Here is a 72,089-nt window from a genome sequence, read left to right on the forward strand (position 1 = left end):
CATAGAGAAATATCACAGAAAATAAAAACCAGATGCTTCCCCTAATTAGCAATAACTAGGAGCAAAGGGGTAAGAGTTGGAGGATGAGTTATAGAAAGGAGCCTATAGCGAAGAAATAGTGACCAATCAGAGGGCATGGGATGGGGGAGGATGAAACCTCTTTAAAACTCAGGTGGTACGTAAACAAATGTATCAAAGATGATCACCAATCAAGCATGGGATTGAGGGAGGGGGAGGGAATGGGATGGGGATTGGATGAGGGCTAATTGGATGATGTGTGCTTGTATATCCTCTCAAGTCTTATATTCCAATGTGATGTATGATTACAATGCACCAATAAAAATAAAAATAAAAAAATAAATAAATAAAATAAAATAAAATTTATTTATTGGTGCACTGTAGTCACATATCATTTGGGGATTTTTTGTTGTTGATTTAAAAAAAATTTATTGGTGCATTGTAGTCATACATCTTAATGGAGTACAAGATGATAGAGGCATACATGCACACATCACTAATTTTAGCCTTTCCCCAATTCCCACCTTATTCCCCCCCCTCCCTCCTGATGTTTGCCTTTGATATGTTTGTGAATGTACATCACGGACATTAGGGAATTTCCCTTTTTCCTCCTCCCATCCCCCTCAGTTAGGTCACCTTACTTGCTCATCTAAGGTTTCTCTTTCTTTATTCTTCCTATGACCCTTTTTCTCCCTAGCTTCCAAGTATTAGAGAGCGCAACTGATTTTTCACTTTTTGTGACTGATTAATCTCACTTAGCGTAATGTTCTCCAGTTTCATCCATTTCTCTGCAAATGACATAATACTGTTCGTTATGGCTGAGTAAAATACCATTGTGTACATATCCCATAGTTTTGTAATCCATTCTTTTGTTGATGGACACCTTGAGAGGGTCCAATCTTACAAAGCCCAAGGACAGAAAAGACAGAATGGCCACCGAGAAAGGAGAGTCATGGTGAGATCTAGATTTAAAAAGTAAGCAGAATTGCCATTCTGTCTTCTCTGTCCTTGGGCATCGTAAGATTAGACCCTCGAGCATAGAGTCACACTCATAAAACCTCAGGACAAGCCATGCAACCAGGACTCAAGGGAAAGTGGGGACAGCTATGACCCAGCGTGTGAGCTGCCTCCACCCTGAGTCCCCTTGCCCTCGCAGGGACACATGCTAGAACAGGACAGAGAATAACATGGGGCACGGGAACCAGACCTCCAAGATGCTCAGCGCCTCTCCATCCAGTTTCCTCAGCTGCACAAATGGCAATGATGAAGTACCTGCCTTACATCCAGGACTGAAGGAGTTGGTCGGGTAAGCACTTGGACGCTCACTGACCAGCAGAGAGCCCATTTCTGCTTCTCCCCACTCTGGCCAACAACTTCATCCGCTGTTCTGTCTCCAGCCGTGGCTTCCCATAATTGAACCTCTGGTTCCCAGGTAACTTCTGAGTGCGTCTGCGAGCTGCCCTATGTGCATTCTGCTTCTCCTCCAATTTCAACTTCTCAGCTATCTCCTGAAACTCCCCCAGCTCAGAATCTTACTCCTTCCCTCAGGAACAACCCAATGCCACCTAAGGCAGAATATGGAGTTGACAGAATGACTGAAAGTCACCCTCCACCCTTGGGGCTGCGGGCTCTTGGGGTCAGGGAAGGAGCCTCTCAGAGGCTCTGAGGGGAGAGCCGAGAGCTTGCCCTGTGCCCACATCTCCCCAGGGGCTGGGCGCTCGTGCTTCCTTTGATACACATGTGTGTGTATATGTATGTATGTATGTATGTATGTATCGATGTATCGATGTATGTAATTAGTGCCTGTCCTCCACAATTCCAATTCATCCTCTTTTAAAAAGTTCCATCTAAAGCTAGGCATGGTGCTTGTAATTCCAGCACTTGGGAGGCTGAGACAGGAGGATCTCGCAGATTCAAAGCCAGCCTCAGCTACTTAGTGAGGCTCTCAGCAACTTGGTGAGACCCTGTTTCCAAATAAAATATAAAAAAGGTCTGGGAGTGTATCCCAGAGGTAGAAATCCTCTGAGTTTCACCCACACACACAAAAAAAATTTATCTTCGTGTCTTTTCTATTATAAAGCTAGAGAGCATTAAAAAAAATTTTTTTTGGTATTTCTAATCACTGTGCATTTACTTCTGTAAAAATACTGCCTGCATTTTTAGGTTAAAAATTTTCCCCCTAGGGGTTGAAGGTGTAACTCAGTGGCAAAAATTTGCATACCATGTAGAAGGCACTAAGTTTGATCCCCAAAACTAACATATATACATATATATATGTATATATATATATGTATACATATATATATGTATATATATGTATATATATATGTATATATATATGTATATATGTATATATATGTATACATATGTATATATATGTATATGTATACATATGTATATGTATACATATGTATATATATGTATATATATATATGTATACATATGTATGTATATATATGTATATATATATATGATATATTGAAATTTCAATATAATTTTAATGCAAGAAATTTTCAACTCAAATGGAAAATTGCTGCTACATTACAGTTATTTATGCATTTTCCATATTTTTAAATAGTTAACTGGGCATGGTGGCACGTGCCTGCAATTCCAGTCCTTGGGAGGCTGAGACAAGAGGATCACAGATTTGAGGTCAGCCTTAGCAACTTAGCAAGACCCTGTTTCAAAAAAAAAAAAAAAAGGACTGGAGGACTAGGGTTGTAGCTCAGAGGTAGAAGACCCCTGGGTTCAATCTCCAGGACAAAAAAAAAAAAGGCAAAACGCTATCTTATTTGATAAAAACATTCAAAGTATAATTATTACAAATTTAGACAACTTTGTATCCCTCCAAAACCCCATTTAAAATGTAGTGGCATGGACTGATCATCATGCCCCTACAATAACTGGATGTGTGTATACTTTTTCATTTATACAATATGACAAAATAAAACTTATGTTTAAAATGTACACAGATACATTACATTTTAAAATATCCATACATGCTATATAAAACATAAAAGAGAAATGAGTTTATATAATGTGATGTGTGTCTTTGCCAGTTTACACATTCCTTCCATGTCTGAATATCCAAAGATAATTAAAAAGCATGTTTAAGACCCTGTTAGTTTTTTAAAATATCCTATTACATTTATTTCTTTCCTGTATTATTATCCCCATAGTCTTATTATGAAAGATCTCAAAAATGAAAAAGTTACAGCCGGGCGTGGTGGCACCCCACGCTTGGGAGGCTGAGACAGGAGGATCGCACTGGTTCAAAGCCAGCCTTAGCTACTTAGTGAGGCTCTCAGCAACTTAGTGAGACCATATTTCCAAATAAAACATTTAAAAAAGGTCTGGGAGTATAGCCCAGAGGTAGAAAGCCTCTGGGTTCCACCCCCAGTACCACCAAAAAAAAAAAAAAAAAAAAAAGAAAAAGTTAAAAGAATTCTCCAGTTATCATCCATGTATGTACAATGCAGTTATCCATTCTTCTGTCTAATACTTGGGCCAATTCCAGTTTAGGGCAATAATAAATAAAACTGCTATTGACATTTCAGTATAGGTCTTTTTGTAGATGTATGATTTTATTTTGTGCTTTTTTTTTTTTTTTTTTTTTTTGGTGGCACTGGGGTTCCTGGAAGCCCTTCTACCTCCAGGCTACACTCCCAGACACCTATTTTATACTTTTTTATTTGGAAGCAGGGTCTCTTAAGCCAGCGCACGCGGCTGGCTTCAAACCTGCGCGATCCTCCTGTCTCCGCCTCCCAAGTGTGTATTTTGTGCTTTTAATGGTGCTTTTGATGAACAAGTTTTAATTTTGATGGAGTCCAATTTATCAGATTTTCTTTTATATGGTCAATTCATTTGTGTCCTAGTCCGAATTTTTTTCCTACTCTAATTTTATGAATATATTCACTTGTGTGTTTTTATAGAAGCATTATAGTTTCATCTTTCCCATTGTGTCTAAAATCACAAATTAACTTCTGAGCATGTTTCAAGGTAGAGCAAGCTACAAAGGTCTTTCATGTAAACATTAAATTGTTCTATTTATTGAAAAATAGTCATCCTTTCCCACTAAATTGCCTTGGTAACTTTGTTATAAACAAGTACTCATTTTGCATGGGTCTGTTTCTTCTCCATTCCATTGATCTATTTTTTGCCCTGTGCCAGCACTACATGGTCTTAATTACTCTTTTAGACTGTTTTATATTAATTCTTGATGTCTGATAGCTCAGTTTCCGAAGTAAATTCTTCCAGATTGTTTGACTATTATAGATCTTTTGCTTTTATCATATAAATTTTTAAATCAGCTTGTCAATTTCTATTTTAAAAATGCCTGTTGAGATTTATATGGAATTACATCAAATCTATGAATAAATTTGAGGAAATTTGACATCTTAACAATATTGAGTCTTCCCGTCTCTGAAATGTTGCCGTTCCATGTCTCTGTTCAGTTAGGTCTTTAATTCTTCTTGGCAATAGTTTCTATTTTTTATTTTAGAAGTTTTGTATGTCTTTGATGAACTTCACCACTGGGTATTTGAATTATCCTGTGCTTTGTATATAATAATTTTAACTATTTTTCCCCTATGGTACTGAGGATTAAACCTAAGGGCATTCTACCTCTGAGCTACACACCCAGTCCTATTTTTTTTTTTAGTAAGGTATCACTAAGTTGCAGAGGGCCTCACTAAGTAGCTAAGGCTGGCCACGAACTTGCAATCTTCCTGTCTCAGCCTCCCAAATACTGGGATTACAAGCACGTGCCACCATGTCTGGCTTAATTTACACATCAATTTTTTATCTAGCCATCTTTGTTAAATTCTGCTTGTTCGTTCTAGAAATTTATCTGTAGACTCAATTGGATTTTATAATTATGCAATGATATCATTTGTGAATAAAAAGGATTCATTTATTCCTTTACAATTGTATGTCTATTATTTGTTTTGTGGCATGGGCTGGGAACTCAGTGCAGTGTAGAGGAGAAGTGATAAACATAGATATTCTTGTTCTCCTTCCATTTAGGGAGGAAGCATGGAATAGTTCATCATTAAGTTGCACCAACTATTGTTGTATGTTCACTAATGGGGTTCAGGACATACTGCCCCAAAATAGGGTACCTTGGCACTGAGAAAGCAGCAAAGGCAGGAAGTAACTGCCACCTTCTTATCTCTTCTTCCCTTCAGCAGGCCATAAAATGTCGCCGGCCTTCCTCTAACCCAAGTTGTAAGACCTTCATGCCAGAAATGCCCACTCCATACCCAGAGGAAAGGAACATCTTTATCCCTAAAGACACAAAGTCACAGGCAGGAATCTCAGCACACAGCCCTGGCTCATTTCCACCCTATTTATTCCCAGTAGGCTGTAGTCTCTTTGTCCAATCATACTTGCACACAACTGTCTGCTCTTCATTAATCCTAAGCATAAAAATATACAAATTTGGGGACTTCTGGGAAGATGGCGACCAAGAAAAGCGGGGCTTAAGAACCCCGCTAACAACTAATCTCCATTACCACAAAATCAGCGCCTTTCATAGCCAGAAAACACCATCACCAAAGAAACAAAAAAATCACCAGACTCCAGAGAGAAAGCGGACTGAGAACAGAGCTCGGAGCCACAGAGGAGATACACCGGCCTCACACCCGAGGCCACAGCAGCAGCGCCATACTGCCGGCGGCAGCGGCGACTTCACCAAACAGCTACAGCAAGCTGAGGTGAGCCGCTGTGGAACAGCCAGGCGGGATTTCTCGCCGCAGGTAAAATCTAAAGCTCCCAGTGGCCGAGCTCAGCACACACTGCAGGGATTCAGAGTGGAAATCAAAACCAAGAAAAAATACGCCAGCCTCACGGCCGAGGGCGTAGCAGTGGCGCCATATTGCCACCGGCGGCAGCAGCAGAGAATTCACCGAGTCCAGTACAGCTACATCTGCGTACTCAAGAACAGTGAGTCAAATTGCGGGCCACAGAGGAGAAATCCCAGTACTGTACTCCCTGGGACTTGACCCAGTGGGGGAGGGGCGGTGGCAGAGATATCACACCATAGGAGAACGTGCAACCTGGCACCCCCCACAATCTAAAGCAGCCTCTATCGACTCTCTGGGTCGGAGACTCTGTGAAACAACCCAGTAAAGGAGTAGTGGGGTCTGAGATAATACAGACTCAAGATCCAGAACACCTTAAGTGAAGTCATAGTGACCCAAGGGAAGAACCCAGAGAAGGCACAAACTTCCTAAATCATGGGAAAGAGGAATAATACTGGAGCAATGAATGCCCACAACCCCACAACATCAGAACCCGATAAAACAGAAAATCAGAGATTTCTAGAAGATTAAATCAGGAAAATAACTGTAGAAATAATAGAGGTGCTTCAAAAAGAACTCAGAGAGAGCCAAAAAGAGATAAAGGATGCAATTAATGAAGTAAAGGCCTCAATTCAAAGCACAAACAACCGATTAGACCACATGGAGAACAGAATCTCGCTCTTAGAAGATGATCATTCAAAAAATGAACGCATAGTTTCTAATCTAGGAAAAAATATCCGACAGCAGGAATCTGATATTGAAGAAATATGGGCCCATCTTAAGAGAGCTAACCTAAGAATAATTGGAATAGAGGAGGGAAAAGAAAGTGAAACCAAAGGGATCAACAATCTCTTCAAGGAAGTAATAGCAGAAAATTTTCCAAACATAGAGCAAGAGGTTGATACACAGGTCCAGGAAACTTATAGAACTCCCTTTAGACAGGATCGGAGAAGAGGATCCCCACGCCACATAATTGTCAAAATGACCAATGTGGAAGCCAAGCAGAGAATCTTAAAGGCAACAAAAGCAAAGGGCCAAGTGACATTCAGAGGCAAACCAATTAGAATCACTCCAGACTTCCCAAACCAAGTCATGAGAGCCAGAAGGGCTTGGAGTAACATATTCCAAACTCTGAAAGAAAACAACTTCCAGCCAAAAATTTCCTACCCAGCAAAACTTTCTATCAAATTAGATGGAGAAATAAGAAGCTTCCATGACAAACAGAAACTGAAGGAATTGATGTCTTCAAAACCAGCACTAGAGAAAATACTCAAAGAGATTAACTACAAAGAAGAAATAGGTAACACACACAGAACCAGAGAAACAAGAGTTTCCATCCAACAGACAACTAAGATTGGTTATCTGTGGAGATTCATTATTTATGTTAGTCTTTTACCTATCTCTAAATGGTATTGTTTGCCTTTATTGTTGTTAATTTTTAGGATTTCTAGTTGGAATATTAATATACCTTCAGATATAGCATTTGGAAATATTTTATCCCATTCTATTAGTAACTGTTAACTCTGTTTACATTGTCTTTGGATATACAATATTTTTTTTATTTTTTAGGGAGTTTGTATACTCTTCTGTTGCCTGTGCCATAGAAATCATATCCAAGAAATCACTGCCAATTTCAATGTTGTGAGGTTTTATGACCCAGATTTTCTCCTAAAAGTTTATAGTCTTAAGATTTATATTTAGGTCTTTTATCTATTTTGAGTTAATATTTGTATATGGGATTAGGTAAGGGTCCAACTTTATTCTTTTCCATGTAATTATTATGTTTCAACAATATTTAGTTAAAAGATTATTATTCCCACCACCAAATGTTCATGGAAACCTTGTCAAAAATAACTTGACAATATAGGGAAGAATTTAGCTCTAGGCTTTTATTTAACTCCAATGGTTTATATATCTGCCTTTAGAATAGTACTACACTGTTTCAATTATTGTAGCTTTATATGGTTTGAAATCAGAAAATATATATCTTCTAGCTTTGTTCTTTTTCAAGATCGTTTTGGGTATCTAGAGTCCATTTTCCATATTAGGATAGATTTCTTTTTTTCTGAAAAATAAATATATAAATATATGATAGTTTCACCTAAAAAAATAGAAAAAAAATATTCTCTGGTTAGAAAGAAAGTAAAAAGAAATATTGAAATGTTATCTTTAAGTCATCAAAAGCTTGGTATCAGACAAATGAAACTGTTATGTGAGATTATCATTTTTAATTTTGGATAAATTGCTATAATACTAGATGTCAACCACTAAGCCAAGCATGGGAGGGAGGGATGGGGAGAGAATGGGGTGGGGATCGGGTTGGGGCTGACTGGGCGATGTGTGCATGTATGTCTACAAAAGTTTGTATCCCACTATGATGTATGAATACAGTGCACCAATAAAAAAAAATAAATTAATAAATAAAAATAAATTTTAAAAAATCTACATCAAATGGCAAAAAAAGAATAAAACAGGAACTAGAATACCACACAAAAAAAAAATATATATATATATACAAATTTGATCCAGGCGTGGTGGCGATCGCTTGTAATCCCCACGCTTGTGAGGCTGCGACAGGAGGATCGCACAGGTTTGAAGCCAGCCTCAGCTACTTAGTGAGGCTCTCAGCAACTTAGTGAGACCCTGTTTCCAAATAAAATATAAAAAAATGGGTCTGGGAGTATAGCCCGGAGGTAGAAAGCCTCTGGGTTTAACCCCAGTACCACCAAAAAAAAAAAAAAAAAAAAAAAGCAATTTTTCCTATTTCTTGGGTGGGGGTCTTCATTTCTGAAGAGTCTCTTTCAGGTCACATAAAATTTACATTAAATAAATCTGTACGCCTTTCTCCTGCCAATGTACCTTTGGTTACCGATGCCTCAGCCATGATTCCGACAGTGGATGAGAAAAGATATTACTTTTCCTTCCCTACAGCGCCTGACCAAATTGGCAAAGTTCTCTTTCTAGTTTGTTGAGAATGACATAAGATTTTTTTAACTTTTTTGATTTTATATTTGTATGTCTTCTTTGATTTTATATTTATATCTCTTCTCTCACACTGAAAATACTGGCTCCTAATAATGTTTCCACAATTATTTTTGCTTTGTACCAATACTTTTAAAGTAGTTTAAAATTATATTATGAATACTAATACCAAAAAGTTACTGCTAAGTAAAGTGCAAGATTTATTTCTAATTTTTGATCCCTTATTAAATATAAACAATCAGAATTCTCTAATCTAAAGAGAGTTGAAATAACTCTTTTTTATGGTTGTATTGCCAATATAGTGTATGGTTAGATTTATTTGTTTCTTTTCTTTTCTTTTTTTTGTTGTTGCAGTACTGAGGATGGAACGAGGGGCATTCTACCTCCAAGCTACACCTTTATTTTTTATTTTTTATTTTGAAACAAGGTCTCACTAAGTTGTGGAGGGCCTCACTAAGTAGCTGAGATTGTCCCCATAATGTGATCCTCCTGTCTCGGCCTCCCAAGGGCTGGGGTTACAAACATGCGTCACCACACCCGGCTTCATATTGTTTTTAGCTTCAGAGTTTTTTCGTTCAGGTAAACTATCATACTATCTGGAAATAAAGATACTTTTGCCTCTTCCTTTCTAATTTTTAACCTTCTAACTGTCCTGTGCTGAGTGACGTGAGGCTAATTCTGCTAGGCTGGATTTGTTACAGAGGTAGACATCACTTGAGTGTACATTTTTCCAGTAAAGTCCTGCTTTTAAAGTGACTATGTTTATTTTTCAAACTGTCACCTTTTAGATGCACCTAACAGTATAACCCTAAATATGGCCTTCATTACATTTCTCTATATGTTGTGTCTAGCAGAAATAAGGAGACGAGAAAATACGACTTAATAAATCACATAGCTTACTGCCACCCACACAAAAAGACCTTTTTCTTAGGTTCAGTTTTTTTTAATGTGTGTGTGGTTCTATGGATTGAGCCCAATACTACCTCTGAGCTGCACCCCCAGTACTGTTTTATTTTTTTATTTTGAAATAAAATAAAAAGGGTCTCATTAAGTTAATGATGTCTTGCTAAGTTGCTGAGGGTAGCTTTGAGCCTGTAATTCGCCTGTCTCAGCCTTCCAAGTACTGGTATATTACAAGTGTGTGCTACCACTCCTGGAAGATTCACAATTCCTAAAGACAGGGCAATACTATGAACAAAACTGCACAGGGAATATATGTGCTAGATAAATATATTAATCACATAGTAAGTTTCAAAATTATAACAGCCCAACTGCATCTGGGGAAAGCAATGCTGATTGAGATTTGAAGTGTCCCGCCCTTCATATGAGGGCATCTCAGGAGAAGCTGATTTGACCACTACACTGAAGGTCTACAACAACACAGGAGGTCCCCAGGAAGGTGCTGGTGTTGGTGGGTGAGGCTTCAAAGTCCCAGGGACTGTCACCTCCTGAGTTCTCAGTATGCAAAGAAACAGCCATCTGAGTGGGGCCTGGCCACAGCCTAAATATTCAAAGTAAAGCATCAAACTCTTGAGTTAGTGTGTGGAAGGAGGCACTGGGAATTGAACCCAGGGGTATTCTACCACTGAGCTACTCTTTATTCCTTTTATTTTAATTTCAAAACAGAATCTTACTAAGCTAACCCTGCTATCCTTGAACCTATGATCCTTCTGCCTCAGCCTCTCAAGTTGCTGGGATTACAGGCCTGCATTGCCACACCCAGCCCACATTCCCAATCTTATTTCATGCTATTGTTTTTGACAAACTAGGTTAAATTTAGCTACCTTCCTATTTTTTGCACATGAGATATTCAGTTATATTCATTTTGCTTTTTGTGTGTGTGTATGTGTGTATGTGTGGTACGAGGGATCGAACTCAGGGGGAATTCTAATCTGTGAGCTATACTCCCAGCTCTATTTGATTTTATTTCTTATTTATTTCTTATTTATTTATTTGTTTATTTATTTTGGTGGTACTGGGGTTCCTGGAAACCCTTCTACCTCCGGGCTACACTTCCAGACACCTACTTTTTATATTTTTATTTGGAAACAGGGTCTCTTAAGCCAGCGCGGCTGGCTTCAAACCTATGTGATCCTCCTGTCTCCGCCTCCCAAGCGCAGGATTACAAGCGTGCGCCACCCGGCCCGGCTATTATTTATTTATTTATTTATGTATTTATTGCTGTCTGGAGATGGAACCCAGGGACATTCGACCTCCAAGCTACACCCCCTGCCCTATTTTTTATTTATTTCGAAACAGATCTCACTAAGTTGAAGAGGGCCTCACTAAGTGGCTGAGGGTGTACAGGAACCACGATCCTCTGGTCTCAGCCTCCCAAATGCTGGGATTATAAGCGAGTGTCACCATGCCTGGCTTCTATTTTATTTTTTATTTGCAAACAAGTTCTTGCTAATTTGCAGGTGGCCTAAGTTGCTGAGGCTGGCCTCAAACCTGCGACCCTCCTGTCTGAGCTTCCCAAGTACTGGGATTATAAGCGTGCACCACTATGTCCAGCCTCCATTTTGCCTTTGACTTAAAGTTTATCCTTTAAAGCCAGGTACCAAATATCTGCTGGCCACAAACACCAAATCACCTACAAGACTCATACGTAACACAAGGCCATCTATGCTCTCTACGAGTATCTTTCTTTCTGCTCAGTGAGCATTTCCTGACCAGGTCCCCCTCGAAATAATTGCTGGCGTCTCTGAAGTTACTGATGACTTTATATGTACCCCTTCTCACATTGATTCCAACCTTTTGAGGTGGCTATTAAAGTATAATCTTATTTATAATTCTGAATAAATTGGAAATTTCATGCAAGAACTGAGCCTGATCTACTTTTGGGTTCCCAGAACTTCTAGAATGCTGGTTTGCACCATGGTAATAAGTAATTATAAGGACTGTGCTATAATCATTACAGAAGAAGACGGGCTCCATCTCTGATTGGCTATGCTTTTACTAAAAAAAGGCATTTGATTTTTTTTCCTTAGTGGCCAACTATTAGATAACATAAGGTGAAATTTTTAAAAACCACTGCTTTATAAAGAAGTTTTTTTTTCTATTCTCGGTCTCCCTCAACTTCTAAGATGACTCTTTACAATGTAAGAGTAGAACTATAGCCACTTTTTATCTTCTGAGAGTCTACCCTGCAGTGTGTGGAGTTCTTGGTCCAACCATGGCTGTGATGTGGATACATGGCCCCACGAGTCCATGTGAAAAGGGTTGGTCCCCAGCACGGCATTCTGTGGAAGTGGTGGAACTTTTCTGCGGTGGGGTCTAGCAGGAGGCCCATAGGTCATTGGGAGCACAGTCCTGGAGGAGACTATGGAACCCGAGTCCTCTCCCTTCTTACTCTTTGCTCCCTGGATTGTGATGTGAACAGATCTCTTCCACCACACACTCCCACCATGCTGAGCTGCCTTACCACAGGCCCCAAACAATGGCAAATCAATCATGGGCTGGAACTTCCCAAGCTGCTAACCAAAATAAATCTTTTCTCTTTATAAGTTATCACAGGTATTTTACTATAGTGACAGAAAGCTGCTTAATACAACTGCCCAACCTGTAATCTGTCCCTCCAACTTTTAGTCAGCCTGTGTGATAAACATCCCTTCTATGTTATCAAGACAGTTAACATATATATGAACAATTCATGAATCCTGCATAAGACTACAAAATCCCTCCACATCAACATTAGTTGGTTAGTCAGAGATGTTTGGTCATTGTTACTAAGTAATAATCTAATCCAGATAATCATATTGCTGTCCATATCACATTTCCCAGACTTACCATAAGGATATCATGACTGTTTTTATCAAGTGTCTCCCTAAGACAATAAATAACTGCCAATAATATTTCTCTCTCTTGCCAGAAAATGCAGTTAGCTGAGCATGCCTTGCTCTTGATGAGCCCAGGTTGGCACCTACTGCCAAATAAAAGGGTTTTAATTTGTTTAGCAATGTCTGACACTCCCGTGACTTGTGATGCTTTCTGGATCTTCCCGTGCTAAAGAGAAGGTGTTCCTCCTAGAAATACAACAGCTTGGCGACTCAGTCTTTATTGCTAATCATGACCTGATAGCATTTGTGCAGAGTAAATCAAACCAACCTTACTCATCCTCCTAGACTGCCCTTTGATGAGAAAGGGGAGAAAAGAGGGATGGCCTCACTCGAATTGTTTCCCAGCACACACACACACACACACACACACACACACACACACACACACACAAAGAGTCACTGAGACTGAGTGAGTTCAGGAGCATGAGACTTTGAGAAAACACTGATACTCTCCCAGCGAGCTTTTCCTTCCATTCTCCAATCACCAGATCTTACTCAGAAACTTGTATAACATTTCTTCCTAAGGATGTTCCCAAAATACAAGGTTTTCTGGCATGACCTTTGATGATATTATTCTCTGCCAGAAATTATTTCGGAGGACGGTATTCAATGCATACTTGAATTTGGGTTTTGCTTCCTGTTTGACCTAAATTCATTAGTTCTTTTAAAAAGAAGGGAGGGGTTAAATTTCAATTTAGACATAGGCTTCATTTATTCAAGTTAAAAGCCAATTTTGGAAACCATTTTTGAGTAGATTCAAATCTTCATTTCCTGGCTCTCAGCTCTCCTGTAGGCAGAGTTCATAAATTTGTTAATTCATCTGTGCAAATTGGAAGAAGAATCTTTTTATTCAGGACACTATTGTCGATTCCAATAAATTCCTAGAAACTCTAGGTTAAATTGGATCTTGTCCTTGCTGTCTGTGATTTTTGCAAGTAAATATAATGTAAAACAATTCTATTTAATAATAACTTTATTTGCATGAAAGGAGCTAGAACAAAAATAAAGTTCATGAGAGCAATTGAGTTTATCAGAGGATGATTTCCAATATAAAATGACTTCAGCTACTGGACCCTGGCATAACCTTTTCAACTTCCAATAGGTATATTTAATAAGGACAAAAAAAAGTTCAATACCAAAATCAGAATCAAAACAGACAACTTATTGGCAAAAGCAAGGGGAGTGCTCCACTGAGGACAGGTCAGATAAACACTATTTAGAAAGTTTTAATCACTTGTTTCCCTTTCTATGGCCCTAGGAGAAAAGGGCAAACCTGTAAATAGGAGAGAAAGCAGAAAAGGCCTCACCTTGTGCTGACTGAGAAACCACCTGAGCCTGGTGTGGTGGCACACATGTGTAATCCCATCCATGAGAGGCTGAGATAGGAGAATCACAGGCTTGAAGCCAGCCTCAGCAACTTAGCAAGACCCTCAGCAATTCAGCAAGACTCTTGATTCAAAATAAAATAAAATAAGCCAGGCGTGGTGCCACACGCTTGTAATCCCAGTATTCAGGAGGCTGAGACTGGAGGATTGCGGTTCCTGGACAGCCTCAGTTGTTGCAGTGTTGAACCTATGCCCTCTTTAAGAAGCCTCAAGGTCTCTGGTCTAATTTCTAAGTCTTTGATCCATCTTGAATTGACTCTAGTGCAGGATGAGAAAGTGGGATTTTTTTTCCATTTTTCTGCATATGGTTAACCAGTTTTGCCAGCACCATTTGTTGAACATGCTATCATTTTTCCAGTGTATGTTTTTTGCCCCTTTGTCAAAAATCAATTGGCTATAAGTGTGCAGATTTGTTTCTGAGTCTTCTATTCTGCTTCTAGGAGTGAGATTCTATCCTCCATGTAGTCTAATTGATTGTTTATAGTCTGCATTGATGCCTTCACTTCAATGATTGTATCCTTTATTTATTTTCAGACTCTCTCTCTATTCTTTTCAGATGTTCTGTATTATTTCTATAGTTACATTCCTGATTTGACCTTCTGGGGATCTTTGCAATTCTGTGTTGTCAGGTTCTGTTATTGTGTTATTGTGGGAGCTCATTGCTTCTTGTTATTCCTCCTCATGATTTCAGAAGTTTGTATCTGTTGCTTTTGATAGATTTCTCTAAGTTTCTAGGTGTCAGCTGGTATATCCAAGGGCAAGTTGTATTGTATTCAACAGTGAAGTTTGAATGAGGAGGGAGGTGAAATCGTAAATAGAAGAATAGGGTTTAAAGCCTCTGATAAGATCAAATAGAATGAGAGCATGAGTTTGGTTTGGTAGTATATATTAGAGATTAGAGATAGTGAAAATGTAGTAATATTCTAGTAACCAATGAAGAGTTTCTGGTATAGTGATATGAAGTGAATTTAATACAAGACAAGAAAGAGAGAAGAGAGAAAAAAGAAAAGGGATAGAGAGAAGAGAGTACGTATGTACAAGGGAAGAAGCTTGGGAGAGGGTTTGGAAAGAGGAAAAAACAAACAGGCATACTCACTCACACACAAAGTAAGGATCAAAAACCCAAAACAACACCTACAACAAATTAAAGCAACTCTACAAATGAATGAATATTCAGCAGACTGGGGCTCTGCAGTCTCTCTCTGTGTGCAGATACCAAGTGCCACTGGCACCTTTCCTGCTATAAGCCTGGTTCTCTGAGTCTTTCTCAGTCTATAAAGATGGCCGGTATCAATGGGGCTGGATCTAGTATTAAGCACAGGTCACCCTTCACTCTTTCCACAGATTTGGAGTCTCACTCTCTCCCTGCCTCCATAGATGGCGTACGCCTCTCAGCTCAAACTCAATGTAAGAGTCTCTGTTCTCCACAGCTAGGGCTAGTCTGGTCTGACTTCTCCCCATTTACCATAATTGGGTGGTCTGTGGTGACCCCAGAGATCCTACTCATTTGGTCTAGTGTTAAGCATAGGTCTCCCCCCCCACATTTTCCTCTGATGCAGAGCCTGAGTCTGTCTGAGTCTCTGCTAACCTTCTCCAGGTTGAACTGCAAAGTCTCAGACCCAGGGTATTTATCGCAGCTGCACGAGTCCCTGGGGGTGATGTGCTGGGTATTCTTCTGCGGAGGCTGCAGCTTCACTTATGGGGTTGGGTGTTGTTTCACTCCAGTCTAAATCTCTGGGGGATGATGTGGTGAGCTCAGCTACCACTGCTACAATTTGTAGCTGATGTTTGTGCAGGAGGAACTGATGACTTAACAATTACGATCATCTGCAGCTGCTCACTTCAGGTGGATGTTTTCCTGATCATCCCTGGAGTCAGGTGTAGTGAGGAAAGATGGCATTATTGTGGTGCCCGTGGCCTTGAGGTGGGCGGGTTTCTTTTCTCGTGTTGAGCTCCACTCTGGATCCCTGGAGGGAATGGGTAGCTTGGCTGCCACTGCTGGAAGTTGTAGCTGGTGTTTGTGCAGGAAGAGCTAATGGCTTACAACTCCAATGGTCTGCAGCTCTTCACTTCACTTCAGGTCCTTGGTTGTTCTCCTGTTCATCTCTGGATTTGGGTGCTGTGAGGTAAGCGGGTGCCGCCAGGGCGCCTGCCGCTGCAAGGCAAGTGGGTTTCTTTTCTGCTCTCTGATCAGTCTTCAAAACTTTTTTCCCTGCCCCTTGCGCCTCTTTTCTGTCTTTGTAGAATGCTGTTTTTGAGCAATGGAGATCGGGTCAGCAGGACTTGTATGTGTTGCTTCTGTTGGTCACCATCTTCCTAGAAGTCACTCTGATTTATTGACTCATAACAAACCAGTAATAAATTGTCAGTTTTTTTTCTCTCTTCAATTAATGAGATTTATGCTTAATCCATGTTTTCATTGGTGTTTTCTAATTTAGCTTTGTAGATGCCTCTGAAGTAGGTGTGGGTGAGTGTTGTGTGTGTGTGTGTGTGTGTGTGCATATGAGAAGGGGGAGAGAGAGAGAGTTGTATTTGAGAATATTCAGAGAATGGGAGACAAGGGCCATTGAATTTCTCTCCAGATCCCAATGGATAGAGAGCAGAGGCTCAGACTGATTCTCCCAAATAAAAATAGCCAGTCACCTATCGATCTTCTGGTGTTCTCCTGGTGTGTATTAAGCACACACAGCAAGTCATCCCTTGCTTCGTGGTGGCTTGAGATATGGTAACCTTTATTCCATATCAACTCTATCCCCTGGGCACACCTGGGAACCTTTGTACAGCAAGGGCTCCACCTCTGATATATTGAATTCCAGAAAATTGCTCTCTGACCACAACCTGCCAACTCTCCCATACCTTATTCCTGCACTTGGCCTTTGATCTACCCAAGGCTCCTCCACCCCACCCAGGGACTGCCCCGAGCTTCCCTCCAACTCCTAGCCCTTTCTGTCTTTACTCAGCTAAGGTGCTGGCATATGAATTCAAGGTCTCTCCAGGTGCACCCGCCTCCGCCCCTCTGCCTCCACTCACACCCCAGCCTTCCTCCATCGGCTTTCTCAGCCCCTGCACTCAGGCTACTGGGAAATCATGGAATAGGTTTCTCCAGCCTTAGCTTATTCTTCCTTACATCCCAAAAGTCCTTGGCTGAATGCTGTGTTAGATGCTTCTCCTATGCATGGCAGCGGTTCTAAATTTCCACATTCACTTGTGACTCCAGAGACCCCTCCCAGCCCTGGAAGAGGACACTGACTGCATTCCACAAGTGTGGTTAGAAGGAAGAACTTGGGTTGGGGCAAGCACTTTTCCAGCAAGTGTGAGACCCTGGTTTCCATCCTCAATATTGCAGAGAGATAGAGAGAGAGAGAGAGACAGACAGATAGACAGACATAGACAGACAGACAGACAGACAGACACACACACACACACACACACACACACACACACACACACACGTACACTTGGGATATCAGGCACTGCAAAGCCCTAGATCCACAAACCTTTGGAGCAGGAATGTCAGTATCTCCTTCTTGAAGTCTCCACATCTCCTAGGAATCACCCCAAATCCTTAGGGGGTTTAGTAACCCAAAGACAGTCAGTCTGCTTTCCAAACTCAAGTGGAGATGCCCCTGGAGTCTGCTGGGGCACAATGCTGTGATGTCTGGCTGGCACGCATATTATTCACACTCACACAGTCCAGCATCATGTTGAATCACCACCCACTGCTGCCAGACCTTTGATGATCTTGCAAGGACCATCTCGGTCTTCAAGGGAGAAAAGTCTCCTTCGCAGAGCATCAGTCTCACTCCAGCTTATCCCACACTGGGGCTCTCTAACTTACAGACCTAGAAAAGAGTTAAGGTCCAATTATCTTTGATTCTGCCTTGATTAAAGATATAATTGTACCCAGGTGTGGTGTAATATGCCTATAATCCCAGTACTTGGGAGGCTAAAACAAGAGGATCTCAGGCTCAAGGCCAGCCTCAGAAACTTTGCAAGACCTTTAGCAACTTACTGACATCTGTTTCAAAATAAAAAATAATAAGGGGTGGGGTATGGGTTGGAGGTAAAAGGCCCTTGGATTCAATCCCCAGTAACCAGAAAACAAAATAACAACAAAAAACTCTGTAATTATACCAGAAGTGCCATAAGTTTCAACAACAGGAAACTTGAGGGAATGAGATGTCAACACAGACATTTTAAGTTTACCAAACACCAAGCTGGCCAATTCAGCTTGTTGTAGAGATAAGGATCAAAGATGGGTACCGTTAACCAAGCAGATACCTTGAGCACACTTAAAATTCAAACACTTAGCCTGGTTGGGGTGAAGGTCCGTTCCTGACAGTTTATCATTTCTTATGAAAGAGATTCTGGCTAGTATGCACAGAAGTTCCCTGGCTACATCTTGATTTTTTTTAACTACAGTGGTTTATTGTTCTATAGTCCTTAATTTTTATATACTTGTATTGTCACATTGTAATTAAGCATCCTAGTGAGGTTCAAGTTCACACAGACAGGTCTTGGTGTGTTTCCCTTCAGGTCCCACCCTACTGCCTGCCCTTCCCCACACACAACAGATACATCGATCAGCAGTAAGGCCTTCATACATGGGCAAGCATAATTGGAACTGTTTTTCTCATCAGTTCTTCCTTTTCCCCTCCCCTCCTCCTTCCACTATTCTCCTTGACTATCTAAAAATCCCTTTTGTGTCCTACTTTCATTATAGCTTCTACACATGAGAGAAAATGTATGACCCTTGACTTTCTGAGAATGGCTGATCTCACTTAGCATAAGATTTTCTAGTTCCATCCATTTTCTTGCAAATTACATAATTTTGTTCTTATATATGGCTGAGTAAAATCCCATTGGGTATAAATACCATAGTTTTGTAATCCATTCATCTGTTGATGGCCACTAGTTGGTTCCATAATTTGGCTATTGTGAATTGTGCTGCTATAAACATGGATATGCATGTATTACTATAGTATTCTAACTTTAAGATATAGTCCTTAATTTTGAGATAAGAGTGCCTATTTTACTTGTTCAATTTTGAAAATTTTCATGTACTCGTGAAATTTCTCAAAACTGGGAAATTTCATGAGGTCAATGTAAATTTCCTCCTCAACATTGTAACCGATCTTATCATTAACTCAATAAATATAAGGAATTGACAAATTTAATTGGAACTGGGGAAATATATTTATTCTCTTCCTTTCATGAGCTATAATTATATTAGAATATAATCAGTATAATTATACTGATATATTAGAATTATACTAATGTATTAGAATATAGTAGTATATTTTGTGAAAAAATATCAATATGCATAAAGGTAGATGAAAGCCACAATGAACCTCCATGAATCCAACATCCAGGTTTAACACTTGCTAAGGAGTTGCCACATACTTTATAGAAACATTTTGGAAATACAGGCAAGAAATTTATCCGCCCATTTTATAGTGCAAAACTGGTCCCCCAAGCAGATCCCTCTGAAACCCGAGGGCTCTGATGGCTCAACCATCTACCACCTCACACAGACAGAGCCGTTTTCTCCCCAAGACACACACCTCAGTGTATTTCTATTATTATTTTCATTTTTAATTTCTTTGCTTTATTCGTTATTTGTGTGTTTTAAAAGTTATTATTATTACATAAATAATATCTGCCCACACTCCTCCTCAGAGTCTGGGTCACAGGCCCCGAGCAGAATCTTCTCAGAAAACTCTCTATTCTGTCCATTCAAAATCACTGATAGGATTTCTCTCTTCTCACTAGAACGTGACCGACTCAATTTGTCTTCTCCTTACTTATATATGTATGTATTTATTTATAATAAATGGGATAACACCATGCCCAGTGCTCTGAAACACCTCTTTGATATCTCCTTTTTCAAACCTAAAGTGGTATGTGTAACTATGTTTATGTGTCTATGTTTACCTGTATGGATGTATTATCTAAAGCATTCTCATTTTATTGATTTTTGCAAACAACCAACTTTAGGTTTGCTGTTTCTTTTGGTGACTACAAAGGTGATTTTCCCAAGTATGCATGTCTGTTTCACATTTGGAGATGGTCTGAGGAATGAATTGGGAATTATTTAAATCATTTATAATTCCAAATTGCCCTTCTGGTACATTTCTTCACTTAACACAAATTTAATCTCTGGAATCTGATTTTGCTCAGAGACAAATTATAAGTCATCAGGAAAAACCCCTCTGCTTTTTACTTCACTTGTCAAACCTTCAAATTTGTTTGCATTCTTACCTTTAAAAAAAAACTCCACTCCCTCTCACCATCATGAAGGAGGGTAATTATTCAACGCGGCACTGCATCTATCTCTCCCACATCCCCAGAGAACTTAACCCATCAATTATTGACTCTCTAAGTATCTTTAAATTTCCCCAAGCTGTTTTCTTCCCTCGATCTGTAGACAAGTCCATGGCTCTGCAGAAAGACTCCGAATTTATCCAAACACCTCCCTTACGGCTGTGTTCCCTTCCAGTTGCCTCCATCCATCTTTTCTGCCCATCCCAACCAAATCACTGAAAACATAATTTATAGTTTGTACCCACAGTCATTCCTCTGTCCCCATTACTTCTTCCAATCTCCTCTTGCCAATGTCAGCAGCAGCCAAGTTTTCTAAAAGCCAGTGGCCTCTCCCCAGCATCTGATGCTTCTAGTGTCCTTGGAATGCTCTCCTTACTCGGCTTTTCAGAATGAACCCCTCCTTCTTCATGTTCTTCTATTTTTCTACGTATCCCTCGTCCTTTTCTGTAGGTTCCTCTTTTATTTTGAAATAATGGAGACCCTCAAATGCCAGTGCTTCCCACCATCCCTTGCTCTTTCCCTACTTACTGTGGGAGGAAAATGGTACTGACTTTGCTCAGTGGTGGCTTTCAGAGCTGAACGCAGATCCAAAACATTCTTTCAAGGCCCTCTGTGTCCATACTGGACTTGCCTAGAGAGCCTAGAGACATCACAAAGGCAGAATGTCCAAATCTGAACTTAAGACTTTTTTCCCCCCAAATTTTTTTTTTCTTCTGTATTTCTCTCCATCCAGTTACCCAGCCAGAAACCTAGTGTGATAACGTGAAATAGCGTAACTATGAAACAGAAAAGCTACTTGATGTGCAAGTTAAAAGATTTATCATATGCCTAAAGATGATCTCATGGGAAGCTATTAGGAGAATGATGATAAACAGGCCTCAAAGGAATCTTTCTCCTCAAACTCTTTCCCCAATTCACCTGAATTATCTTTCTTGGCTTTTATCTACTTCTCTCTTTGAACTGGATTTTTCTGCTCATCTATGGCTCTATAAGGCTATTAGAACTCTGACCCTGTGTGATCCTTCAGACCAAGGCCATGCAGCATTCTTTGAAGTTTATGAATATCTTAGTTCATACCCAGAGAGAATCAATTATTATACCAAAGGATGACTGTAGATTACAATTATGTTCTGTATAGCTCAAAAGCTAGAAGAAAAGTTTTTAATATTTTTTGTGTGCATGTGTGGGGTACAGGGGATTGAACTCAGGATCATTGTACCTCTAAGCTATACCTTCTAGCCCTTTTTATTTTGAAACAAGTTCTCACTAGGTTGTTGAAGCTGTCCTCAAATCTGCAACCCCCCTGTCTTGTCCCCCAAGCACTGGGATTATAGGCATGTGCCACTGCACCTGGAAGTTCTGAATATTTTAATCATGAAAAAATGATAAATGTTTGAGGAAATAGATGTGCTTAACCTTATTTAAGCATCACAAATGTGTACATTATAATAAACACATCTATCTATACATATATATAAGCATATATATTTAAACACCCTATGATACCTCATTTTTATGTACATTTTTATTTTTATGTTTCAGTTAAAAACTAAGTTTACTTATTTATTTTGTCACTAGGGGTTGAACACAGGGATGTTCTACCTCCAAGCTACATCCTCAGCCCTTTTATTAACTTTTTATTTTGAAACAATTTCTCGGGAAGCTCTTTTTATTAACTTTTTATTTTGAAACAATTTCTCGCTAAGTTGCTGAAGCTGGCCCTGAACCTGTGATTCTCCTGTCTCAGCCTCCCAAGTACCAGGATTACTGAACTTTACTCTTCTTAAATCTTCACATCTAAAAATAGAGCTAAAGTTGAACCATCATACCTAATAGCTGGCAAACCTCTCCACTTCTCCTCATTCCCCTCGACTTCAGTAGCAGGCGGCGCTCTGCAGGCTTCAATGTGTCCCTACACGTGGGTGTTGTGGGTGCTGAGAGCCATTGCTTTCTTACCCTAAGTCCTCCACACTGCAGCCAGGCAACTTTTTAAAGTATCAATTTGCTATCATCATTCTTTGTTTAGAATCCTTTCATAGGACATATCAGAGGACATGCAGATACATCAGCTCAGACTCCTTAATATAATTGTTTCCCAGAGCTGTTGTCACAAATTACCACAAGCTTAGCCACTTTGAAAACAACTGAAATGTACCCTTCTGCTGTCTGGAGACCAGAAATAAACGTTTCAGCAGGTATTGCTTCTTTCCTTCCCCCTTCTCAGCTTCCTGTGGTTCCTGGAAATCCTTGTCCTCCGGGGCCATCCCAGTCCTTGCCAAGCTCTTCACACGGTCTTCCCTTCACTAATCTGCAAAGACCCTATTTCTAATTAAGGCCACGACCTGAGGTTCTAGAGAGACCTGAATTTGGGGGAGACACTATTCAATCCACAACAGTAGCTGGTGGTCCTTTTCTGATGTGGAACCGGCTCCCCTCTCCAGCCTCGTCTCGTGGCCCTCTCCGCCTTTCATCCCAGCTGGTCACACTAAGCCCCTTGCAATTCCAGGACCATACTTACTCTTTCCCACTTCCGGACCTTTGGGTGAGCTGCTCCTCGGCTGGAGAGGCCTTTGCTGTCTCCTTTTGCCTGGCTCTTACTTCAGCGTCTCTAGGAGGTTTTGCAAATCTTGCCTATCGTTGCTTCATGCTCTTCCCTCTACGTTTCTTCATTACACTTGAAGTTTACATTGACCATTGAGCATGTGCCATTATTTAGTAATTGTAACGGATGCCTCATTTCTTCTCCAAGTTTCTCTTTGCCACTTGAGTTATCAGTAATGGGCCAATCATTTCTTGTTTTGTTTTGATTTGATTTTGTATTTCAGTGCCTAACATGGTGCCTAATAGCTACTCTACAATTGATTGTGGAATGAAAAAAAATGAATGAATGTCTTTGAAAAGTTCACCTATGGTCTGTATTTCCAGGTGTTAAAATTTGATATGCAATAGCATCTGTGGTGGTTTCTTTATTCAGGTTTGCCCTTTATAGAGAATAATAACTGCGTCTGAAGAAACTGAGGAAAGTATTCTGTGAATATTGAATATTATATTAGGCAGTATTAAATTACCCCATTTGTTTTTGGTGTTGCATGTGCTGAAAAACCACTTTGATCTGACCACAGCTCTATTCGTTTTGATTATCCTTGGATCAAATACTGTAAGATTCTCTATTACAGCCATAAATTTGAATGATAGAATTACCATATGAATGGGTCTGAATTTCATATTAATATTAACTTTAAAGAAAATGATGTGGATTTTTTCTCTAAAGAAAGAAAAGCTTCTATCAAAATCAGAAAGTGTGTGTACCTAACAAGTGAAAGAATGAGCAATAGGACCTTGAAGAAAAAGGAAGAGTTGCTGGGCGTGGTGGCGCACACTTGTAATCCCCGCGCTTGGGAGGCTGAGACAGGAGGATCACACGGGTTCGAAGCCAGCCTCAGCTACTTAGTGAGGCTCAAAGCAACTTAGTGAGACCCTGTTTCCAAATACAATATAAAATGGGTCTGGGAGTATAGCCCGTAGGTAGAAAGCCTCTGGGTTCCACCCCCAGTACCACCAAAAAAAAAAAAAAGGGAAAAGTTAAAGGAGATAGGATGATTATCACCAATTACAACACCATGGAACTAGAATTATACAAACACCTAGAATAAAATGAGGGTAGAAATATGTTATTAGAAATATCACGTTTCTTTTAGTTTATTGTTTTATCAACAAAAGACTTCAAGAATCCCACCAGGCATGGTGGCACATGCCTGTAATCCTAGTACTTGGGAGGCTGAGACAGGAGGATGACAGGTTCCAGGCCAGCTTCTGCAACAAAGGGAAACTCTCAGTAACCTAGTGAGACTCTTTCAAAACAAAAAATAAAAAGGGCTGAGGGTGTATCTCAGAAGAAGAATACTCCTGGGTTTAATCCCCAGTACCAAAAAAGAAAAAAAGAAAAAAGACTTTATAGCAGGGCTGGTGGTGCCTGCTTGTAATCTCAGCATTGGGGAGGTGGGGACCGGAGGACTGCAGTTCGCGAACAGCCTCAGCTTCTTAGTGAGGCCCTTCGCAACTCAGTGAGACCCTGCTTCAAAAATAAAAAGACTGAAAAATAGCGCTGGGGGTGTAGCTCGGAGGTACAATGCCCTTGGATTTTATCCCTGGTACTGCAAGAAAACAAAAGGCTTTATCATCCCGGAATGTTTTCTTTTAGCTGACATAACATGAAGGGTAAGAGCTGTATGAAGCAGACTAGTGAAGTCAACTAGAGGAAAAGAACCCGTGAGCTCACCGTGGTGTAAGACATCAGCAGGGAGGACAGCTCCTTGAGGTTCCCGCCGCTGCAGGAACGCTGAGGCCCAGCCAGTGGAATGGATAAAGAAATTATGGCGCAGAGCAATCAAAACAGATAACTTCAGCTGCAGAAAGCAACATGATGGACCTTAGAATATGGAATAGCAGAAACAAAACAGAAGATAACACAGAGAGTAAGATAACATTACATAAAGTTCAAAAGCAAACAAGCACGTGCCTGTAATCTCAATACTTGGGAGGCTGAGACAGGAGGATCACAGGCTCACAGCCAGCCTCAACTCAGAGAGACGCTGTTTCAAAATAAAAAAAAAAGTAAATAGGGCTAGGGGTGTGGCTTGGAGTTAGAATATCTCTGGGTTCAATCCCCAGCACCACACGTGCGTGCGCGCGCACGCACACACACACACACACACACACACACACACACACAAACACCTTACACTATATTGTGTAGGGGATACGCACAGAGAAGATTAAACTAGAAAGAAAAACAATGAAGTGATATCTGTGAAATCAAAAGAGAAGCTGCCTCTAGGGACAGGAGAAAGAATGTTATGAAGAGCGTCGTAGTGGGTGCTGGGGTCTGAGGTACCACCAGTATCTCGTTTTCTGCTTTGTAAGGTTATCACCCTACTGCTTGTATTGTCTCTTTTCCTAGTGGAGTGGTTATACCTGTATTTATTTTATAACTCTTGAACACACATTTGTGTTTTACAGCCTTTCTGTGATATTTTAGTTGTTTAAATAGCTAAGTAAGCAAAATATCATTGCCGTATGAGGGAGGAGGAAGGGAAAGGACCAATTTTATAATCTTGGAGTCTCTAGCTCTTGGCACAATATCTAGCCCCAAACAAGGGCTCCATAAATGTTGGCTGAACTAACCTGAGTCAGGAAATGTGAATGAGGAAGCAAACTTCAAGTGGAGCCCAGAGGTTGCATCTAAAATTCTCATTCTCAATTTATGCCAAAGACGAGATGCCACTGTGGTTCTGTGATTTTGTTTATCTTACTATGCCTATCATAAATTAAGAAAAATAATTATTATTTCCTTTGGGGTATGAAGTGCTTTGGGGGCATACTTAGGATTGAACCCAGGAACATTCCTCCTACAAACTACACCTCCAGCCCGTTTTATTATTTACTTTAAAACAAGGTCTTCCTAAGTTGCTGAGGCTGATTTCCAACCTGTGATCCTCTTGTCTCAGCCTCCCGGTACTGGGATTACAGATGTGTACCTCTGTGCCTGCATAAAGTATTTTTAATTGTTTCTTATTTGTTTGTTTAACTCAGTATTGACCTTTCATTTTTTTTAATTCTTTCATAAAAATCATGTGCCTGTGTTTTTTGTTTGCTTTTTAGATAGCGCTCACTCTGTTGCTCAGGCTGGCAAAAACACCTGGTCAAAGCCAGTACTGGGACCATAGGCCTGTACCACTGCACCGGGCCAAAACTGGTGTACATTTAAGATGTACAACATGATGTTTTTTTGTTTGTTTGTTTGTTTTTTTGTTTTGTTTTGGTGGTACTGGGGTTCCTGGAAGCCCTTCTACCTCCGGGCTACACTCCCAGACCTATTTTATGTTTTTTTATTTGGAAACAGGGTCTCTTAAGCCAGCGCGGCCGGCTCCAAACCGGCGTGATCCTCCTGTCTCCGCCTCCCAAGCGCGGGGATTACAAGCGTGCGCCACCACGCCCAGCTAACATGATGTTTTGATGTACACATACATAGTGAAGTGCTACTGAAATCAAGCAAACTAGCTTATCCATCTCCTCACACAGTTACATGTGTGCGTGCACATGTGTGGTAGGAGCACCTAAAATTTACTCTCTTAACAATTTCCAGTATTGTGTTACTGACTATTTAGTATTATTACAACAATATAATATTACTAATTTAATTGTGTAATTAGTAATCACATAGTATTAGTCGTCGTACTGTACATTAGACCCTTAGACTTATTCATCCCCTTAATAACTGCAACTTTGTCCTCTTGGATCAACATCTCCCCATTTCCCAAGCCCCCAGCCCCTATTAACTACTGTTCTACTCTGTCTCTGCGTATTCAACTTTTTAAATTCCATGTGTGAGACCATGCAGTTGTGTCTGTTATATTTTGTTATATTTCACTTAGCATAATGTCCTTTTGTTTCATCCATGTTGTCAAAAATAGTATGACCCTAGCAGCGCATGGCGGTGTACTTCTATAATTGCAGTCGTTGGGAGGCTGAGACAGGAGGTTCACCAGTTTGCAGCCAGCCTCAGCAACTTAATGAGGGCGTCTGCAACTTAGTGTGACCTTCTTTCAAAATAAAATAACAAAATAGGGATGGCGGTGTACGGGAGGTAGAATGCCTCTGGCTTCCATCCCCAGTACAAAAATAATGGCAAAACCTAATATGAGATTTATTTAAAGTTTTTTTTTTTTTTTTTTTGCAGGTCTGGAGATGGAACCCAGGGGCATTCGACCTCATAGCTACATCCCCTGCCCTATTTTTTATTCTTTATTTTAAAACTGGGTGTCACTGAGTTGCAGAGGGCCTCACTAAGTAGCTGAGGCTGTCCACGAACCGCGATCCTCTGGGTCTCAGCCTCCCAAATGCTGGGATTACAAACGTGTGCCACCATGCCCGGCTGAGATTTATTTAAAGTTATAGAAGATACTGGATACTTACCTATAAATATTTATTGGCCTTTATTTTTGTCTGAAAACAAGTAAATTTGGTTAAGATTCTTATCTCTGTGTGTTTTGTTCCTGTTCGTGTATAAAACCAGCCACAGGAAGAGATTCATGGGCTACCTCACCTTATTGAGAAAAAATGTATTTGTCTTAGTCCATTTCCTGTTGCTATAACAAAATACCTGAGGTTGGTATTTTATAAAGAAAGGAGAATTATTTAGCTCATGGTTCGGGAGGCTGAAAGTCCAAGACAGTATGCCATGAGATGACAGCATGCAGCCCCATCTGTTCACCTTCTGGTGGGGGTTCCCTTGGCTGCGTTTACAGCATGGCAGATGGCATCCTGATGGGAACACATGTGGGAGAGATCACATGGTGAGGCGGGAGCCAGAGGAATTCAGGGGCCAGGCTTGCTCTTTTAGAACAACTCACTCTTGAGAGAACTCACTCCACTGGAACACCATTAATCCCCCTGTGAGGGTGATGTCCCCGTGATCTAATTACGTTTCCCCAGGCCCCACCTCTTAAAGGCTCCACCATCTCTCAGCATCGCCACACTGGGGGCCCCGCTCCTCGCACATGAATCTTTGGAGACAAACCACATCCGAGCCACAGCACCCCTGAAACAGCGTGTGATCGGTGAAGCAAGTCTTGGGCCATGGGGAGACCACCGTGCAGGTAGAACATTTCCAATTCACCGACTGAAGATAAATGTGATAGGCTAGATACACGAGATAAAACGAAAACAAAGGGAGCAAAGGAGGCCTGTGGCAGAGGAACCAAGACTGCGACACCAGTCTTGAATGTGAATTCAGAATTTCCTAGAAAGAGCCAGCAAAGAAAAAAAATACAAACTTTGGTCCATTTCTTAAAACAAACAGAAACCTTGCAAGCTAAGAAAACAGGGCCGAGCACAAACGACCTTCCATTTATGAGCAGAACAATATAAGGCTCGCAGGGCCATTTTCTTGTCCTCTGTAGGAGATGGAGCAAGTGTAAAGTTTACTGCCAACAGCATTGTCCTTTACTGAAAGAAAGTTGTCCTGGTGTGAGGAAAAACAAAAATAAAAAGCTCTCATTTTGGAAATGAAAATAAGCCAGGTGTGGTGGTTCAGGCTTGTAATCTCAGCATTTGGGAGGCTGTGACAGGAGGATCATGGTTCGCAGCCAGCCTCAGCTACTTAGTGAGGCCCTTTGCAACTCAGTGAGACTCTGTTTCAAAATTAAGAATAAAAAACAGGGCTGGGTATGTAGTTCAGAGGTATAGTGCCCCTGGGTTTCATCCCCAGTACTGAAAAAAAAAATTGAAAATAAATTGAACTATCACTTTTATTTTATTTTATTTTATTTTATTTTATTTTATTTTATTTTATTTTATTTTGAGACAAGGTTCTCACTATGTTGTCCAGGCTGGCCTTGAACTCCCGGGCTCAATGGATCTTCCAGTCTCAGCCTCCCAAATCCTGGGATTACAGTGACACCACACCCAGCCTCTTAGCTTCTTCACAGCTAATCTTCTTAATTGTCATCTTCCCTCTCTCCCTAATTTGTTTTCTTTTCCACCTCCAATGTGACTCAGACTCTTCACCATGCACTAAAACAACCTTCTGCTGGCAAAAGCCAGTTGATTTGAAGGAGGCAAGAAAGCAGCGGTTAATCTGTGAGGCTACTGCCTCAGACTCAGGTGAGAGAGAGAGAGGAGCATTGGAAACCAGGGATGCTGATGAGGGAGAAGAGAAAAGGCAGGGTGTCAAATGTGCAAGAAGCCGCTGGGGGACTGATGCGTGATGCTGCTGCTTCCTAATGTATTAGGAACAGTGGAAGAAGAGCAAATTTGGGTTGGGGGCAGCGGGTGGGGTATGGGCCTGCATAAGAAAAATTCTACTGAAGAGGAACTGGCGGGACTCTACCAACATTTGGTGTCTAATTGATGGAGTCTCCTAAAACAGCCCGTAAGGATGTTTGTTTGCTGTTTGTTTCTAAGATGAGATCTCCCTGAGTGCTGCAGGCCAGTCTTGAACTCCCAGGCTCAAATCATCCTCCCACGTCCCTCCTATGTGTTCCTGAAAAGTTTAACCAGCAACCATGTCTAGAAACACAGACATATAACATATGCACGTATGTTTACATAGCATATAAGCGTAACATGTTTCTGTGCCACGAAACAAAGGCATAACACATGAAAGTATAACCAGCAACCATGTCTACAAACAGTTATTATTTCAAACAAAAGGATGCAAAAAAGTATTAAAATAGCAAATTTAATTTGTGAGCAAAAACAATTGAGGCTGGACTTTTCTCATCCAGAGTTGGACTGTTGCTGCTTCCGAAGGCTTCTTTGCCTTAAGAAAGATAATAAAAACAGAATGAATTTACTGATTGCCTTACTATACACCAGCACTTCAAACAGTGTGCTCAGGAGTTCATCTTGCATCATCTGGCTCCATTCTCAGAGCAATTTTATGAGGTAGAAAATTAATACGATTTCCATGTCAGAGGTAAGGACACTAAAACACTCACGGAAGGAGTTAAATACTTACCTAAGGTCGCATCACTGGCAAGTACTGAAGCTGGAATCTGAATCCACACAGGCTGACTCCAGAGTGCACCCTCCTAATGCCCCAGGGGCCCGGGAGCCTGGCACCCAGTCTGGGAGCCGGGTTCTTGGAAGGGTGTGAGAGACTTGCAGTCTTCTTTACCAGTCAGCTCTGCAGACAAAAGCACACAGGATCACAACTCTGGGAGTCTGAGTACGGGTCAAGCCTCAGAAGCTAAGGTGACCAAGATGACAAGAAGAAGCTTTGTTATTGCATCCTGGAGTAGGATTCTTTTCTGTACAAAGTGGCCTAAACTGGTTTTCCTTTCTTTTTTTTTTTTTTTTTTTTTTTTTTGTATGTGGTACTGGGGATGGAACCCAGGGGCATTCGATCTCCAAGCTACACCCCCAGCCCTATTTTTTATTCCTTATTTGGAAATAGGGTCTCACTGAGTTGCGAAGGGCCTCACTAAGTAGCTGAGGCTGTCCGCTTGCTCCACCACACCCAGCCTAAATTGGTTTTTCTTAATGAGGACAAAAGTCAAGGGGAAGCTGCCTGATCAGGATGTCATGGGCAATGTATGAAGGGGCAGTGAATCAATGTGTCAGAGACAACCTGATGGGTCAGTGGAAATAAAATCATCCCCGCCACAATAAAAAAGAGTAAATGTGGTAGTGAGAGAAGATTTGAGGTCCCCATAGGTCATGAACTCTTAGTATTTTATAAGCCTGACACTGTGGCCCCATTCAAATGCATGGTTCAGCCCCCCTTTTTAAAGTAGCATTTTTGAAAGGCAGGGTGGTATACACCTGTAATCCCAGTACTCGGGGAGGCTGAGACAGGAGTTCACAAGTTCAAGGCCAGCCTCAGCAACTTAGCAAGACCCTGTTTCAAAATAAAAAAAGGTTGGAGGTTTGGTTCTCTCAGAGGTAAAATGCCCCTGGGTTCAATTCCCAATATAAAAAAATAAAAATAAAGTAGCATTTTTTTTATCCTTACTAACTTGTGACGATCTCTCTCTCTCTCTCTCTCTCTCTCTCTATATATATATATATATATATATATATATACATATAATTTTTTTTTTTTTGGTGGTGGTGGTACTGGGATTCCTGAAAGCCCTTCTACCTCTGGGCTAAACTCCCAGACCTATTTTATATTTTTGAAACAGGGTCTCTTACACCAGTGCGGCTGGCTTCGAACCTGTGCGATCCTCCTGTCTCCGCCTCCCAAGCGCAGGGATTACAAGCATGCGCCACCACGCCCGGCATGACTAAATATTTTTTAAAGCTTATGTCCATATCTTTTTAAAATTTTTTTGTGGGTCTGGGGATGAAACCCAGGGGCATCCAACCTCCAAGCTACACCCCCTGCCCTATTTTTTATTCTTTATTTTGAAACCGGGTCTCACGGAGTTGCAAAGGGCCTCACTAAGTAGCTGAGGCTGTCCGCGAACCGCGATCCTCCAGGTCTCAGCCTCCCGAATGCTGGGATTACAAGTGTGCGCCACCACGCCTGGCTCTGTCCATATCTTTTTCATACCACTTGGACAGCATCTTGAAAATCTGGAGCAATAAGGACCTGAGACGTAGGGATCCTTGACTTAGGATGCCCTCTTCATGTCATCTCCACTCCAGAAATGCTGCACCTAACTTTTCTTCCTGAGCTGTTTCTGATCAGAATGGATTTTGTTGTTGGTGGTGGTGGTTTTATTTTATTTTGCTTAGTTTGGTTGTTTTGTTTTATTTCCTAGCAAGGATCATAAACTGGACATGTCCGTCTGGCTCTCACTTCTCCACACTTTTCATTTCTTTCCAATATATCCCCCTTAAAATTGGCCACTGTTTTTTATTTGTAGACTAAAGTGACTTTCTAGATCTGCATCAAAGAAAGAGGTACCACCTTCCTCCGTTCACTTAAAAACTATATGGAGCAGTGAGAACCCTAGTGGCCAGATTGTGTTTTCTACATGTCCTCCCTCACTAGAAGGAACTAGGGCTTTTGGAGAAAAGGTTGATTGCAGACTGTCAAGTTCCTGGGACAGCTCAGGAGTCTACCTGAACCAGCTCCCACTGAACAAGAATAATTATTGGGGTGTGGTGGCACACGCCTGTAATTCCAGAACTTGGGAGGCTGAGAGAGTAGGATCACAGGTTCTTGCAGTCAGCCTCAGCAATTTAGCCAGGCCCTTAGCAACCTAGCATGACCCTGTTTCAAAATAAAAAATTTTAAAAAGGGTTCTGGGGGGTATAGTTAGTTCAGAGGTAGAATACTCCTGGGTTCAATCCCTAGTAATGAAGAAGAGGAGGAGGAGGAGGAGGAGGAGGAGGAGGAGGAGGAGGAGGAGAAGGAGGAGGAGGTAGAATTACTGAAACACATCAAATATACTTAAAGCCACATGCCACATATTTAAAATGATACTCCAGGAAAAAAAAACCAAACAAACGATTGGTTTCTGCTTCTGAAAGATGCAAGTGGACCAACTGAATACATTTGAAAATGAGCTGGGCATGGTGATGCACTCCTGTGATCCCAGTACTTGGGAGGCTGACTCAGGAGGATACAGGTTCTAGGATAGCCTTAGCAATATAGGGAGACTCTCAGAAACCTAGCAAGACCCTGTTTCAAAACAAAAATTTACAAAGGGCTGGGGGTATAGCTCGAAAGTAGAATGCCTTGGTTGAATCCCCAATGCCCCCCCCACACAATTGAAAACTGGTAAATAGAGGTAAGTATTAGTCATTGTGCTTGCATTTCCTACATACTGTAATACATGATGAACAACTTTTGTCTTCATAGAAGAATTACTAAATATAGAATTAGTACAGCAAGAATAGTAAAGAAACCTGGGTAGCTCAGTGGTAGAGCATAAACTTAGCATGTATGAGTACCTAGGTTCAACCCCAGCACGGAGAGGGGGGTAATATGATTCTGCAACCCCTACTCAATTAACAGATATGGTCAATGGTCATCAATAGCTGCTAACATCAGAAAGAATGACAACCAGATTTTATGTGCCACTTGATACAAATATACATATCACTACCCATGAAATTGTCTTGGGAAAAAATTCAGTGTAGGCTTGACTAAATCATAAACCCAATTTACAGGAAGTTTAAGGATAAAAAAAAACATGTTGCACAACAAACCTAGGAAGCAAAATCCAGATATTAGAAAATAAAATAAAAGTCGCCTGTTTTCTTAAGAAAAAAAATTACAAATAAAACAGAGAGAGAGACAGAGACAGAGACAGATTGATTCATGGAATAGCTATAGATTAAAGAAGACTTAAGAGGCATATTATCCAATAATAATGAATGGACCTTAATTAGATTTTATTTTTATCTTCTTCCTTCCTCTTTCTTCCTTCCTTCCTTCCTTCCTTCCTTCCTTCCTTCCTTCCTTTCTTCCTTCCTTCCTTTCTTGTGATACTGGGGTTCCTAGAAACCCTTCTACCTCTGGGCTACACTCCCAGACCTATTTTAGAATTTTTTTATTTGGAAACAGGGTCTCTCAAGCCAGCGAGGCTGGCTTCGAACCTGCACAATCCTCCTGTCTCTGCCTCCCAAGCGCGGGGATCACAAGCATGCGCCACCACGCCTGGCGATCGGATTTTATTTTAAGAGATGGAGTCTTACTATACTATCCAGGCTGGCCTGGAACTCCTGGGCTCAAGTGACTCTCCATTCCCATCTCAGCCTCCCAAGTAGCCATGGAGGGAACAACAACAGCAACAAAAAAAAATTTATATATATTCAAGCTTGGTATGTTTGAGACTCCTGGGACTCTGCATTTCTAACAAAGAAATGCAGATGTACAAACACATAATGAAAAGGCGTGATGCGCAAATGCAAGGTGGGAACATTGTTTGGAACAAACCAACCCAAAAAAGATAATTTGTGGACAGAGACTTTGCATATGGAAGAGGTATTAAATTATATTAAGAAATTAACTTTTTATTTGGTTAAATGGTGATTTAGAAAAAGTATTTTAAATGTCTATATTGAAGTTTTTAGGGATGCAATGATATGCCTAAGATTTGCTTTAGAATACTCAAGCCAGAGTTGGTGATGTGGCCTGGTGGTAGAGTACTTGCCTAGTATGCATGAAGCCCTAAGTTTGATCCCCAGCGCCTTCTTATCAGCCTCCCTGATGCCCACAAAAAACTGAGATCTAAGAAGACATTGTTGAAACTGAGTGAAGGATAACATTTACACTAGCCTTTCTACTTCTGTACAATTTTGGAAATTTTCAGAATAAAAAGTATACCAAAACTTTTGTGCTCATTGCCATTGTCTATAATTTGGAATTGTTTTGCCAAGTTTGAAGTTAAATTTCAATTTTTTCTCAGTGGATCTAAGGATGTGATGGACTTCTGCTCCGCCCGGCTTTGGGTTGTATGAGTGAGCTTACCAGCACTGAGAGCAAGACAGAACAATTAAAGGTAGTTAAATGGACTATGTTTCTCTTTGAACTTCCAGACAGGACTGTCTCTTTTCTTTTTCAATTTCTCCCTCTTTGCTGGATCCATCTTTTTTCTCTTTATATCTTTTTTATTTTATTATTCAGGCACCACAACGATACATAATGGTGGGATTCATCATTTCATATTTGTATATGCACATGCATAATTTGGGCAATTTCATTCCAAAATCTCTCCCCTTTGGCCCCCTTTCTCTACTCTGCTGGCTTCTCTCTTATTTTCATGAGATTCCTTCCCCATTTCTTTCCTTTTTTCTCCTACTAGCTTCCACACATAAAACATATAACCCTTGACTTTCTGAGTCTGGTTTATTTTGCTTAATAATAATTATTTTGCTTATTTGCTCTTCGGTTCTGTTCGATCCTTCTTATCAGCATTTAATTGTGTTGATAACTTAAAAACAATCCTTCTTAGCTGGGTGCAATGGTACACTCACATAATCCTAGTACTTAGGAGGCTGAGACAGGAGGAACGCAGGTTCAAGCCCAACCTCAGCAACTTAGAATGACGCTATTTCAAAAGAGCTAGAGGTGTAGCTCTGAGGTAGAATGCCCAGTCACCCCCAAACAAACAGACAACCGGTGGGGGGGCAAAACACAAAAAACCTTATGACTCACTCTCTTCTAAGCAGCAGAAAGTGGGGAACAGGCTGGATGCATGACTTCTGAGGTTAAGTTAAAAGAAGAGATAGAAAGCTGGGCGTGGTGGCGAACGCTTGTAATCCCAGCGCTTGGGAGGCTGAGACAGGAGGATCGCACAATTTCCAAGCCACCCTCAGCTACTTCATGAGGCTCTCAGCAACTTAGTGAGACCCTGTTTCCAAATAAAATATAAAAAATAGGTCTGGGAGTATAGCCCGGAGGTAGAAAAGCCCCTGGGTTCCACCCCCAGTACAAGAAGAGGGAGAGGGAGAGGGAGAGGGAGAAGAAGGAGGAGGAGGAAGAGGAGGAGGAGGAGGAGGAGGAGGAGGAGGAGGAGGAGGAGGAGGAGGAGGAGGAGGAGGAGGAGAAAAAGAAGCGCTTCCTCCTGGCTCTCCCTCAGGGTCATAGAGCCCTGTACCTCCAGATAAAGAGTCTGTCTATCCTGAAGCTGCCTTGAGAGACTTTGAGTAGAGAAGATATAGAGACAGAGATGCCCAACGAGCTTCAGCTACTCTAGATCCTGACTCTTCCCAACCCAGTGCAGGCATAGGAGTGAAGAGCTTCCAGAAGACACCAGCCCCAGCCTCCACTGACCCAGGTCAGAATCCCACAGGCAAGACATGTCCAAACTCCTGGCCCATAGAAGCCACAAGAGATAATTAGTGACTAGTATTGCATGAAGCCACCAAGTTTGGGTATGATTTGATAACAATAGATTGGCAGAATCCACAAAGATTTACTGTGTGTGTGTGTGTGTGTGTGTGTGTGTGTGTGTGTGTGTTGCTAGGGATACCCAGGGGCATCTTGCCTCCAAGATACACCCCAACTCTATTACATTTTTTATTTGGAAACAGGGTCTCCTTAAGTTGCCGAGAGCCTCACTAAGTTGCTGAGGCTGGCTGTGAACCTGCAGTCCTCCTGTTTCAGCCTCCCAAATATTGGGGTTATGGGCATCTGCCACCACTCCTGGCTTCAATGCATTTACTTCTAAACTTAAGTCTTTCTCCAGTGTTTTCTATATTGGGTCAACAACATTGTCATCTATCTAATTAGAGAAGCCAGAAACCTGGTAGCCACCCTTGACGCTCCCATATCGGATCCATCATCAGTCTGTTTATTTTCTCTGCTAAATGTCTTTCATATCCATCTACTTTTATTTCCATCCCAGGCACTAGAACAGTATTATTTATTTGTTTTTTGTTTATTTATTTTTATTTTATTTGTATTATTTATTTATTTTGTTTTTAGGGGTGGCTATGGGAATTGGACTCGGGGTTTTGTACCTGATGGGCAAATATCCTCATCCCCTTTTTTCAATTTTTATTTTGAGATAGGGTCTAGCTATATTGTTCAGGATGGCCTCAAACTTGTGATCCTCCTGCCTCAGCCTCCCAGGTAGCTGGAATTACAGTTGTGTGCCACTCACCCAGCCAGAACAGTATTTTTTTAAAGGCTCACAGGTGTAGACGGGGTGGGCAGCTTATGGAAGAAAGTGGCTCTTACTCACATCTGTATAAATGGGAATGCAGGAGGGATGGGGAGGAAGCCCAGCGCAAGCCCACCAGGAGCTGTGTACATGTTTGTCACCATCACCATGAACTGCATGATGTGAAACTACAATACACCAATAAACGTATTAAAAAACGAGAGTGCAGATTCAAGTGTTACCATGAAAATAACTATTCCTGATGAAACTAGAGCTATTAAGAGCCATTGAACTCTGACAGGGGCTGTTGATGAAAGCAATAGTTTCCTTTCCTAGAAAACATTTGAAAAAAGAACTAGATTTACAACAGTCTATGACGAATCTAACTTTAGAGACTGACCTAGGCCTGGATTAGAAATATCTCCATCCAAGGCCATATTTATTCATATACTCCTATTCCTTGGTAGAAATAAAGGGGTACATAGCCTCTGGACTTTATTTCTCTTGACCGTGACCTTGACTGGGATTGAAAGAATGGGAAGACTAAGAAGATCTTTGTCGTAGTAAAGGGAAGAAAGAGCTGAGTGCAGTGGCACAGACCTGTAATCCCAGTACTTGGAGGGTTGAGACAGGAAGATCAAAGGTTTGAGGACAGTCTCGGCAACATAGTGAGATAGACTCTCATCAATCTAGTGAGACCCTGTTTCAAAATGAAAAATAAAATAGGTCTGGGGGTGCAGCTCAGAGGTAGAGTGCCTGGGGTTCAATCTCCATTACCACAAAAAAAGGGAAAAAAGAGCAATCAGTAGGGCCAGGAAAGCCCAGGTCTACCCCAAGAACAGAAGATGTGGAGCCAAAAAGATAAGCTGGGGATGCTCCCTGGATGGAGTCATAGAAATTTCTCCTTGGAGCTTTCATCAGCACAGCCACCTGTCAAAGGAAGACTTGCCTGTTGTTTTTGGTCATGAGTATAAAGGAACAGACAAATACCATCAATGTATAATATCATGCTACACGGCTTCTAATAATATATAAACCAGGGAATAAATCTTTGGGAAGGAAATAAGATGAGCAAGGGAGAGGGAAGAAATCCTCTAGGAACCCAACCAGAAAAAAAAAAAAAAGTAATGACACCAGGTCATATTGCAACTTATCAGAACATAAAATGGACCTGTAACTCAGATATTATAACACAATGAATAATTCACCCCAGACAATGTATTTAGTAGAAAACTCTCAAACTAAAGCACCAAACTACCTCAGAATGAAGACAAACAGCTTCTGCCGTGGGATGTATTGAGCATGATGTGTTTGAGAAAATAATACTTTCTGGTTTTGACAAATACCACATCTGAGATGATATCAAAATAATTAGTACATTAAGCTCCACCAATGTATTTTTTAAAGGGAGTGTGATTCCCTAGATACAAATTTTCAAATTGCAATCTGCACCTCTGTCACCTCCCATTACCCGTCCAGCCAGCTGTGGTGCTGTGTCGGTGGAAACAAACATGTAATAGAGTATGTGGCACCTTCACACAGGCTGCTTGTGTTGGCTGAGGATGAAAAGAGCCTGAATTGGAGGCTGATTCGCTTGCCCATTAAGAATAATGGAGAGCTGGGCGTGGTGGTGCACACTTGCAATCCCTGTACTTGGGAGGCTGAGACAGGAGCATCGTGGGTTCATGGCCAGCCTAAGCAATTTGTGAGGCCCTCCACAACTTAGTGAGACCCTCTTTCAAAATAAAGAGCTAAAAATAGGGGTGGAGGTATAGCTCAGAGGTAGAGTGTCCCTGGGTTCAATCCCCAGCACTGCAAAAAATAAAATGAAAGAAAGAAAGAAAGAAAAGAAAGAAAGAAAGAAAGAAAGAAAGAAAGAAAGAAAGAAAGAAAGAAAGAGGAGAGGGAAAGAGAAAGAAGGGAGTGAGAGAATGGAGATCTTTGCAAACAACACACAGCTATGTCTTAACTTTTGAGTGTCTCTCTCTCTCTCTCTCTCTCTCTCTCTCTCACTCACTTGGGGTAGAAGTGATACTGATAATTGAACTCAGAATTGCTCTACCACTGAGCTATACCCCTTTTTATTTTTTATTTTATTTTGAAACATCTCACCAAGTTACACATGTTGATGATTTGTGTGTGTGTGTGTGTGGTACTGGGGGTGGAACCCAGAGGCTTTCTACTTCCATGCTATACTCCCAGACCTATTTTCTATTTTATTTGGAAACAGGGTCTCACTAAATTGCTGAGAGCCTCACTCAGTAGACGAGGCTAGCTTTGAACCTGTGTGATCCTCCTGTCTCAGCCTCCCAAGCGCAGGGATTACACGCCCAGCTTATTCTTTATTTTGAAACAGGGTCTCACTAAATTGCACAAGGCTTCTCTAAGTAGCTGAGGCTGCCCATGAACCGTGATTCTCCTGTCTCAGCCTCCCAAATGCTGGTTACATGTTGACTTTGATTGAACCTGTGATCCTCTTATCTCAGCCTCCCAAATACTTAAATGGCAGGTGTGTGCCACCAAGTCTCTTTCTTTCTTTCTCTCTGATACTAGAGATTAAACCCAGGGGTTTTCTACCACAGAGCCACATCCCAACCTCCCCTTTTAACTTTTGAAATAATCCCACTAAATTGCTGAGGCTGGCCTCAAACCTGTACTTCTATCTCAGCCTCCCAAGTACTGGGATTGCAGGTATGTGGCACCATGCCTGGCAGACAGAATTTTTATCTCTGCTTATATTGCCCATTTGTTCTTAAAGTTCATTTGCTCTAGTTATTCATCTAGGTGCATAAAAAGATAGACAATAGAGAAACCGATAGCATTCTTAAGATCCTGGCCTGGACTATGGAATTAAGTCCCCTACTATGGAAGGTGCCATGTTGCTAGGGTAAGGAGGAAGCTTTAGTCCCCTGAAACCCTACCACTTGGTTTAGGCTATGCCTGAATTGTTTCATTTTGAAGGAGATATTTTGCATGAAGCTTCAGGCAAGCCGGATGTGGTGGCACATGCCTGTAATCCCCATGCTTGGGAGGCTGAGACAGGACGATCGCATAGGTTCGAAGCCAGCCTCAGCTACTTAGTGAGGCTCTCAGCAACTTAGTGAGACCCTGTTTCCAAATAAAATATAAAATAAGTGTGAGAGTATTGCCCAGGGGTAGAAAGCCCTGTGTTCCACCCCCAGTACCACCAATAAATAAACAAACCACCCCAAGTCCAGTGGCATAAAATAGCCACAGATACTATGCAGCCTCAAAGGGCCACAGCTTGAACCTCCATCTCTGCTCCATGATGTCTGGGGCCTCTGTTAGGAAGACTCAATGCTGGGGGACAGGGGTGGAGGGGAGTGTATGACCCAACACCTAGGTAGGTTGACCAGCTGTCCTGATACCCAGGGCTGAGGGAGCCAGGAATGATCAGGAATGAGGGGCTGGAATGATCAGGATTCCATTCATTCTACATGTAGTGATTAATTCTAACCATGGCTGGGAACTGGTTGGAAAAACTTTATGTGGACTCTTCGTGTGGCTACTTGGGTGCCCTCACACATCCCAAGAGAACAGGAAGAACCATTATTCACGGTCCAACCTCAATGTCAGCTTGTGCTACCCAGTCACCAAGAATCAAGGAGAAAAGCCATAGTTTTGGGCACAAGCGTCAAAGGCTCGTGGTGAGCTTGTGTAGGATGGGAGATGATGTGCCATCGTGGGAAAGTGCAGTCCGCCACAGCTGTATGAACAGCCCACTGAGGTACACAGGGACTTGGACTCACACAAGTACTTAGCATGGGGAGGAGCAAACGAAAACCATTCTCTGAGGTCCTTCTCCCTATCGCCCACATCTCATAAGCCAATTTCTACTTTCTGGGCTCTAGGGTTTTGTTTGTTTGTTTGGTTGGTTTTTTTTTCTTTGTGTGGCTACGCCCACAGTGCTTTTTATTTCTTATTTTGAAACAGGGACTCACTAAGTGGCTCAGGCTCACTTGAACCTGCAATCTTCTTGCCTCCGCCTCCCAAATTCTGAGATCACAGGCCTGCAGCATCACATCTGGCTTGGTTTTTAGTATGGGCTGGAATGCCACAGAATGATGGCAAAGAAACAAAGAAGCTGGCACGGCCACTGCTCAAAACCCAGGTGTGCTCTATGACTTGGTGTGGCGTTTCATGAACACAGAGTGGGGGCTGGCCACCTGACGTGATAAGAAGAGGGTGAGCTTGGGAGTCAGAAAGTCCATCCCATTTGTGCCAGCACCTTGTCATCACAAGCCACACTTGTGTCTCGGGTACCTCCTCTTTGAAGTGAGAGCATTTGCAGTACCTGAACCATTCAGTTCACAGCTGTAGGATCAAGTAAGTACAAGAAACCCCTGTGAAAACATAAGGAGGTACAACATTACATGAACATGTCAAGAGTAGCATCTGCTTGCTGTCTTCTGAGGCTAAGTATAGAAGCGAAGGCAGGACGAGCCCTGGGTGGCAATGCAGTATGCATGACCTTGGAGGCCCTGTAAGGAAGGTCTGTAATTAAGACTGTGAGCCAAACTAATTACTTATGCTTGATGTACTAAGTTAAAACATTTTTGGCCCAACAATTAGATGAGAAAACTGCAATGTATTGATATAGTCTGTCTGTAGGTCAGCTGAGATCTGAGTATAAGGTACTCATTCATTTTGCAAAATAATAGGGAAAAGCATAGTTCCTAGGATTTTTATAAAATTTGGAGCTGGACAACCTTTTCAATTCATTCTTGCCGGCCTTGGTGGCGTATGTCTATAATCCCCATGGTTCCAATGGCTGAGGCAGGAGGATCACACATTTGAGATCAACTTGGGCAACTTAGGATGACCTTGTCTTGAAATAAAAAATAAAAAAAGGACTGAGGATGCAACTTAGTGGTAGAGTGTGCCTGGGTTTAATCCCTATTACACGAAAAAAAAGTTATCCTCATCCTCATTTTATTTATTAACCAAAGATCTACTCTGCTAAACATTTTGAGACAGAAAATGGGGCCTATTGTAGAAAAGGTTATACTGAAAACAACTCAGAGTTGGGAAGTCATGATCACAAGCAGGTAGGGACTGTGATTGTAAAGAATTGAATTAAAAATGAGTAACACCAAAAAAAAGAAATGAAACTTCCAAAATTAATAATGAGTCTAGAAGCTGGGCATGGTGGTGCCCACTTGTAATCCCAGTACTTGGGAGGCTGAGACAGGAGGATTGCAGGTTCGCAGCCAGCCTCTGCTACTTAGTGAGGCCCTCTGCAACTTAGTGAGACTCTGTTTCAAAATAAAGAATAAAAAATAGGGCTGGGGGCATAGCTCAGAGGTAGAATGCCCCTGGGTTCCATCCCAGTACTGCAAATAAATAAATAAATAGTCTTACAGAGGAAATCACAGAGAGGTACTGATAATCACTACTAATCACCTATGATAAGGGGTTTGATTTCATTTCTGATCCTAAGACAATACCTTTATGAACAGCCCACCATGGACTGAAGAATAATTTTGAAAGGTGCAATGAGTACATCAGTGCTTGTTTCTTGTATATACAGAGTGGCAGCTGACCACCTGACATGATAAGATGAGTGCTGGGCTAGGTAAGTCACTTCCCAGACTGAGGATCCTCTGGGTTTTGGCTGTGAGGCCAGCGGTGAAGCCTTCTCACCTGATGCTTCTGCCCTCCCCTGTCACATTCCTCCCAAGCAGTCAATGATCTCTCTCTTCTCTCTACCCTCGTCCTGCCCCCCACCGTTGCTAATTTCATCTACCCTGTGGGATTCTGACTCCCGTCACCAATGGTCTTCTCATCACAGAGGAACCAGTTGTCCCATTTTGCTCAGGAATGAATGGGCTCCCAGGTCACAGGCTTTCAGTATTAACACTTGGAAAATCCCAAGCAAACGAGGACAAGTTGGTCACCTTAATACTGAGTAACTCAACATAGACACTCATGAGGGTCATGAAGACACTCATGGTCCTTGATGTTCAAAACTAATTCACCACTTTCTCCTTCAACATGATTTCCTCCCTGTGTTCTCCCTAGCAACGGACAGGATTTCTGCCCACACCCATCACCATTTTAGACACCTTGGAGTTTTCACAGATGCTTCCCTGGGTTCAATCCCAATACCAGAGAAAGAAAGCAAGAAAGGAAGAAAGGAAGAGAGAAGAGAAGGAAAGGGAGGGAAGGGGAGAGAAGGGAAGGAAACCATGCCTCATTAGTTGATGTAAGTTCTTCTTGGTCCCTTTCACAGACTATTGTAAAATTCTCTGTATTGTGGAATGCAATGATACTTAAAATACTCACCCCAGCATATGTCTTGTTACTTTTAAAAAAAATTTTTTTTATTGGTGCATTGTAGTCATACATCTTAATAGGATACAAGATGGTAGAGGCATGCATGCACACATCACTCACTTTTTTTTTTTTTTTTTGGTGGTACTGGGATTCCTGGAAGCCCTTCTACCTCCGGGCTATACTCCCAGACCTATTTTATTTTTGGAAACAGGGTCTCTTAAGCCAGCGTGGTTGGCTTCGAACCTGTGCGATCCTCCTGTCCTCTTATCTCCGCCTCCCAAGCGCAGGGATTACAAGCGTGCGCCACCATGCCCGGCACACATCACTCACTTTTACTTTACACTATGTGTGTCTGTGTGTGTGTGTGTGTGTGTGTGTGTGTGTGTGTGTGTGTGTGTGTTACTGGGGATGGAACCCAGGGGTATTCTACCTCTAAGCTACATTGCCAGCCCTATATTTTATTCTTTTATTTTGAAACAGTGTCTCACTGAGTTTCAAACCTCACTAAGTAGCTGAGGCTGTCCAGGAACCGTGATCCTCCTGTCTCAGCCTCCCAAATGCTGGGATTACAAGTATGCACCACCATGCCCAGGTTTACATTATATTTATGTACTTAATCTTTCATATCTCCCATGAAAGGCTGAGGAATTGTTGTACAGGAAAGGAGGCTAAAAGGACATAGTAGAATTCTGAATTAGGGAGTTAAAATTTTCTGCAAAGGATGATTTTTTTTTTCTTTTGTGGTACTGGGGATAGAACCCAGGGGCATTTTACCTGAGAGCTACACCCCAGGCCTATTTTTAATTCTTTATTTTGAAACAAGGTTTCACTGGGTTACAAAGGACCGCACTGCGTAGCTGAGGCTGTTCGGGAACCGCGATCCTCCTGTCTCAGCCTCCCAAATGCTGGGATTACAAGTGTGCGCCACCAAAACGCACAGCTGCAAAGGATGATATTGAGACAATCTGTGAAACTAAATATGGAATGTATATTAGGTGGCATTTTGTCAATATTACATTTATTTTATATTTGTATTGCTATGTTATATATCATAGTGGAGTTCAAAGTGACACAAAATTACATACACACATGCACACATCCCTCTGCACTCCACCTCCCTCCTCATACATGTGTGAGACTGGCAGTGATGCTTCCTTGTATAGAAGTAACCTTGTGTGGGCGTTCCCATCCTCAATCACTGTTCCTCTCGCCTCCCTCCCCCATTTCCCTTTTAGTATTCCACAGGTCTCTTTCATTCATTTGAAGACTGTTCTGCTTCCTATTTTCATTTTGACTTCCACTTATGAGAGAAAACATATGGGCTTTCGAATGTATGAGACTGACTGATCTCACTTAGCCTAATATCCCTCATTCCCATTCACTTTCCTGAAAAATACATCATTTTGGTTTTTGTATACCTGATTAAAATTCCATTATGTGTATATACCACATTTTCTTTATCCATCCATCCATCTGTGGATGGTACTATAATTTGGCTGTTTTGAATTGCACTGCTATAAACATGGATATGCATGTATAGCTATAATATTCTAACTTTAATTCTTTTGGAAAGATACTGATGAGTGATACAGCTGGGTCATGTGGTGGGTTCATTCCTAGTCTGAGGAACCTCCACATTGATCTCCACAGTAACTGTGCTAATTTGCAATCCCACCAACAGTATATGAGGATTCCTACTTCCCCACATCCTAACCAGCATTAATCATTGTTTGTATTCTTGATGATTGCCATTCTAACTGTAGTTAGAATCTCAGGGTAGTTTTGATTTGCATTTCCCTGAATGGTAATGATATTGAAATTTTTTTCATGTACTTGTTGGCCATTTGTATTTCTTCTTTTGAGAAGCATCTATCCAGTTCATCAATATGACATTTTTATGGGGGCTGTCCTGGGGATTGAACCCAGGGATGTTCTACCTCTGAGCTACACACAAGCCTTTTTATTGTTTATTTTGAAACAGGGTCATCTTGGTAGGTTGCTGAGAGTCTTACAAAGTTGCTGAGGCTAGCCTCAAATCTGGACTTCTACTAGTTCAGCCTCCCTGGGATTATAGGGCCCTGCCACTATGTCTGGCTTGCTATTTCATTTCTTGAGTTAGAACATTACTCTAGAGTTATAAATCTGAATTTCTTTTTTCTTTTTTTTTCTTTTTTTTTTTGTGTATGTGGTGCAGGGGATTGAATCCAAGGCCTTGCACATGCTAAGCATGCACTCTCCCAATTAGCTACATCCCCACTTCTTGAATATCCTTATTCTTAAAATTAACATACTATGGGTACAACAGGCCATGTTCTCAATGATTTATCCTTATATTCTCATTAAAAATTAATTTAATAAAAATGAGAAAGAAATAAAATAAGAAGTACAGTATTTTGGGCGTGTTCAGGCACTTGGCAGTGCTGGCCAAGCATTAACTAATGAGAGTAATGTTCTCAGTGTCCATGTCAGACAGTGTGCTCAGAGGTCCCAGTCAAGGCAAATGCAACGCAAATGGGAGGTCATAACGGCAAAGGCATTCCAGAAAGCCCTTGCTGGACCAAATGTGGCATTCAAGAGGTCCCATGAGCCAGAGAAACCAGCTCCAAAGGGATTTGTCAACCAAGTGCCTACCTAAGTAAAGCCCGGAGGGAGTCTAATATAAAGTCAGAAACACCAGATATCTGTTGCAACCCAGCCCTTCATTTTCTGAAAATTTTGCATCACTGATACTAAGAAGTGAAGTCTTAACTAGGCATGGTGCCACATATTTGTAATCCCAGTACCTGGGCTGAAACAGGAGGACAACAGGTTCAAGACAAGTCTCAGCAACTTAGCAAGACTCTCAGAAACCTAGTAAGACTTTATTTTCAAAGAGTGAAAAGGGCAGGGGTTTAGCTTGGAAATAGAATACCCTTGGGTTCAATCCCCCAATCCCCAGTAAAACACACACACACACACACACACACACACACACACATACACACACACACACAGAGAAGTTAAGTCTTGAACACAAGTACATCTATAGTCTGAGGGTAACCGGCGTTAAGTCTGGAAGGCACCATATCAAATCTGACCTTGCTGGCCCTGAGACATTGAACCATAATTGGAGAGAAGGTAGCAGGCAGATATATGAAGTCAACCTAGAGTAAAGGGCACCTATTTTGTGAATTTGAGGCCTCCAACAACTTCCTCTACCAGAAGTCTCTTCCCAAGGCACAGGACAGGAGTGTTGATATGTTGTTCTGACCTTGCATCTGAGTTTCAAAGGACAGGGCAATATCGTTCCAAAGCCCAAAGTCTTAGCCATATCAAGATCCTGTACAAATTGAGCATGGAGGCACACACTTGTAACCTCAGCATTTGGGAGGCTGAGTCAGGAGGATTGCAGTTCGAGGACAGCCTCCTTACTTAGTGAGGCCCTTTGAAACTCCGTGAGAGCCTGTTTCAAAAATAAAGACTAAAAAAAATCCTGTACAGCCTGGCCTGCATTTCTGTCCCTTGTCCCACCTATGTGCCTACCATTCTTCCAAACATAGCTTAATTTTCAGCTGTATCTAAATCATTTGTCCCTCCTACGTCCCATGATGCCCTTTATGTCTCCACACCTTTGTCTATGTGTTGCTTCTACTCTTACACCTTACTCAAGCATGCAAGAATATTACCTCACCTCAGGTTCTTCCTCTGTGTTTTCTGGTGTGTGTGTGTGTGTGTATGTGTGTGTGTGTGTGTGTGTGTGTGTGTGTGTGTGTGTTTTGTGTTTTCCCGGTTATTCTACCTCTAAGCCTCACTCCAGTCCTACTTAATTTTTTTTTATGGTACTGGGGTTCCTGGAAGCCCTTCTACCTCCGGGCTATACTCCCAGACCTATTTTTACATTTTTATTTGGAAACAGGGTCTCCTAAGCCAGCGCGTGTGGCTGGCTTCGAACCTGTGCGATCCTCCTGTCTCTGCCTCCCAAGCGCGGGGATTACAAGCGTGTGCCACCACACCCGGCCCTTAATTTTTTATTCTGAATCACTAAGGGTCTCACTAAGTTGCTGAGACTCCTATCTCAGCCTCCCAAGTACTGGGATTACAAGCACGGGCCACCACACCTGGCTGTATTATGATTTCTTTTCTTCCTTTATTGTGGCATGAGGGATTGAACCCACTGGCATTCTACCTCTGAATTTCAAACCCAGCCTCCCAACTACTGGGATTACAAGCATGTGCCACCATGCCTGGCTGTCTTCTGATTTTAAAAACCTTTACTAGACTCTGTGTGTGTGAGAGTGGGTTTTTTTTTTTTTTTTTTTTTTTTTTGGTGGTGGTGGTACTGGGGATGGAACCCAGGGGCTTTCTACCTCCAGGCTATACTCCCAGACTTACTTTATACTCTATTTGGAAACAGGGTCTCACTAAGTTGCTGAGAGCCTCACTAAGTAACTGAGGCTGACTTCAAACCTGTGTGATCCTCCTGTCTCAGCCTCCCAAGCGCAGGGATTACAAGTGTGCGCCACCACACCCGGCTGGGACTCTGTGTTTAAACTCTTCAAAGCAAATGTTGTTCTCTCACATAGGACTTTACACAGATCTTTATTATAATTCTTATTTTTATTTGGTTAGTTTTAATGTCTAACTCCCTGAGAAGGTATAAATTTTTGAAGGGCAAAGCTGGGTCACATCACTTGTTTTCCCTCAATCCTGACCCTTAATTCCTCTGTCCTGATACAATGTCAGCCCTGCAAAGCACCATTCCCAACACCCATGCCTCCCTTTTTGTGGCCCGTATCCCCATCCCGTCCAGGTGTTGTGCTTTACTTTGTTGACTCCCCACCACTTAGTCTTCAGGAAGAGCAGAGGTAACAGTGGCTCCCGGGTGGAATGCTGACCTAGCCACAGGCATCTGTGGGCGCCTGGCCTTTGCATCACAGCCTGGGGGCTCTTTCCATTCTCTGGCGATTGGACCAAGGGTCTGTGGTGCTTAGAGCCTCTGTGGGACCGAAACAAAGATCCACTTTCCAGCCGATAGTTTCATAAGCTAACTGAATGACTGCTACAGCTTAGGGCAGACTGGATGGTTTGGGTCTGGAACGGAGTGCCTTTGTAGGATGAGACTATAAAGAAACAAGGGCAAAGATACAAATAGAAGTGGAGACAGAGGTGAAAGGTTCTGTGTTGATTAGCTTGATTGCTGGGAATGTACAAAATAATGAGTTACTGAGAAAAGAGCCGTGCCTGACCCCCACCTGTTGCATGTCAAGTGGTTTAATCTGTCTCTCTCCCTTGCAGTCACCTCCAAGGTGACCCATGAGGCTTCTCGTGCAGCCCGAATCTTCTCCAAGAACAGGTTAGAGGGGGGAGCCCTATGGGATAAAAAGTATGGACACATGCCAGAGTTACAGTTAAAGGAGTGTCTGGGTGAGGGAGTAAACTATGGAGCAATCTGCCTTGGGGAGATGGATAGCCAGTTTCCCCAGCAATACTTAGAGTAAAAGAACAGTCTCAGTTGCTTATTAAATTCTTACAATATGCCAGACCTTTTGCATTCATTATCTGATTGAATCCTCAAGAGTCTAATGAACTATGTATCATTTCTATTTCACAACTGTGGAAAGTAAATCTTGGGCCACTTTATTAACTGGCCATTGTGGGTTGGGTCTGGAATGTCTCCCAAAACACTGATGTGTTGAAAGCCTGGTACCAAATGCAGCAAGATTCAGAGGTGGGGCAAGGTTGGAGGAGGCAGGTCACTGGGGGCATGATCTTGAGGACTCTATTTGATTTGTCCCTGTCTCCCTCCCCACTCCCCACTCCCCACACCTTCTCTGTCTGTCTGTCTGTCTGTCTCTCTCTCTCTCCCTCTCTCCCTCCAGCTGCCCTGAGCAACTTCCACATGCCCTGCCATCATGATGTGTTTGCCTTAGAACTGGCCAACCATGGACTGAACCTCAAAACTATAAGCCAAAATAAACCCTTCCTCCTCTAAGTTGTTCTTGTCAGGCATTTTGGTCACAGCAGCAAAAAGCTAACTGATATCCTGGTCTAACAGCAAATTAATGACAGAGCTAACATTGAGTCAATATTGAAATCCAGCCTCTTCTAATTCTAAACTTAGCATCCATCATATACCACCTTTCGTATACGCAAAGCATAGTTCATTCATTTGGTCAGCAGATATTTATTGTGCATCCACTGGAGGTAGATATATACTGGGGATATAATAATAATGTAAAACAAAAGCATGTCTATCCTTATGAAACTTACAGCCTAGTAGAAGAGATAAGCTCTTCTGTGGCTAGTCCATTGTAAGAAAGTACATGGTGCTCTAGGAGTATATAATAGACATCTCACCTAATGGTGTGGACATGTTTTTACCTGCCCAACACTTCCTCTCCTAGAAACTTTGTTTCAATTTTCCTCTGGGGAAGGCACTTGGAGCTGCTGATGACCATGAAACTAGGCCAGCATAGCTGAGAATAAAGCTTACAGAATATAGCAGATGCAAGAAACAGAGATTCCTGAGGATATTCATTAAAAACAGGGCCGCAAGCCAGATGCATGCCTGTAATTTTAATACTTAAGAGGCTGAGTCAGGAGGATCACAGTCTTAAGGCCAGCCTGGGAAACTCACCAAGACTCTGCCTCAAAACAAGATAGAACCAGGGGTACAGCTCAGAGGTAGAGCATCCCTGGGTTCAGTTCCTAGTAACACACACACACGCATGCACACACACACACACACACACACACAGCCCCAAACTCATATCAGTGACACATGAACATTTTAGATAACGTGAGCCTGTTACCTCTCCTCCTTGAGCTTATACCAGTTAGAACCCCCGCCCCGATTCCCCAATTTGGAACGAAAAAAGAATCTACCTGGGTTCTCAGGGGTTTCCCTGAAGGAAAGGCACATCTAAGATCTGAAGATGAATAGGAGTTCATGAAGCAGAAAAGAGAAAGAAGCTGGGCGTGGTGGCGCTTGCTTGTAATCCCACGCTTGGTTTAAGAGACCCTGTTTCCAAATAAAATATAAAATAGGTCTGGGAGTTTAGCCCAGAGGTAGAAGGCCCCTGGGTTCCATCCCCAGTACCACCAAGAAAAAAAAAGTAAGAAAGAAAGAAAAGAGAAAGAATGTCCCAGTCAGAGGAAATAGCAAGCCCCAGAGCCTTGTATAAGGAAGAAGCATCCAGCCAGGCATGGTGGTACACACCTGTAATGCCTGTACCTGAGAGGCTTAAAACAGGAAGGCCACAGGTTCAGGGCCAATCTCTCAGCAACCTAGCAAGACTCTGTTTCAAAATTTAAAAGTATAGGGCTGGGGTGTAGCTCAGTTCAGAGGTAAAATGTTTCTGGGTTTAATTTCCAGTGCCAAAAAAGAAAAGAAGAAAAAAAGAAGAAAAAGAAGCAAAGATTGAAAGAAAAGGCCAGTGTGGGCAGAACGCAGCGAATGAATACAATATGGAAACAGAAAAGCAATTTCTTGTAAACTATACTGAGGACTTTGATCTTTGAATTTAGAGCCCAAAACAGACACAACAGATGGTTAAATGTGATAGGGTGATATAATCAGATTTATATAATTTTAAAAATCAGTTGGGCCCTAGTTTGATCCCCAGGAACTCACCCCACGCACCCACACAATCAGTGGGTTGTTGGATAGAAAACATACTGAAGGCCATCAAGAGTAGACACAAAATATCTGGGTGTAGTGAGGCATACCTGTAATCTCAGTAACTTGGGAGGCTGAGGCAGGAAGATCACGAGTTCAAGACCAACCTGGGCAACTTAATGAGACACTGTCTCAAGAAAGAGAAAAAGGGCTGAGGATGTAGTTCAGTGGTAAAGTGCCCCTGGGCTTAAAATAGGGCTCAGGATGTAGCTTGGAGGTAAAAGTCCCCTGATTCAATCCCCAGCACCACACACATACACACACACACACACACACACACACACACACACACACACAAAAGAGGATAGACATAGCCCATCTATGCCAAGAAATCCATTTTGAATTTAAGCAAGCTGACAGACAAATTGCCAACTTATAGGAAATGTGGGAACTGGAGGTACATTTTAAGCAATGTCAAAAGAATACAACAGCCAGGGCCAGAAGATGGGGTGTTGTGTGGAATGAATGATCTGGTTTCTTTAAAAATAAATAATATTAAGAAGGAGGAAGAGAGCCAGGCATGGTGGCATACATTTGTTATCCCAGTGTTTGGGAGGCTGACACAGGAGGATTGCAGTTTTGAGGCTAGCCTCAGCTACTTAGTGAGGCCCTTTGCAACTTAGTGAGACCCTGTTTCAAAATAAAGAATAAAATATAAAGCTGGGGGGTGTAGCTCAGAGTTAGAATGCCTCTGGGTTCAATCCCCAGTACCACAAAAATAAAGAGGGATGGGACAATGGGACTAAATATTGTTTGAATCTTAATTGAAACAAACCAATATAAAAGACATGTGAGGTGGTCAGACAAACTGGAGGATGTGTCAGGCATTAGATATTAAAAGTAATTCTTAGCCGGGCGTGGTGGCGCACGCTTGTAATCCCCGCGCTTGGGAGGCAGAGACAGGAGGATCGATCGCGCAGGTTCGAAGCCAGCCGCGCGCGCTGGCTTAGGAGACCCTGTTTCCAAATAAAAATGTAAAAATAGGTCTGGGAGTGTATCCCGGAGGTAGAAGGGCTTCCAGGAACCCCAGTACCACCAAATAATTAATAATAATAATAATAATAATAATAGTAGTAGTAGTAGTAATTCTTAGCCGGTGTGGTGGTACACACCTTTAATCCCAGTACATTAGGAAGCTTACACAGGAGGTTCATAGGTTCAAGGTCAGAATCAGCAACTTAGACCCTCAACAACTTAGTGAGACCCTATTTCAAAAACAAAAAGGCTAGGGGCATAGCTAGGAGTTAGAATGCCTCTGGGTTCAATCCCCAGTACCACAATAAATAAATAAATCCCCATTCCTAGCCAGGCATGGTGGTACACATCTATAATTCCTGTATTTGGGAGGCTTAGGTGGGACGATCTCAGTTTGGAAGTCAGTCTCAGCAACTTAGCAAGACCCTGTTTCAAAAGTAAAAAAATAATTAGGGCTGGGACTGTGGCTGGAGGTAAAATGCCCCTGTGTTCAATCCCTAGTATCAAATACAATACAATAAAATGCTGCTATATTTGAATCTAGAATGTCCCCCAAAGGCCCACATGTTCAAAGCTTGGTCCCCAGCTTCACCACTGGACTAGAAAACTGGTGAGCGTGTAGGGAGGCCGTGGAACCTTGGAGAGATGGTGCCTGTGGGAGGTCTTTAGGTCGCAGGGAGCTCTCGCCATGCTTTGGCTCTTGAATGCCTCCCAAAGGCCCCTGTGCTGCAGGCCTGGTCCCCAGACAATGGCCTGACTGGGAGGTAGTGAGGCCTTCAGAAGGTGGGGCTAAGTGGAGGATAGTAAGTCTTTGCCTTGAAGGGGAAACTGGGAGCCTGGCTCTTTTCTGTCTCTCTCATTTTGCTTACCGGCCACCATGAGCTAAAAGGCCTCCCCTGCTACACACTCCCCATCCTGATGTGTCGTGCTGACACAGGTCCACTGCAGTAGGACCAAGAGACCGTGCACTGAAGACTCTGAAACCATGAGCCAAAGGAAACATTTCTTCTTTATAAGTTGATTTATCTAGGTATTTGTTACAGTCATGGAAAGCTGACTAACATAGTCCTGAAAGGGGATGGTAGAGCCCCAGCTCCTTCCTCTCCCTCAGTCTTGCTTCCTGGACATGAGGTGAGTGGTTATGCTCCTACACACATGCTCTTCATCATGATGAATGGCCTCACCACAGCCCCAAAAGCAACAAGGCCAAATGACCATAGAGTGAAACCTCCAAAACTGTGAGCCAAAACAAGCCTTTTCTCTTTATAAGTTAATTATCTCAGATATTTGTTATAGTAACAGAAAACTGACCAACACAAAAGCTATCCAATCATCTAGTCCAGAGCAGCTTGGAATGGTAGTAGAGATGAATTAAAAAGCATATGGAGCCGGGCATGGTGGCGCACGCTTGTAATACCCACACTTGGGAGATGGAGACAGGAGGATCACGCAGGTTCAGAGCCAGCCTCACTGGCTTAAGAGACCCTGTTTCCAAACAAAAATACAAAAAAAAATAGGTGTCTGGGAGTGTAGCCCAGAGATAGAAGTGTTTCCAGGAACCCCAGTATCACCAAAAAAAAAAAAAAAAAAAGCATATGGGTAGCCAGATGTGGTGGAACACACCTGTAATCCGAGTATTTGGGAGGCTGAGACAGGAAGATCGCAGGTTCACCACCAGCCTCAGCAACTTAGTCAGGCTCTCCATAACTTAGTGAGACCCTGTTTCAAAATTATATATATGGTTGGAGTTATAGCTTGGTGGTAGAATGCCCCTGAGTTCAATACCCAGCACCACAACGTAGGTAGGTAGATAGATGATAGATAGATAGATAGATAGATAGATAGATAGATAGATAGATAGATAGATTAGAAGTATAGCTAGAAGATAGCATGCCCCTGGATTCAATTCTTTTTTTCTTTTTTTTTTGCGGGTCTGGGGATGAAACCCAGGGGCATTCAACCTCCAAGCTACACCCCCTGCCCTATTTTTTATTCTTTATTTTGAAGCCAGATCTCACTGAGTTGCAGAGGGCCTCACTAAGTAGTTGAGGCTGTCCGCAAACTGCGATCCTCCAGTCTCAACCTCCCAAATGCTGCAATTACAATTGTGCGCCACCACACCCGGCTCTGGATTGAATTCTTAATACACACACACACACACACACACACACACACACACACACATATATATATATGTATATATATTCATTATTCATACAGGTGCCATCTATAAGGTTGCAGCTGTATAGAAGCCCACAGGAATGTGCAGTGATGTAGTACTGGCAGAAGCCTGGACGTAGTTCCCTCAAGTGTAGAAATGTGGAGGGAGCACTAAGAGAACAGAGAAGGGGGCAGCCATGGGGTGTGGGCCTCCATCAAAGGAGCTGTGGCTTTCACCTGAGGGACACAGGGAAGCAGTGGGGAATCGGCCTTGACCTCATTTCTCCCTCTGGTCTCTGATGAGAGTCAGTGCAAGGCAGGGCACAGCAGCATTTGAGAAGTCCTGCCCCATCTGCCTCCTGGGGCCTTGAGCAGGGCAGAGCAGGGTGGAGAGGGGGTGGGGAAAGGCAAACAGATTACCCAGCACAGACTTCAGAGTTGTTGCGTGACACTTTTAATATTAGGTTTGTTGCAATATGAACACCGCTTATGTGTCTCACCTCTTCTGAGACACTTCCCATAAACTGGAGCCACAGGGGATCAGAGTGTCTGGCTCATAACTGCTAAGTGTGTATCTGTATAAAGCATGCAACTTGACACAGTGCTTGGCATAGTACACACTCACAAACATTACAGCCTGTAACTCAGTGCTGGAGTGCTTGCACAAGGCCCTGGGTTCTATCCCCCACACCAAACACACACACACACACACACACACACACACACACACACACATACACACACACTTTTTTTTGTCATCAAACCTTTCTGGACACAATTTCATCTTTTTAAACTTTTCTTCTTTTCAGTCATACCAGACACAAGGTCTTTTTTCTTTCTGTTTTGTTTTGCTTTGGTTGACAACCCCATCACAGTAGGTATTCAATAATATATATATATTTTTTTGGTGATACTGGGGGTGGAACCCAGAGGCGTTCTACCTCCGGGCTATACTCCCAGACCTTTTTTATATTTTATTTGGAAACAGGGTCTCACTAAGTTGCTGAAAGCCTCAGTAAGTAGCTGAGGCTGGCTTTGAACCCGTGCGATCCTCCTGTCTCAGACTCCCAAGCGCGGGAATTACAAGTGTGCGCCACCACGCCCAGCCAATAATATTTTAAGTGAATTAACACTGGGTATCCGTGCTAGGTGTTTTAATCTATCTCGTCTCAGTTACTTCAGGAACCCTGTGAGTGGCATCCCTGTTTTGGAGATGAGGCTAATTGAGGCCCAGCAAGTCTCAATGAGTTGCCCACAGAATACCAGGACTTTCAGTTTGGCCTGTCTGGCTCTAAAACCTGTGTTCTTCACTCTGTACCTCAGGCCTTGTGCAGCAAGGTCCTTCTGCAGAGCATGTCACTGCCAGTGGGGTGTCACTCTGACCCTCCACTGAATCCAAAAGAAGGCATCTCCTTGTACCAGGAGCCAGGTGACCGTGCACTCCTTAGAGGATAATAAACTCTTGAGGAATAAGATCCCTGAATTGTCTTTGTGTCTCCATAAGACATCTGCTTGATTGGGTGCTAAATGCTCAAAGAAACTAAGGTTTAGAACAATTAAGTGAACTTGCTCAAGTCACACAGCTAGAAAGCCAGCCGGGTGTGTGTGTGTGTGTGTGTGTGTGTGTGTGTGTGTGTGTGTGTGTTGCTAGGGATTGAACCCAGGGGCATCGTACCTCCAAGCTCCATCCTCAGCCCTATTTTATTTTTTATTTGAAAACAGTCTCACTAAGTTGCTGAGGGCCTCGCTGAGTTGCAGAGGCTGGATTCAAACTGCGATCCTCTTGTCTCGGCCTCCCAAGTACAGGGATCACAGGTGTGCCACCACATCCGGTCACGGGTGGGAGTTGAGCAGTAACCAGTACTGTGGAGGCTGTTGAGGAAGAGCATGCGTCTGCAGCTCAGCTGCACTTACGTTTTCTGTCCCTTTGCCCCTGGAGCCTCTGAGGCTTTCCCTCCTCGACCTTCAGCACCTTCCTGCTCACTGTCAGCCATGGGGCCATGGTCCCCTTATTTAAAATATAGTTACACTTAAAAGCAAATCTAAGTGAAAGAGTCCTGTAGTATCTGGGCCGCCCACTTGCTGCACACAGATGAGTCTCACTTCTTTATCTTTGCAGGCACATCTAGAGATGAAGAACTACAAGGGAGTGTACTTAAGCTTTTCTCCTCCCCAAGCTGTTCCTGGTAACAAGCCAAGACCCAAACCATCATGGTAAGGAGCTGCTGAAGAAACATGAGGGGAACGGGCTGGGCATGGCTCAGTGGCAGAGCGCGTGCTTAGCGTGCACAAGGCCTTCGCTCTAATCCCCTCACATGAGATTAAATTTTTTTTTTTTTTTGTATGTGTGTGTGATACTGGGGATGGAACCCAGGGGCATTCTACCTCCGATCTACACCCCCAGCCCTATTTTGTATTCTTTATTTTGAATCAGGGTCTCACTGAAGATGTAAAACAAACAGCACAAACCATAGGCCGGTCTGGGTGCAATGTTAATTTATTGTACTACTACTAGTGCACCAGGTTATTTAGTATAACCAATTTAGTGATACATTCAGTTGTTTGTTGTTGTTGTGTGTGGTACTGGGGATTGAACCCTCTGATCTACATCTGATCTACATCCCAGCCCTGTTTTATTCTTTATTTTGAAACAGGGTCTCACTAAGTTGTTGAGGCTGACCATGAACCTGCAATCCTCCTGTCTCAGCCTCCCAAGTACTGGGATTACAAGTGTGTGCCACACCGCTGGCTAAATTCAATTTTAAATTGATGTCATTAATTTATTTCTTTTACAATTCCATGATGGCTACCTATTTCTCACCCTATGTAGTCATGTTTCTCCCCTTTATTCTTTTTTTATTTTTTGGTGGTACTGAGGACTAAACTCAGGGGCATTCTACCTATGAATAATATCCCCAGCCTTATTTTATTTTTTATTTTAAAACAGGGTCTCACAAAGCTGGGGCAGGCTCACCAAGTTACTGAGGCTGGCTGCGAACCTGTGATCCTCCTATCCCAGCATCCCAAATACTGAGATTACATGTGTGTGAGACCATGCCCAGCTCCTTTTATTCTTTCACTAAATTTATATTACAAAATAACCATAATTAATGTGGCTTTGACATATCTCTTCATTCATCTATATGAACAGTCATAAGTTTATAAGAAAATATAGGTAACTGATAGAAAATTCTTTCTATAGTTAGGTTTCTCAGAAACAGACATTCTGAAATAAGTTAGCATGCAAGATCTGCCTTAGGGAGTGCTTGTAAGAGTAACACCTGAGAAAGACAAGTACAGAAACCAGCAGGAAGGCTGTTCTGGTGGTACAGATCTGCAATCTCAGCACATGGGAGGTAGAAACAGAGGGATCACAAATTCAAGGCCAGCCTTAGCAATTTAGTGGACACCTATTTCAAAAATTAAAAGGGCTGTGGATACAGCTTAGTGGTAGAATGCCTCTGAGTTCAATCCACAGCTAAAAAAGAAAAAGAAAGAAAAGTAGAATGAAGAAGTCCAGCTGTGATGAAGGTCAGCAAAGGCCTCGGCTAAGCCTGGCGAGGTGATATGCACCTGGAATCCCCGTGACTTGGAAGGCTGAGGCAGGAGGATTCAAGGTCACAGCCAGCCTGGGCAACTTAGCCAGAACCTCAGCAACTTAGCGGGACTCTGTTTCAAAATAAAAAAATAAAAAAAAGAGCTGAGGATGTGGCTTGCGGGTAGAATGCCCCTGGGTTTGATCCCTATCATCAGAGATGAGTAAATATAAACATAAAAAGGCTGGTGACGTGTGTGCATGTTTGTTGCTATCACTACAAACTACATTATGATGCTAAACTACAATTCACCAATAAAAGTGTAAGGGGTGGCGGGATGTAGCTCAGTGGTTGAATGCTTATGTCCGAAGCTCAGGGTTCAATCTCCAGTACAACAACAACAACAGCAGCAAAGGCTCAGCTGATGCCGGGTGTGGTGGTACACGCTTGTAATCCTAGTGCTTAGAGGGCTGAAGCCGGAGGATTGCAGGTTCCAAGCAGCCTCAGCTAGTTAGTGAGGCCCTCCACAACTTAGTGAGACTTTGTTCAAAATAAAGAATCAAAAATCAGCTAGGAGTATAGCTTGGAGGTAGAATGCCCCTGGTTCAATCCCCAGCACCACACACACACACATAATAATAATAATAATAATAATAATAATAATAATAATAATAATAATAAAGCTCAGCTGACCTCCCTGGGGTCATCCTTCAGAAGGGTAGCCCTTCAGAGTTCTCCAGAGTTGGGGATAGGGATCCAGATCTTTATACTCTGACATTTCTTGACCACTGTCTTCAGGCAGTCCCTGAGACACAGATGATCTTAAGGAAAGAAGGTTTTCTCCAATCCCAGGCAGTCCCCAAAGAGGGCTGACAGCTGAAGACTGCCTCCTTACACTGCTCCCAGCAGGTGGGGGAACAGGTCCTTCGGATATAGTTAGTGTGTGACCATGTCCACCACAGAAACTACTTACATGTAATTCATTTTCTAAACTCCCAGAGACCCAGCACTGTGACCCCTAAGCCACAGCGCATTCCATCATTCAAGTCAGAAGTCATGTCATCAGCCCCTAGTTGATTCCTCTGTGACCACGGCAGAAACAAAGATCATACGATGAGGCTCCTTCCTAAGAGCAGAAGGAAACATGTTAACAGAAAAGCGCAGTGCCGAGCTGCCATAGAAAGGACACAGAGCACAGGCCGAGCGCAAAGCACAGAGGGAAAGTGGGGTCTGACGGGGCCACAGCAGGTGCTGGGCTCCTCTGCTCAGGCTGCCATGACAGCCACGGCCTGGAGTTCTCCCAAGAGGCCACATCCGTGTGGAAGATCCAGCGGACGGCTTCACCTTTCCTGAGGAGTGATTGAGGAGAGATGGAATGTGGGAGATCGAAAGCCAAAATTATCTTGGGCTCTCTTGGGTGCTTTAATAGCCAATTACTTTCAACCTCTGATTCTGATCTAACATCCTTCTATTAGGTAAACTTCATCTTGGAATGTATTATTTAAGCTTAGCAGACTTGTAGCTTCCACCAGCCCTAAAGATAAGAATGCTAAAAGAACATCTGAAACCTATTCAAAATATTTCCCTCCACTTTGCAGGAGCTGCATGGTTGCCTGATGCCTCCCCCAGTGTGTTTGGTAATTGTATTGATTTATGGCTTCCCTTTTTTTTTGGGGGGGGGGTACTGGGGATTGAACCCAGGAGCACTCTGCCTGTGAGCTACAGTCTCAGCACTGTGATGATTCTTTTGTTCTTTGACTATTAAAGTTCATGTTACCTCTTCCATGGTGGAACAGGGCATTTGAGGATAATTTGGTTCAGAACAAACTGTGCTCTTATTTCCTTTATTTATTTATTGCGTGCGTGTGTGTGTGTGTGTGTGTGTGTGTGTGTGTGTGTGTGTTACTGGGGACTGAACCCAGAGACATTCTATCTCCGAGCTACACCCCCAAACCTGTTTTTTATTTGGAAACAGGGTCTCACTGAGTTGCAAAGGGCCTCACTAAGCAGCTGAGGCTGTCCGTGAACTGTGATCTTCCTGTCTCAACCTCCCGAATGCTGGGATTACAAGCGTGCGCCACCATTGTACATCAACACAAGGTGCCATAGACTGTGTAGCTCAAGCAACAGAAATTTAGTTTCACAACTCTGATGCCAGAAGTCTGAGGTCAAGGTGTCTGTGAGGTTGGGTTTTTTTCTGAGGTCTTTCTCCTTGGCTTATAAATCTCCCTGTGTCTTCATATGCCTTCCCTCTGTATCTGTATCCAAACTTCCTTTTCTTATAAGGATATCAGTCATATTGGATTAGAGCCCAATTGGATTAATGACTCATTTTAACTTTACTTCTTTAAAGATCCTATGTTAGTGGGGCATGGTGGTGCATGCCTGTAATCCTAGCACTTGAGAGGCTGAGAAAGGAAGATTACAGGTTTAAGGCCAAACTTAGAAACTTTGTGAGATTCCATTGCATATTAAGCCTTTTTTCTGTTTTCCCCCATTAATCTGCCCATTGTCCATTCCAGTGAACGTTCAGAAGGGAAATTTTCCCCTTGCCTCCCGAGCAAACACAAGGGTGGGGAAGAGCATTCCAGAGGAAGACAGACAGTAAGCAAAGCCTGGAGAGGACGGTGAGGGCACAACTTTGCCCAGTAGCCCAGGTCTCTCCACAGTCTGGAGGAGGGACTCTTCCACTGCTGTATCTTTCAACTGCTTCCTGCAAGCCTTTTATCCCACAAAACCTCTCCTTCCTACATCCTCTAGAAACGCTGCTCTTGCCACACCTACTCCCAGTACTTGGGAGGCTGAGCCAGGAAGATTTCAGGTTCAAAGCTAGCCTCAGCAACTTGGCAAAAACCTATTTCCTTTTTTTTCTTTTTTTTTGGGGGGGAGGGGGGATGACTGGAGATTGAGCCCTGGGGCATTCTACCTCTATACTACACCCTCAGCCCTATTTCATTTTTATTTTGAAACAGGGTCTCACTAGGTTGATGAAAATCTCTTTGCTGAAGCTGTCCTTGAACCCGCAATCCTCCTGTCTCATCCTCCCAAATACTGGGATTACAAATATGCACATGCACAACCACGTCCGACTTGCAAAAACCTCTTCCTTACCTCTTTGTTTGTTTGTTTGTTTGTTTGTTTGTTTCTTTCTTTCTTTCTTTCTTTCTTTGTGTGTGTGTGTGTGTGTGTGTGTGCGCGCGCGCGCGTGTGTGTGTGTAACTGAGGATTGAAACCAGGAGCAATCTACTCCTGGGATTACAAGCATGTGCCACCACACCCAGCTGCAAAAACCTATTTTAAAATAAAAGGGAACTGGGCATGGTGGCAAACGCTTGTAAATCCAGCATTCAGGAGGCAGGAGGCGGAGACCAGAGGATCACAGTTCAAGGACAGCCTCAGCTACTTAGCAAGGCCCTTCACAACTCAGTGAGACCCTCTTTCAAAAATAAAAAGACTAAAAAGAGAGAGCTGGGGGTGTAGCTTGGAGGTAGGATGCCCTGGGTTCCATCCCTGGTACTGCAAAAAAAAAATAAAATAATAATAATAATAATAATAATAATAATAATAATAATAATGACATAAAAAATAAATTAAAAGGGCTGGGGGTTCAGCTCAAATATAGGATGCCCCTGGGTTCAATCCCAGTATTAAAAAAATAAAAGCAGCAGCCGGGCGTGGTGGCGCACACTTGTAATCCCCACGCTTGGGAGGCTGAGACAGGAGGATCGCACATGTTTGAAACCTCAGCTTCTGAGTGAGGCTCTCAGCAACTTAGTGAGACCCTGTTTTCAAATAAAGTATAAAATAGGTCTGGGAGGATAGCCCAGAGGTAGAAAGGCTCTGGGTTCCACCCCCAGTACCACCAAAAAAAAAAAAAAAAAAAAAAAAGCAGCAGCAGAAAACAGTACTGTTACCTGTGACAGTAGTGGGGTACTGAGACTTAAACACAGACTGTCAGACAGGCTTATGTTATCACAGTGTTTCACAGGCAAAAAGCCAGCTACCTGCTTGAAAGGAGGAAGAGCAAGAGGAAAACATGGTGAAAATACTGAAATGAGAGCCGGGCATGGTGGTGATGCTTGTAAAACCAGCACTTGGGAGGCTGAGACAGGAGGGTCACAGGTTCACAGCCAGCCTCAGCTACTTAGTGAGGCCCTCTGCAACTTAATGAGACCCTGTTTCCAAATAAAGAATTAAAAAAATAGGGCTGGGGTATAGCTCAGAGATAAAATGCTCCTGGGTTCAGTCCCCAGAACCACAATATATATATATATAATACCTCCAAGTATTACCAGCTGCACGTATTCAGGAGTTTGAACATTTTTCTATTGGAAATAACTGTTTAAGGGCTGGGGATTCCGCTCACTGGCAGAGTCCTTGCTTAGCATGCACTAGGCTCTGAGTGAAATTCCCAGCACCACAAAAAGAAAAAGAAAAAGAAAAAAGAAAGAAAGAAGGAAAGAAAAAAGCAGGCAAAGGTTTTTACTCATCATGAATGCAACCCCCATAATTTGAGAGGTTGATAGAAGTGCTTAGAACTGAACTCAGTTGAGCTGGTCCTAGTTCTGTGGACAGCGCTGAGCCACCGCACTCAGGGCCCGTCCAAGGTTTGCCGTCCTGTCTCCATCAGGCTTGATTAGGGTTGACCTCAGCTGGGTCAGTGTCATACAGCTCTTTCAAGTATTGCTTCATCTGAGGTTCATCGGCCTTGGCATCTACAGTAAGAAGAAAAAACATGTATGTTTTTGCCATCTCTTTTGTAGTCAAGGGGAACTTGATGATGATCTTGTCACTTAGTTTGTTCCTCCTGAAAACGTGTTCTACGGTCCCATCCCTAGACTGCCTTTGGAGTTGTGGAGTTGCTGTGTGTTACGCTGCCAGGGGCCCGGCCTTCTGGAAGTCGCTGCTGCCCCTCAGCACGGCCTCTGCCGCCCATCAAAGCCTTTGCACATGCTTTCATATTGTGATGGGCAGAGTTCTCCTCCTTTGCCTTCAGTGTGACTTTTTTTTTTTTTTTTCTGGTAGTGAGGATTGAACCCAGGGGCATTCTACCTCTGAGCTATACCCTCAGTACAATTTATTTATTTATTTATTGCCTCACAGGGCCTCACTAAATTGCTAAGAGTCTTGCTAAGTTGCTGAGGCTGGCCTTGAACTTGTGATCCTCCTTTCTCTGCCTCCCAAGTCCTGGAGTTACAGGCATGCACTACCATGCCTGGATCCATGTAAGCTTTGCATAAAGGTTGTGACTCATTTTAACTTACATTTATGATGAGAGAAAGATCCTTGCTGTGTCTGTGAGAAGCACACAGGAGGCAGAGGTGCTGCCTGGGGAGAGGTCACACAGCATGGCAGGGCATGTCACGCTCACCGCCATTTAGACTTGAGTCCTCAGGTCCCAAAACTCCACCGTTTAAAAAATATATCCAGAGAATCAGCTTCGTATTCTTCATGAAATATACAAAAAGCTAAAAGCAATGTCAGTGTAAAATAACCACTCTCCTTTCAAGGAAATAAGAAAATATTTATGAGGGACCATGCCCCAGGGACGCAAATTCAAGTTACCCTGAATGACGTATTTCGCTGATGAAGAGGTTACATGAACTTTCATGGTTGTAGGACAAAGACAATCATAAGGGCTGGGAGTGGAACACTTGGCCAGCATGTACAAGTACAAGGCCCTGAATTTGGTCCCCAGCAATGCAAAAAGTTTTAAATATACATATACATATACTGTAGGGGTGCTGGAAAGCAGGCTGGAAGAAGCGCTTTCCCCCCCAGTATGAGAGGTTAACTAGAGAAGTCTTCTTCCATATTAGGATTAGAAATAAGGTATTAAAATATAGAATTAAGATATAGAAGTAAGGTAGGATTGGAAATAGAATGAAGATCCATAAGCCCAGCTGCCCAGGTTGCAGGATTCAAGGACGAGGGCAGGGGACCCACAAGGTCAAAGCCTCTAATCTCCAGCTTGTCAGCCAAGGTCTTTGTAAATGGGACCCCATCCCCATATCTCTGAGCTAGATCAGCAAACAAGGCCAGGCTAATCTGCTCTCCAGGCAGATTCTTCAGTGCAGAGATAAGCCTGGCCCAGCCAAGGTGGGTGGGAAAGGCAGAGCAGGCTCTGACGTGTGTGGATGCATGCTTTAAAATTATTGGTTGTACTTGATTGTCCTTGTATCTGATTGGTTGTATTCTAAGGTTGGCGGGCTCTGACGTGTGTAACCACTCCCTCGTGTGTAACCACTCCCTCCTAGGGTTATAAAATTCAGAGCGTGGAGTGGGGAGGGGTCGAACCTCGGCCATAGTGTCTTGGTCTCGACCCCTGGCTAGCCGGGACAGCTGCAGCACAATAAACCTCACTTGCATTTTACATCTCTTGTGAGTCCTTTGATATTTGGGTTGGTGGGCGTTTCTTGGACCCTTCATATGGGGGCTCGTCTGGGATAGGCCCCTCCCCATTTAGTGAATGGCAGAGGTTTCATTTTGGGGCCCTCAGGCCGCGAGACGTCGTTGTAAGTCCTGGGATGAGACAAGGGAAAAGGCTTGGGCTTCAGGACGCTGTGTTAGGCCCTTGTGACCCTTGATCGAGTCTGGAGGCGACGGCCTCAGGTGGGGGAAAAGGCTCGGGCGGCAGGACGCTGTGGTAAGGCCCTTGTGACCCCCTGGGCTGGAGGAACAGGCTTGGGTATAAAGTCCCTTGTGACCTCCAGTGGTGGTGCTGACCAGGGCCCCTAGCCCAAAGGCACCACCCAGGCCCCGACGCCGGGACGCCGGGTCGGAAGTTGGAGGAAGACCCCAGGGGCAGTGCGACGGCACGTAAGACCAGTGACCTCCAATAGGAAGCACTCAGTGGAAATCTCTCTGTGAGAGGGGGAGCTCCACTCTGAGTTTCTTCATGAAAAGGGAGTTAGAGCTGTTTGGGAATTTTTTTTTGAGAGAGGAACAGTGTCCTCTGTGCTCAAGCACAGAAGGTTTTGAGAGAGGAACAGTGTCCTCTATGCTCAAGCACAGAAGGTTTTGAGAGAGGAACAGTGTCCTCTGTGCTCGAGCAAAGAAGGAATCTTGGCGCCCAACGAAGAAGTAATCAAGTTGGTCGATCTGCCACCGGTGAAGTGGACTCCATTCGGCCGCATCAAGGATCCTAACTGAGTGTGTGAGTGTGAAAAGGACCGGTCCGTATGATTGGAGAAAGTGGAGTGAATGGAAACAATTGGGATATGTGATTGGATTTGCAATTTGTTGTTTTTGTTGTATAATATTTTGGAGTATTGGTACCAGTAAATGTATTATAATTAGTGGTTAATTATAAGTCTTCTAAATTTAGAAATTGCTCTTTTAATGATAGTGGTAATTTGCATGCCTAAGTTTTCGTGGTATCCATTTAATATTCATTAATTGCTATTCTAAGGTATTTGGCTAGGGAAACAGCCGATTTTGGGTGGGGTTGAGCAACGACATCTGTAGAGCACATCCCAGACTCTGGTCTAGGTGAAGGACTTCTACCAATTGCCCAGGTGGCTTTCCGACCACCTGTGGCCCTTAAGGATTGGGGGGAGGAATTCGGGATGAAGGACTAGCCGCCAGAGTTCTAAAATCATACTCCTAGACTTATAACTCCCCCATCCCACTCGGCTGAGAATAATAAGGATTGTGGTTATAAAGCTTTGTAAATACAGTATTAAGTGGTTTTAAGAGAAAAATATAGAATAAGTTGTTTAATTTTAACAATGGGACAAGCACACGTAACTCCCAAAGGTCTCATCCTCTCCCACTTTCCTGAGGTACAGAAGGAGGCTCGGGAAATGGGCCTGGCTATCAAGAAGGGTAAGTTTGACTCTCTGTTCGGCCAAGTGGCCATCCTTTGGATGGGTGTTGGCATTCTTAAATCTTTACCTGGTAGAGCAGGAGGCCATCCTCAGACTGCAGGTTGCCAATTTGGTTTAGTAAGGACTTGAAAGAGGAAAGAGAGGGACAAAAGCCATGTAAGAACTCTGGCTGAGCACAGAAGCCTAGGCTCAAGTCTGATTAAGGATGGAAAGCAAGGGCATCGCTGGAGTAATGCTCTCAACCAGGAGGCCAGAGAGGCCCTCCGAGGCCTGGCTCACAGTGCAAAGGGGGACCATTAAATGGCTGAGCGCCCCCAGTTCCAAAGGGAAATGGGGTCCCCAGACCTAGGTTCCCAGTAAATTACTACCACCTGAGTTGACTAAAAGAGCCTTAGGCGATCATGCAGTGAGATCTCAGAGGCCAGTTCTAAGGCGTTGCCCTTCTTTCCCGACACAAGATCCAAAAGCTTAGCCAGGGTGGGGAGGGCTTAACAGGCCAGCCCTGAGCCATCTCTTTACTCAAGATTTAGCCTGCGGTGTTCAGAATGACCTTCCCCGTTCTACCATTCTTAGCCACACCAGAGAATTGGGCGGCAGCCACAGGGAACGTTTTCCCAGACCTAATTTCTAAGGACAAGGCCATCATTACTCGTTCTGGTAACCAGGGCCATCCTGATCAGTTTCCATACATTTTAGTTTGGGAGGATTTAGTCCAGAAGCCCCCTTCCTGGCTTAGGCCTTTGGTACAAGCTGGTGGCACTCCGGCATTGGTAGTCCAAGAGAAAAAGGGACCCCCAGGTGTCTTTAATACTTATGGAGAAAAGTCTTCAGCCCTGGTGCTTCCAGAAAGTTCATCTTTATATCTTTCTCTACTAGGTTTTGAGACAGTTAGGCCACCTCCATATGCCCAAGCAGGTCGAGTAGCTGGGGGAGCTGCCCAGGCAGACCAAGCACCTAGTGCCGCAGTTAGGCCAGTGTCTTCAATGACTGGGGGGCAAGAAAGGGGACGTAGACCAAGGACTAGAGGGCTTCAGAGAACAGGAGCCCACCTCCTCAACTCCAGAGGAAGACGTCCCAATCTTCGCAGTTCGTGCTATAGGACAGGGGGGACCAGCGGGGGAGCAACATTACCAATATTGGCTTTTTTTTCCTCCAGTGATCTCTATAACTGGAGAACCCAAAACCCCCTTTTCTCTGAAGATCCTAAGTGTCTTATAGGATTATTAGAGTCCATCATGCATACCCATTGCCCAACCTGGGATGACTGCCAGCAGCTGCCAAAGACATGAAAATGGGAGACCCACCACACTTCCGAATGAAATCGATGATGCCTTCCCGCTCACACGTCCAGATTGTAACTTCAGGGACGCATGAGGTAGGGAGCGTCTCCGAGTGTACCGCCAGACTCTAATGACCGGTCTCCAGGCGGCTGCTAGACAGCCTACAAATTTTTCTAAGGTAAAGGCTGTTGTTCAAGGAAAAACAGAAAACCCGGCCGCATTTTTAGAACGCTTGTATGATGCTTATAGGCAGTATATCCCAATAGACCCAGAGGCAGATGTACACTGGTCAGCTGTTATACTTTCTTTTATTAGGCAGCCCCTGATATCAGGGAGACTGAGGGGGTCGGGGCTCAGCTCCCCTCCCCCAAGTCTTGGGTAACTTTAATGATGGAAGGGAAGCCAGTGGGATTCATGGCGGGTACTGGAGCACAATACTCGGTGCTAAACCAGCCTTTGGGAATGCTAAATAAGCAGAGAATCAAAACTTTACTCCTGAACAAGTGAGCGTATACTGTTAATTTAGGAAAACACCAGGTCACTCATTCCTTCCTGGTGGTTCCTGGAAGTCCAGCTCCATTATTGGGAAGAGACTTGCTCACTAAAGTATAGGTACTCGGGTATCGGGAAGGTCTCCAGGATGGAGTTGGGAGGTGGACTTCACTGAGGTAAAGCCTGGCAAGTTTGGGTATTGATATTTATTAGTGTTAGTAGATACTTTCTCTGGGTGGGTAGAAGCTTTTCCCACAAAAAGGGAAACAAGTCAGGTGGTAGCCAAAGCCTTACTAGAAGAAATAATTCCCCGATACGGGATCCCAGAGACAATAGGGTCTGATAATGGTCTTGCTTTCATTAGTAAAGTCCTCCAAGGACTGGCCTGAGCAATGGGGTTGGATTGGAAATTGCATTGTGAGTATAACCCCCAAAGCTCTGGGCAGGAAGAAAGGATGAATCGGACTCTAAAGGAGATCTTAACTAAATTGGTAACAGAGACTGGCGGTGACTGGGTGACACTCCTCCCTCTAGCCATTTTTTGGGGTTGGAATTCTCCATACATTCATGGCCTAACTCCTTTCGAAATTTTGTATGGAGCACCTCCCCCCATCATCCAGGGTGCTGTAGCACCACCAGGGGAGAAAAATCTGGCCTCAAATTACCTAACTATGTTGCAGGCCCTGTCCAGGGTCCAGCAAACAATTTGGCTCTTAATTCAGGCCTATCATGAAAAGAATACAGAACCAAACCCAAAACATGGTATCGTCCCAGGGGATATGGTCTGGGTCAAGAGACACCAGTCAAAGACTTTAGAACCTCGGTGGAAAGGGCCTTATGTTGTCTTGTTAGCTACCCCTACTGCTCTGAAGGTTGACGGTATTGGACCTTGGGTGCACTTTTCCCACGTGAGGAAAGCACAACCCGGTGAGGCAAGAACAACCGACGAGTGGACTGTCCGATGACATCTCTCCAATCCACTGAAGTTACACCTAACTAGAAAGAAAAATGCTCTTAACTTCATAAGGTTGAAAGTAACACTTAAGTCTTGTAAATGGGTTTCTTTAACTGCTGGTATATGAACAACATTATTAAATGGTATGTTTTTTTAGGTTTGCTTGTATGTAACAACAAAAGACATATTTAGAGAGACTATAGATGTATTTCTTTATGTTGGTAAATACAGAGAAAGGAAATGTTATGAGATGAAGAAGGCATGTTGTAAGGTTTATCCTGATTGTCCGAAAAAGGACCAGGATAGAAAAATCAGAAGGTTAAAGTAAGTTGTAAAGCACTGGTGGAATTTGTTTGTTTGTAAGTTTTATCCTAAGATTGTCCCAAATGGGAAAGGACTAGGATTAAAAAAAAAAAATTAAGAGGATTAAAGCAAGTTGGCAGAAGGTTTGTGTTAAGTTGCAGAGGATCTGTGGTATGTTTGTTTGCATATGTGATGAAGATTGATTATTAAAAGGGTGTAGGTTTCTAATAAGCCTACCATTTGTGTATTCCCAAGAGAAAAGCACTAGAGTTCAGCAGGGATGTACTATGGATAGAAAGGCTAGAGGATTGCTTTTGGCAATGAAACTGGGAGACCCCAAAGTCTGTAATAATTCTTTAAAACTGGCTTCAAGGTAGTTTACAGGAGACTAAGTCATATACAGGAATTTGAAATTTGCTTTAGAAACTAATTCCCAAGTACTGAGATTACACGTGTGCACCACAGTGCCCAGCTCAGTATTGTTTTTTTTTTAAAGCTCAACTTGTTATACATGTGTATTTGTGTACTTCCTCGGGCATTTGAATCACTGACCCTGGCTGACATTTCCTCAGTTGCAACAATTAACATACCTTCCTAGGGTGAACCCAGGCCACTTCCTTTAGGTTGTGGCTAATTTCCAAATTCTTCATCAATATTTAAAGACAATTATCTGGGCATGGTAGCACATACCCAGTACGTGAAGACTCAGACAGGAGGAACTCAAGTTCAAGACCAGAGTCAGCAACTTAGTGAGACTCTGTTTCAAAACAAAAAATAAAATGGGCTGAGGATATAGCTCAGGGGTAGAATGCACTTGAGTTCAAACCCCAGTACAATATATATATATATATATATATATATATATATATATATATATATATACATACATATGGATATATGTATGTATATATATATATATATATCCATATGGATATATGTGGCGAGCCGCCATTAGAAGATGGCGCCGGCTTCCTGCCTCTGAACTAGAAGATGGCGCCGGCTTCTGCCTCTGAGCTTGATTGACACATGGCTGTGCAGGAAGCAACTCCATATTTGGAGGCTAAAGTTATGTAACGCATTACGTGGTGGTGGCCTGACGAGCATGAGCCAATGAGTGAGTGAGACGTGGCAGGAAGTGATTGGGAGAGTTAATGTTTATAATGCCCTGCGCAAGGCAGATTTCCGCCATTCCGCCATTTTCTTCGACTTGTATCCTGAATAAACAGCTTGCAAGAAGAGCTTCATGTTGCGTCTTAATCGCTGGTCGAGGGACACGACATATATATAAATCAATATATTTTTAAAATAAATATTTTGAGGACAATTTCTTTTATTGCATCATTTGTATAAGTGGTTGAGCTTATTACACTTTGGATCTACCTAATTTTGTTTCTTTTGTGTGTATGTGCGGTACTGGGTGTGGAACCCAGCGGCATTCTACCTCTGAGCTGCATCCCTAGCCCTATTTTTTACTATTTAATTTGAAATAGGGTCTTACTAAATTGCAGAGGGCCTCACTAAGTAGTTGAGGCTGTCCTCAAATCTGTGATCCTCTTGTCTCAGCCTCCCAAATGCTGGGATTACAAGCATGTGCCACCATGATGGACTTTGTTTCTATTAATTTGCTTATTTTTTTATGTGGTACTGGGGATTTAACCCAGAGGCATTCTACTTTTAAGCTATACTGCTAGCTTGATTTTATTTCTTATTTCAAAACAAGGTCTCACTAGGTTGATGAGAGTCTCACTACTTGCTGAGGTTGTCCTCGAACTTGCGATCCTTCCTGTCTCAGTCTCCCAAGTACTGGGATTGCAGGTGTGTACCACCACATGTGGCTCTTCAATTCTCTTTAACATTAATTTCGGGAGCACCTGGTTGCAATCTTTATGTACATGTGATTTGAGCTTTACTGATTTACTAGTTATTTTTATTTTTTTCTGTTTTTTTTAACCATATACTTTTCTTTTCATATTTTTATCCTAAGAGAAAAAGAGTATTTTCAAAGCCATGTTCAAGTACTGCAATTTCAATAATACCTGCTTGAATACATTTATTACTTTTCTATATTTTAAAATTGTAAGTAGGAGAATCTAAGTTCGAGACCAGCCTCTTAGTAAGACCCTGTTTCAACATAAACATTAAATTAAATTTTTAAAAAAAGGCTATAGTATAGCCCAGAGTAGAATGCCTCTAGGTTCAATCCCTAGTACTAAAAAAAAAAAAGTAAATAAACTGGGTATGGTGGTGCACACTTGTTATTCCAATACTTGGAAAGCTGAGATAGGAGGATCACACAGATTCAAGGCCAGCCAGCCTCAGCAATTTAGTGAGACCTTCAGCAACTTGGCGAGACCCTATTCCAAAACTAAAAAATAAGCTGGGCATAGTGGTGCATGCCCGTAATCCCAGTATTTGGGAGGCTGAGACAGGAAGATTGCAGGTTTGAGGCCAACCTTAGCAATTTAACAAGGCCTTGTTTTCAAATAAAAATAAAATAGGGCTGGGAGTGTAACTCAAATGTAAAATGCTCTGGGTTCAATCCCAGTAATGCCAAAATAAATAAGTAAATAAATAAATAAAATAAAATAGGGCCTGGTGTGTAGCTCAGAGGTAGGATACTCCTGTGTTCAATCCCGAGTCCCATGAATAAATATAAAAATAAAAAGGGCTATGGGTAGCCAGGTGTGGTCGCACACAATTGTAATCCCAGTACTTTGGAAGCCGAGACAAGGAGACTGCAGGTCCCATCTAGCCTCCGCAGCTGGGCAAAGCCCTACCCACTTTAGTGTGGGAAATGTGAATCAGGGATAGAAACACTCAATAGTCACTCAACAAGGCAAGTTTTCACTTCTGCAGAAGGTACAAATGGTCTGGCAAGCAAGCACTCCAAGCAAGAAGTCCATTAGGGTTTTATCCCTGACATGATCCTGCCCCATGTCCTCACTGATGATGGCTTTGGTTCACAATTGGCTAAAGATAGGTGGGAGATTTTGTTTTGTGGTACTGTGGATTGGACCCAGGGGCATTCTACCCCCGAGCTACACCCCATCCTTTTTTAAAAAAATTTTGAAACAGGGAGGATCTCACTAAGTTGCTGATAGCCCCATGAGGTTGCTGAGACTGGCCTCAAAGACAAGTGAGAGGCTGGCCTCAAAGACAAGTGAGAGAAAAGACTTTTATACTTCTTCTTATACTTAGTGAGACCCTGTTTCAAAATAAAAAATAAAATAGGACTGGGGGTGCAGCTAAGAAGTAGAATGCCGCTGGGTTCGATCCACAGTACTACAAAAAAATTAAATAGTTGCTTCTGGTGACTGCAAAATTAAATGTGTAATGGGAAACATAGATCATGAACTAATAAAGCTGTCATGGTCTTTTGATACTGTCATTTCTCTTTCTGCAGTACCAGGGATGGAAGCCATGGGGCGCTCTACCACTGAGCTACATCACCAGTCCTTTTAATGTGTGTGTGTGTGTGTGTGTGTGTGTGTGTGTGTGTGTGTGTGTGTGTACTGGGGATGGAACCCAGGGGCATTCTACCTCCAAGCTACATCTCCAGCCCAAGTTTTTTATTCTTTTATTTTAAAACAGTGTCTCAAAGTTGCAGAAGGCCTTACTAAGTTGCTGAGGCTAGCTGCGAACCCAGGTCCTCCTGTCTCAGCCTCCCAAGGACTGGGATTACAAGCGTGTGCCACCACACCCGGCTCTTTTTAATATTTTATTTTGAGACACTGTCTCACTAAGTTGTCCAGACTGGCCTTAAAATTAAGATCCTCCAGCCTCAGCCTCCTGAGTAGCAAGGATTACAGGTCCCTGCCACTGCACCCAGTTTTGTCATTTTGTCATTTCCTTTTTGGAAAAAAAAAAAAAAAGGTTTTTATGCTGCCAATTCTGTGGAAGCCACAGAGAAATTCAACCCATATGGCATGGAGGCAAAGAGATTTAAAACACAATAGAGGAAATAACAATAATAGAACAAAGCAACAGAAGTTTTAAAATATTGTTTCAGGATCTCATCAGAAATTATAGAGTTGTTTCTTTTAATTTTTGTGACAAAGACATACAAACTTCTTCAGTTACCAAAAATCTATCTTAGAACTAAATTTCAGCCAGGCATAGTGGTGCACTCCTGCAATCCCGGTGTTTAGGAGACTGAGACAGGAAGACCGCTAGGTTTGAGACCAGCCTC

This window comes from Muscardinus avellanarius, assembly GCF_963383645.1.
Source record: "Muscardinus avellanarius genome assembly, chromosome: 1".
In the NCBI taxonomy this organism is placed as follows: domain Eukaryota; kingdom Metazoa; phylum Chordata; class Mammalia; order Rodentia; family Gliridae; genus Muscardinus; species Muscardinus avellanarius.